This window comes from Heteronotia binoei, chromosome 2, assembly GCF_032191835.1.
Source record: "Heteronotia binoei isolate CCM8104 ecotype False Entrance Well chromosome 2, APGP_CSIRO_Hbin_v1, whole genome shotgun sequence".
Classification (NCBI taxonomy): domain Eukaryota; kingdom Metazoa; phylum Chordata; class Lepidosauria; order Squamata; family Gekkonidae; genus Heteronotia; species Heteronotia binoei.
Window position 1 is genome coordinate 119,457,057 of NC_083224.1, and position 53,992 is coordinate 119,511,048.

General features: G+C 42.0%; 1 protein-coding gene across 1 annotated transcript; it reads right to left on the minus strand.

Moving 5' to 3' along the window:
* Positions 1-2,333: 2,333 nt before the first annotated feature.
* C2H1orf87 (chromosome 2 C1orf87 homolog) lies at positions 2,334-43,752 on the minus strand. The gene is made up of 11 exons (XM_060233330.1): positions 43,624-43,752; positions 41,063-41,282; positions 27,842-27,967; positions 26,257-26,520; positions 25,398-25,507; positions 23,399-23,537; positions 21,642-21,739; positions 7,495-7,565; positions 4,149-4,180; positions 2,826-2,982; positions 2,334-2,532 (listed from the first exon to the last, which is right to left on the minus strand). The coding sequence occupies exons 1-11, from the start codon at positions 43,728-43,730 to the stop codon at positions 2,372-2,374; spliced, it is 1,485 nt and encodes a 494-aa protein (XP_060089313.1). The 5' UTR covers positions 43,731-43,752; the 3' UTR covers positions 2,334-2,371.
* Between the last annotated feature and the right edge of the window lie 10,240 nt (positions 43,753-53,992).

A 53,992-nucleotide genomic window follows, 5' to 3' on the forward strand; every position in this document is an offset into this window, starting at 1 on the left:
GCCCTGAGGCGGGAGGAGGGCCTCCAAACCGGGGGATGCCCTGTCCCCACCTGGAGACTGGCAACCCGATGAGGACGAGACAGCGGAAGGAGGGATCTTAGAATCATAGAGTTGGAAGGGACCTCCAGGGTCATCTAGTCCAACCCCCTGCACAATGCAGGAAACTCACAAATTCCCCCTAAATTCACAGGATCTTCATTGCTGTCAGATGGCCATCTAGCCTCTGTTTAAAAACGTCCAAGGAAGGAGAGCCCACCACCTCCGGAGGAAGCCTGTTCCACTGAGGAATCAGAATCAGAGTTGGAAGGGACCTCTACCGTCATCTAGTCCAGCCCCCTGCACAATGCAGGAAACTCACAAACCCTTCCCCCTAAATTCACAGGATCTTCATTGCTGTCAGATGGCCATCTAGCCTCTGTTGAAGAACCTCCAGGGAAGGAGAGCCCACCACCTCCCGAGGAAGCCTGTTCCACTGAGGAACCGCTCTTAACTTTCAGGAAATCCTTCCTAATGCTGAGCTGAGGAAGGAGGGAAGCGCGCTTGTGGGCCTCTTCTGCGGCAGCAGAAACATCAAAGCTAACTAAGGCAGGCAAACAAATGAAAGAAAAGTGAGCTCCGTTGCTGCTGGCCACGCTCGCTGCCTTGGCGCCCGCAGCCACTCAGCAGGCGATGACGGCTCCAGCTGCATCACCACCCCACAACAAGCCGGCGGGTGAGCAAAGGCCCAAGAAGAGAGTCGCTGCTGCTGGGGTCTTCCCGAGAGGAAGGGCAGCTTTCCCAGCAGGGCCGGGGCGACTCGCCTCCAGCCCTCCCCGTCCAAGACCAAAGGAGCGGCGGCGGCTGCAAGCTGCGCGCTTGGCCAGCCGGGCTTGGGTTTCTTGGGGCTTCTTGCTCCGAGTGGGCTTTCTTCTTTTGCTGCTTGGTCGCCGCTCGCCTGCCGGGTAAGAGACTTGCACGTGGCCAAGATCCCCGGAGAGGAGGCGGGCGGCGGCTGAGAGGGGAGAGGATCGCCGTCTTCAAGTCCTTGAAGGGCTGTCCTAGAGACGATGGGGTGGGATTGTTTTCTGTGGCTTCGGAAGGCAGGACCAGAACCAGTGGGTTGAAATTAAACCCAGCCAGAGGCCCGCACGCGCTCGGCTCGTCTTGGTGGGAAGGGCCGCCATTCCCCCCCGCTTTCCAGATTTTTGTTGAGCGGGGGGAGGGGGCTCCAAATCGGGGGTCCCCCGCCCAGGCGGGGGATTTGGGACCCCTATTTCATCTCTAACAGTTGTAGATTCTTTGTAGCTCTAAATGTCTTTCAAGACCAATTGGTCAAGAGGAAGGATATAAATATTTAAAATAAGCAATAATTTCAAACACAAAACTTTATTAAAAGCCATTCAGACAGAAACTTCATATGATGCTTCCCCACCCCTGAGACAGATCTGCCATCCCCTCACCAAAGAGGGCAACTGGCCCACTGGCCTTGGAATTGTAAAGGAGAGCACCTGAGTCTTCTTTCTTCAGCTGATTGACTGACCTGGACCCTGACTCCCTTCCCCTCCCTTGTCTGAGCTTAATCTGTTGCTCCCTCCCTGGCCAAGTGCAGTGCCTTCGCTTTTATAAGAGCCAGCACAGTGCAGTAGTTAAGAGTATCAGACTCTAATTTGGAGAACTGGATTTGCTCCCTCACTCTTTCTCCACATGAAGCCTGATGGGTGACCTTGGGCCAGTCAGTTCTTTCAGAACTCTCTCAGCCCCATCTACCACAAGGTGACTGTTGCAAGGAGAGGAAGGGAAGGTGATTGTAAGCCGCTTTGAGATTCCTTAGGGTAGAAAAAAGCAGGGTAGAAAAACCAACTCTTCTTCCTCTTCTTCATAGGATTCCCTGGCCCCACCCCACCTGGCCTATCTCTGATCTCCTTCCACCTGTTTCATTTGGGAAACTATAAAAGGAAAGGGAAGCCTGCTGCCTGTCTCCCTGTCCTACTCCTTCCCCTTGCTGCTCAGGGCTGTTTCCAAGCTCTCACATCCTGCCCTTCCCCAAGTGTCAGCACAGTCATAACTTCTGATCATGCTCTTCCCTGCCTTTTCTTGGTTCCCTGCCTTATTCTTGGCTGTCAGAGCAATCTGACTGGGTCTCATCCACCTCCCTCTCCTGGCCTTCCTCCCATCAGTCAGCCTGGGTCCCCACTGTCCTCAGGTCAGGCAACCAGGGTGGGGTTGAGCTGGGACCAGATGTTGGCTCCAGACAATTCAATAGTGTGGGCATGTATGTGTGTTAAAAATTAAGAAATGAAAACTTTACAGATACTATATCAATACAGAATGCCAATATGTGAACAAGCAGAGAAAAAAAATACACTCATGAGTACCATGTTACATGTACTGGTTACAGCTCTTTTAAGTAATGCAGCAGAGGTTCCAAAGGCACGTCTTGACCAGGACGGGTATGTTGAAAGGCTTTGTCAATTTTCAAAGGACTAAGGCACAGATCATAAATTTGGTTGTAGTTGTGGATCAAGCGTTTGGCTTTTTCCCTGTTCAACTTGCCTGTATATAATTACAAAAACAGATAAGGTTTGTAAACTGGTATCTTTCCCATCTAAAACTTAGACAATTGGAACAAAGAAGACAGACTTAAATACTAAGGAAATGCAGCTCCAAGGGACTACAAAACCCCTTGTGGAGGGGTTTTTTTCCACCTAAGAAGAAATATTATTTATATTCTGAGACACCAATAATTGGCTGTGGCTTAATATTCATCTCAGTCAACCACAGATTTATAAAATATTAATTTCAAGAGCTGCCAGTTGCACCAAATATTCATCCATGGGAATTCTTGCCTGTGTTTTTTATATCAGACAAATAAAGGGCTTTCTCCAGTTTTCTGAACTGGTCTATCCAGGCATCTTGTTCCTCAGAATCACTCGAGTCAGCTGTATCATACTTTTCTTGCTTCCAAGTCTTGGCAGCCAGAACACTGTGCTCGCCTTTATCCACCTGCAAATAAATAAATGGGATATCAAATCCAAAAGTTTAGTACTACTTAACTTTCTGTTCAAGGGCAGATGGGAAAGCAGATGGAGCGTCAGTGTCATCTTTAGATACTGACAAGATTGCTTCAGCTGGTGCTTAGAAATGAACATTGTATATTCCTGCCCATGCTTCTGCCCTCTACAACAGAATTACCTGGGGTGGTTGCACATTTGAATTGACAGCCTGAACTGTGCTGGATGTATTGGCTTTCAGTTTTGCTTTCTACTTTGAAGTAAGATCAATATTTTTAGGGACAAACCTATACGGTTATCTTCATTAGTTTTATTATGCTTGCTGTCATTTTCATTGATTTCAGTCTCATTTTCATTGCTGTTGAGGATTATTCTTTTGCCTTTTAAAATCCTATTCTAAACATTTATATGTACACATAATTTATACACCATATATATGAACACACCTTTAATGTCACATGCACAATTTCTGCAATTCCAAATCCTATAATATTGCTTACTAGATGGATTATCCTACTGATTTAACTTTTACTGTACAAAGAATGTTGAGAGATGCAAATATCATTATTAGAAAAACTTGCTATGAAAAAAGGAAAACTGGGTGGAAATATTCAGATTTGCTTCCTACAAAGGAGAAGCAGAATTGAAAACTGATGTTCAAGGTAAACTAAGAAGCTTGTGCCAGTTTCATACCTAATAATTTTACATAGTTTGGCATGGTATGAGTAGAGGAGGATGAATGTGGTAAGGATTTCTAAGTATTTTGCCAGATAAAGTGAAATACTTAAGTTTCAAGTATTAAAACATTTACAAATCAGGGCCAAATTAAGCTTTATCAAAATGGCATGGGGGTATTTCCTGCATCTAGCTGTTCCATGTGCAGTCTGTACAGGTGAAACAGCCAAAAGGAGGGAAGTAACTCCCCTTCAGTCATTTCTGGTCAGGGAAATGACATGTCCTCCCCCATGACCCAGTTCTCAGTTCAATCAGACTCCCCTTTATTTTTAAACAGACAGTTCCCACAGCTGATATATGGCTGCAGTTTGAGAGTGTCCAGTTCACGAAAACCAGATTCTCTCTTTTTTAAAAAAAGATTCTGTAGTTTGATCATCAGACTGCCTTAATGATAATAAATTAATCAAAACATTTTTACAATACCTGAGAGTCTTCATTTTCCCCCTTATTTCCTCCTAAAAATGGGAAATGAAAAGTGGAAAATTGTTTCATGCAGTTGAACAAATAGAATGTCATTTGCCTGGAATAGGGTTGTCTCAAAAATGCATGAGGATGTGACTTCCTTAAGTATGAGGTGGCAGTATAACTAATATCTTAACACTGACATTGGACATGTTCAACTTTGATTCTATTTTCAATTTATTTTAGCATTTCAGCAAAATGTTGGGGGAGGGGGAAGTAATATTGCCACACTTCTTTGAATGACTCATAAAACTGTCTTACCCAGGTACAGAAGCCAGCTTTTGTGTACATGTCCTCAACTGGATAACTGAAGAACCATGAGCACAAATAGGTGTAGTGTGCATTTTCCACAGATTAATTCAGCAGCCAATGCTGTGTGCAGATGGCCCTAGTCAGAAAAGCAGTAACAGCACCAATCTGGAGAGGGGCTAGATTTAAAGCTGATTGGCCTGTATGTTAGCCCTGGACCATCTCTCCAAATGATATAGACTTTAATAGTATGCCTCCTATGCCAGCCTCACTATGGACATTTAGTTTTCTATGAACAACCAGCAGTGCTTCAAGTCAGGCTTCAGCAAGCTTCCTGCCTGTGCTTGCCATTGTGTGAATTGCCTATACTTGCCATGTTAAGAGGACATTGGACTGTGCTTCACTGACAAGCTGCCTAGCTTTGCAGAACAGCAACTGCATCCCTGTCACCAAGAAGACAGCAACAGAAGCAGCCATGAGTGAAACCATGTTCCTGAGATGTCCCAAGAAGACAACACTCTCTCCTGCAAACCACCATGCAGAGAATGTTTCTCCATATACCAGTCAACACTTTGGAAATGCAGATGTAAAGGCATCACTGCTAACAATGAACTTCTGCAACATCTCACCAAACAAAAGAATCCTCCTGTTGCCCATCAAGACAAATTTCTAGTACAACAGAGCATTGTTGAAGATGATTGCCTGTCAACAGCCAAACCTCCTCTCTTTTGTTTTATCAATATTCCCCTCCAAGGTGTTACAATAAAGAATGATCTGGCACTAAATTGACCACTCTAGTTCTTTTGTGTAAAGATGGTTTGCACTCAGTAAACCATCATCGCCCATCAAATTCTTTTGTCCTATCTCCTGGGAGCCATCTCTGGGTAGGTGTTCCCCATCACATGATCCTGCCTCAGGATATGAAAATGGCTATAAGTAGGCCAGATTTTTGGCCATTCAGGTGTGTCTCTTTTGGTACCCCTGCCTTGCAATTCCTGATCATTATTGGGCCCATTATTGTGAGTGACGCTGATTGTCTCTTGCTTCCCCTTCCCTTCCTGTCCACTGGATGATCATCCTTCTTTCACCATCGAGAGGTATAGTATTGCCCTGTCCATGTTATCCTTATATGTTCCTATCAATTTTCCCACCTATTTTCCTAGATCTGTGTGATTGCTGATAATTGTGTTTCTTGTGTGCTTGAGTAATTAGAAAAATAAAAACCTATTTTTAGTATACAATCATATTTAAAGGGGCACCTTTGGAGGACTGACTCCTGTATACACAGGTTATTGACCCCATATATTTTGCCATCTTTGCCCACCTAAATAAATCCCCCATATTTTTCTTGAGGGCAATTTGGCTAACATGTATCTGCACTGGCCTTTGCTGATCACTAGTAGAGTTCCTGCAAAGCGCTGTGTGAGTTACTTGTGATTTGCCTGCCTCTAGCAGACACCTGTTTAGTAAAGACATAAGGCTCAATTTCCTCTAATTCATTACTTCTTCCTCACCTCACCCAAAATTGCTATGTATACTGTCATATTTGAAAATCATGTGAATTTTTATTTTTCCTTATTTCTATATAAAAATTCCCTCAGAAAGCATGTTACTGCAGTATAGGGTTTCCAAGTCCCTCCTGTCAATTGACAGGGAATTGCGGGGGGCTTACCAGGAGAAAAAGCAAGGTTCAGGCCATATTGCTGGCATTGCATATGGAGAGATGCTATCATGCTACAATGCTGCTGTGACACCCTGGTATTTGGACCAAAACTCTACGGTAACAATGGCTTCTACCATAGAGTTTTCATCCAGAGTGTTGCCTGGACATCACTGGTGTCATGATGTCATAGCCTATGTGATGTGAGCCTGGGTCTTGCTCTTTCTCCTGGTAAGTCCCCCACTAGCTAGCTGAATAGGAACTAAGGATAGGTCCTGGCAGCAAGGGACCACTGCCTCCACTGGAGGAATATAGTAACTCTACTGCAGCAGGGCTGAATTTGGGTGAGTACATTGTTTAAGAGGGACTGCTCAGAGGAAGTATTGACACAAACTTGTTCTTAGGAAGTGAACATTCAAGGCAAGATATGCAGTTGGCTCTAATAGAAAGTATAGTGTCTTGGAATTGGATAAGGAGCAAAGTATTATCTCTGTGATAGCAGGGCTGGACTTCATGATTCTGCAAGTGGGTTGTCAACTATGGGCTGGAGAATTCCTGGACATTTAGGAGTAGAGCCTGGGGAGGACAGGGTTTAGGAATGGGGGAGACCTCAACAGGGTGTAATGCCATAGAGTTTGCCCGCCAGACAGCCATTTTCTCAGTTGTAATTCTAAGAGATCTCCTTGCTCCACTTGGAGATTGGCAACCCTATTTTAAGACCCTGGGCAAAAGTCAAGGAATGTAAACTAAAGGCTCATAGCACACAAAAGTACAGAAAAAGAGCAAAAATGCTGTTTGAGAAGCTCCCATTTACTATATAAGGATACATCTGACACAGAGATCCTGTACTCCCCACAAATACCCTTAGAAAGTATATCCTTATATAGTAAAGGGGAGCTTCTCACACAGCATTTTCCCTCTTTTTCTGTACAAAGGTCAAGGAAGCCACCCCAGCCCTAGGTTTCAGGCCATGGATACAAGTAATCACCATCCCCAAACTGAAGTTATTTAGTCCACCTAAAAACAAAAGACTAATTTTACTGTACTAACACACTCAAGATATTTAAGACACTGAGGCAGAATTAAATCTGCCAGTACAAACAAGGCCTCAAACCCCTGAATAGGTTATTTTCCTACCCATTCACTTTGTAGCCTTTTCAGTCTTAGTACGGTGCAAGGATCTTAGCATGGTATAAACATCCTGATCATTTTCAGACAGTAGCTATAATTGTAATTAGATCACCTTAGGGTTTAGTCACCTTAGACTATTACTGGGACACCTAACACCATGAACTGTAAAAACTGAGGATATTTCAGCAGTTTTCTATACAATGCTTAAATGCAGCTGACTGCTTGCTGGGGCTAGATTTAATCAAAAATGGCAATGATGTGGCTTACTTCTATACACAAGCAAGGAAGGATCTATCCCATCCTGAACTTCCTTCAGAAACTCCACAAATGATTTCCATCTGCATTAAGAAAACATCTGCATTAAGAAAACAGCATTCCATCTGCATTAAGAAAAAAAGCTCAAGATTAAATTAATTTGTTCTTTGGCTAGTTTTTTTTTTTGCTTGTATAGACAATAAATTCTTTCATACTTTTGTCATCATTTATTTCTCCTTATTGTGTTCTTTCATATTATTCTGTTGTTGTTGTTGTTGTTGGCGTGAGCTAGCTCACAGATTTTTAGCCTCCAGCTCACACAGTTTTGTTTTAGCTCAGGAAGGATAACCCCAGAGCACACTAATTTATGCAATTTTAATGCCAGTAGCTCACAACTTTAATGCCAGCAGCTCACCAAGTAGAATTTTTGCTCACAAGACCCTGCAGTTTAGAGGGAACATTGGTTGTTGGTATATGTGTGTATGGGTATGTCTGCACCTGGAAGTCATGTTGATCTTTGGTGACTGACTCCTATCGGGGGCCTGGAGGATATTGAGAGAGGTGGCTGAATAGAACCTGCCCTGTCCCTTCTGACTGTGATTTCAGGGAAGTCTCCCATCCAAGTACTAACCACAGTCAACCTTGATTAGCTTCCAAGATCTGATGAGATCAGGCTATCCAGGTCAGGGCCATATTATTCTAAACCAATTTACCTCTTTGTCATGTACTTTCATTAGTCCTTCATTTACTACTACAAGCTAATAACATCTCTCTTATTCTGGTTATGATTCTGTTCCTCATTACAACGATCTGATCCCTACTTCTGGCTCTACTGCTTTTCCTCATGTCTTTTATTTAATTGTTTTCTGCTGTTAACAAATCAGTTCTTTTAATGATGCCTTGAATTCTCATGTATTCTTGGTCTTTGGTTCTCAGTGAAACCTGAATCCATTTGTGGCCCTTATAGCTTGTTCTTTTGGTTCTTCTTTCTTTTCCCATATTCCATGCTGCATTGGTGACAATGGTGGAGTTAGTTTTCTTCTTACTTCTAACTGTTGCTATTTCAGATATGTATTTGGATATTGATGAATCAAAAGCCTAACTAAAAAACTTCAAATGTTAATGTAATTATTGTAAGCAACCCAAACAACAAAAAGTAACAAATGGAGGTATTCACAAGTTTTTCCTTCTGGCCTTGTTCTAGTACTTGCTTGTTTATATTAGAATTTTCAGAGTTGGGATGGGGAGACTGACTCAGAAGATATGCAACTGATTGAGATATTAGCTATTATGCAGATTTTGCCATTAAAAATATGTGCTGAGAGAGTGGTCTTTGTCAAGTGTTCAGTTGACAGCAATCACATTAGTGGCTCCCCTTTTGGGGGTGGGCTTTGATTCTATGCAAGGAGTGATTTCTGATTGCGTTCTTCTATCTTCTGATGTTGAAGCTGCTGGGCACAGATGTTTTGTTGGTGTACCCTAGCATACTGGCAGTGCTGTAGGCTTGAGATGAATACAGGTGAATGTTATACTCAGCCCCAGTGGTATGCAACTTGCTCCCCTCCCTCCCTATGTGAAGCAGAATTTGTCTCCCAATAATATATGTTCAAGAAAGAAAAAAGAGAGAGAGAAAACTGACCAGATCCATGACATGGAAAGATCTGAGATTTCTCAACATCTCTAATACTCTCTCACACTTGCTAATGTTTTAAAAAAGAGGGAGTGGCATGAGCCTGGGACATGGGTGAGAGGAACTAAATCTTACCCAACCCCACATCTTTTTTCATTGTTGGAGCAAGAGAGAAATATGTGGGAAGAAATGGAGAACAGTGAGATAAGGAATGCATGGATTTAATTATTTGCAGATCACAGCCACACATGGCTAATACTATATAGATTTATATATTGTTGCCTACTCTGCCAGGCTATCTGCTTTCTATAGCTGCCATCCAATTGTGAGCAGTACCCTATTTCATCTTAGCTAGATGGAGGGGGGAGGGACTTACAGTAGAAATGTGCTCCCCAGTGAATCCATTATAATTTTTTAAAATGAACTGAATAACTAGAACAAAGATTCTCCTCCTCCCTGTTCCACCAGTGGAAAAACTGGTTGGATTCAACACATTCTCTCTTAGTAATTCATGGTTATGAGCTATGATTCTCATTGATGAAGCTGTGTGGGATGAAGGATAGACTGCACAGCAAAGGAAGGAACAACTGTATTAACCCTTATATTTTAAAAAAGTGCAGTCAGAAACCTCTTGTTTTAATGTGAGGAAAATCAAAGATATTAGAGAAATCTGTGGTCTTCCCTTTCCAGCTGGTCCTCAGTTTATTTTTGTGTCCTACTCTCTTCCTTTGACAGCTTAAAGAGTGGGGGACTTTCTGGAGGGGAATTAATCCCACATGACTGTAATCACTCATTGCAGTTTATTGATCTTAAGCACATTTAATCACAAAGTGGCTCAGAGGAACCAGACTCTCTCTAATTCACAGTGGGAGTGCAGATGCTTAACTAAAGTAATGATGCTAGCACACACACAGACGCTTCAATTTTATTCTATTTATATTGGATTCTTTTTTTAAAAAAATCTTTCACATGTTTGAGTATAGGCAAACTTTGCTAAATGTGTATGGTGTTGTTTGCATGGCCTTAGCAAACCTGCATTTGCAAGTTTACATTATGTTATGTATAACACATCACATTATACCAATATACCTGAACAAAGCAGGAGTCAAGTGCACCTTTAAGACCAACCAATTTTTATTTAGAACTTAAGCTTTCGTGTGCTCTTAAGCACACTTCATCAGACGAAGAATCCAGCACAGTGAGCAAAGCCATACATAGCTGAGCAGAACCATACATAGCTGGTAGGCAGTGGCCCAGAATGCAACAAGGTACAGATTTAAGAACCAATGACAGTGAAATAAAATTATCTGGTAGGTAGTGGTTTAGAACATAAAATGGTACAATGACAGAATAGTAAAATTAACAAATTGAGCAAACCTTTGATATGAGTAGCATGAGCATGCGAAAGCAACAAAACAGTAGTATGTCAAAATGTGAGATTGTCTGTCAATGACAATGGGAGATGGGTTCAATATTTATAATGGGATAAGCTACCAAAGTCCCTGTTTGAGTGTTTCAACACAGCTAAAAGAGAAATACATTGGATAGTGATGCTCTTGTCCACCTAATTTACTTTTTAACATGTAAACATAATTTTAGTTTGCCATAGGAAAAAGGAATGCAATAAAATATAGTGAAAATGGGAAAAGCATATGTAATGAGATATACAGCCAATATCCCTATTTTGAGTATGTCAATACAAATAATTATACTGATACACAATTCTAAAAGAGAAACACATTGGAATACTGTGGATGTATAGCTATACTCACTGAGAGTGGGTTTAGCATCTGTATGAGATAAAAACGCAATATCCCTGTTCAGTCCTGGGGAGGTGTTTGTTCCAGGTTTCATAATAATTTGTAATTCAGCAATTTCTCTCTCCATTCTGTTCTTGAAGTTCTGTTGCAGTAAAACTGCTACCTTGAGGTCACCGATTGAATGCTTTGGAAGGTTAAAGTGTTCTCCCACAGATTTCTCAGTTCTGATTTCTAATGTCAGATTTGTGTCCATTTATCCTTTCGCGTAGAGTTTGTCCTGTTTGCCCTATGTAGAGAACTGAAGGGCATTGTTGCCATTTAATGGCATATATAATGTTGGAAGATGAACAAGTGAATGAGCCTGAGATGGAATAGTGAATGTTGTTAGGCCCAGTGATTGTGTTGTTTGGGTGTATGTGGCAGCAACGTTGGCACTTGGGTTTATTGCAAGCTCTGGTACTGGTGTCCATGCTCAGATGAGATGCTGTATTGTTGTGGGTGAGGAGTTGTTTGAGGTTGGAGGGCTGTCTGTGTGCAAGAAAAGGTTTACCCTCCAGTGCTTTTGAAAGAGAGCTGTCACTGTCCAAAAGAAGTTGTAAGTTGTTGATGATACATTGAACTGTTTTAAGTTGAGAGTTGTGTGTGACCACTAGTGGTATTTTGTTATTTTCTCTTTTGGGTCTGTCTTGTAACAGGTTTTCTCTGGGTATCATTCTGGCTTTGTTGATCTGTGTCCTGACTTCATCAGGAGGTACTTTAGTTCCAAAAAGGTTTGTTATAGATCTCTCAGGTGAGAATCTCTGTCAGCAGGATTGGAGCAAATGCGGCTGTAGTGTAGAGCCTGACTGTATACAATGGATCGTTTGGTGTGTTTGGGGTGGTAGCTGGAGGTATGCAGGTATGTTTGTCGGTCAGTAGGTTTCTGGTATAAAGTGGTGTCAATGCATCCATTGTTTAGTTTTACAGTGGTGTCCAGAAAAATGTATTTCTTGCATAGACTGGTTCATTGTCAGGTTGATGGTAGGGTGAAAGTCATTGAAAGCCTGATGGAATGCGTCCGGGGCTTCTTTACCATGTGTCCAAACCATAAAGATGTCATCAATGTAACAAAGATATAAGGTAGGTATGAGTGGGTGGGAGTCTAGGAAGTGCTGCTCCAAGTCAGCCATAAATTGCTGAATTACAAATTATTATGAAACTTGGAACAAACACCTCCCCAGGACTGAACAGGGATATTGTGTTTTTATCTCATTACAGATGCTAAACCCACTCTCAGTGAGTATAGCTAAACATCCACAGTATTCCCATACTACTATTTTGTTGCTTTCGCATGCTCATGCTACTCATATCAAAGGTTTGCTCAATTTGTTAATTTTACTATTCTGTCATTGTACCATTTTACATTCTAAACCACTGCCTACCAGATAATTTGACTTCACTATCATTGGTTCTTAAATCTGTACCATGTTGCATTCTGGGCCACTGCCTACCAGCTATGTATGGTTCTGCTCAGCTATGTATGGCTTTGCTCACTGTGCTGGATTCCTCGTCTGATGAAATGTACTTAAGAGCACATGAAAGCTTACATTCTAAATAAAAATCAGTTGGTCTTAAATGCTTTACCCATTTTCACTATATTTTGTTGTATTCCTTTTTCCTATGGCAAACTAGAATTATGTTTACATGTTAAAAAGTAAATTAGGTGGACAAGAACATAACTATCCAATGTATTTCTCTTTTAGCTGTATTGATACACTCAAACAGGGACTTTGGTCAAACAGGTTCAACTTGACTCCTGCTTTGTTCAACTGCTTCAGACCAACACGGCTGCCCACTTGGATCTACCAATATATCTAATTCTCAATGTGGCCTTTTTTGTGGATACTTACCTATGGATCCTGGAAATATGAACAGACAAGACAGATCTTGTGACAAACCGCTGAGGGTGGGGTATAAATATAATAAAATAAATAAATAAAATCCTGAGAAAGGCCCCAGGGTTGCAGAAAACCCTGAAATATTTTTTTTTTAAATGGGGAAGTTGAAAGTCTCCAATTATAGGAGCAGGGCCGGATCGGGGGGGGCAGAGGGCGTCGATGGAGGAGGGGCACACCAAATTGGGTATGGAGTCCATTGTATTCTATGGGACCATAAGATAGAATGGCCCATAAGGGGGGCACCATTTTTTAATTTTGCCCCCTCAAAAAACCTGTAGATCCGGTCCTGGATAGGAGTGCTTATAGTTTTAAGAAATGAAAGCCTTTAGTGGCCATTGCTAGGCAATCACAACAGCTTTCAAGCTTTGGTTTCTTTTAGTAAAAGGTGGGGAAAGAGGAAAGGGCCCTTCCCAGGGCTGTTTTGGCCTTTGAGGGAGGATTCATGTGGGCTAGGCATGCCAGGAACTGCCAGATGACTGACTCACTACCACATGACTTGCACATCGCACTCAAACCTGACTGCTTGCTACTGTTCAACAACAGTCACCCCACTAAAGCCAATGTGGTGTAGTGGTTAGCGTTTCAGAATAGAATTTGGGAGACACACATTTGAATCCTCACTCTGCCATGGTGCTCACTGGGTAACCTTGGACTAGCCACAAATTCTCAGCCTAACCTACTTCAGAGGAATGTTGTGAGGTACAATAGAGGACAGGACAATAATGTAAGCTGCTTTGGGCCTCCATTGCAGAGAAAGGCACAGTTTAATGATGTAACTAAATGATAAATATAGCTGAAGATGGAGGGAGGGAGATAAAAGGTGAATTGGTTCATGGCTGGGAAGAAGAAAAGGAAGCAGGGAAAAGTGAGGATATGGATAAGAAGAAACAGTGGGGAAGGGGAAAATAAGATGCTTCCCACAAGTTGCACAACTGAGCCTGGCACAGTTGGCACCATGCAAATGGTTTCCCCAAGGAAAGCTGCCAGAGGAAGGAAGGATGAAAAGCTGAAGACTGGGGCAGATAAAGGTAGACTGATCAGTTGATGGGAAGCAAGAAAGGGGAGGGAATATGGGGGCTTTAATTAAAGGGAGGGAAGAAATAGTGATGAAGGAGAAAATGAGATGCCCCTCTATGTGGGTCCCCTAGTTGTCAATATCTCTAATTTTTAACATGGCCCCATATGTGAATACTTAAATTCAGAGATCATGGCTATAGATCTTTCTACAAAGCTAAGAAAAGCCTCAGGTTTGCAGAGAAATTTGAAAGCAGAATAAGCAAAAGAACATTGAGGGTAGTGTTACCAGCCATTCACTGGCAACTTGCAGGTGAGGGAAGGGGCTAGGATTGGGGGAATGACATCACACTGTTAGCATAGACCCTTTTCAGACTGCCTAACAATTCTGTTTCAGTAACTGATTACTAACATTCCGCCCCCCCCCCCCACGTCCTTTCAGACAAATCCATTTTAGTAACTGTCTCTAATGGAATATATTTACCTTTCCAGACAAGCCTCCTTGTGTCCATTTCAGGAGGCGTTCCTGAGCCATAGCTGAGGAAAAGTGCTTTCTTCCAGTTTTAAGTCCATTTCTGAATCACTATGGGATGCATTATGAAATGCCCTGTAGCACTTCCACTCCCTTTCCCACTTCCCTGTGCCTGTCCATTTTCCCTGTGCATGTGATCTTTCTCAGCTTTTTAAAAAAGGTTCTAATGGGAGCACTGAAACAGTAAACAGATAGAGCAATTCAGTGTCATAGCAACACCATAAACAACCTTGGCCTCTCAGCTTCATTTATAATTCCCATTCCTGAGCTCCTGATTGCAGCTCAGTGATGGAAAGAGGGAAAAAATCCTCTTTATCCCAAGTTTTTTGTTTTTCTCTCTTTCTTAGTCTTCTCTCTCCTGTTCTTCTCCCTCCAGTGAAACACTGTCAGAGTGGGAAAGAGTGGGGGAAACAATTGTGTCCTGAATTTGCTGTTTGCCTGATAGCTGGGGACTTTCCCTTAGTTCCAGTTAATGAATGAGAAAGAAAATGTGTGCTGCAATCAGGGGCTAAGGGAGGGGGAATTGTAAATGAGGTTGAGAGGCCAGGGATGTTTATGGCATAGCTATAGAACTGAATTGATCTATTTGTTTAGCATTTCAGTGCTCTTATTAGAACTTTTTTAAGGCAAAGGAAGATTGTGCACATGGAGGAAATGCCAGGGGTGGGGGGAGGAAGTGGCACTGTGTGAAATGGCCATAGCACTTCAGGCATGGCCCCTTAATGGAAGAAAAATTGCTGTCTGAAATGCCAATCCCTGTATCACTTTACTTGGAATTGGCCCAATGATGGATAACATCCAGATCAGAAAGGAAATGTGAAAGGCTCATCTCGTTTCTTCTGGCAAATACCTGTAAATGATGTCACATGGCCAACATGACTTTGATCTAACACTTTAGGATTCTAATAAACCTCCATGGTAAAAACAGAGTTTTGACTGAATCCTAGATCATCATGTTGGTATCACATTGGCAACATAACACCATATCACTTCAGAGTATTTGAGGCAGATAAATATTAGGTGGGTGGATAGGCGGGAAGGAGAGAAGGAAAGGGGGAAAACCGATTTTATGGGGGCTGCCAGGAAGGAAAAAAGAGGAAATAGTGTGGAGAGGAGGGTACAGGTGAAAGTGACATGTCTTGTCACAAGTCCTCACCGGTTCCATGCAACTGGGCCTGGCCTGGGTGGCATCAGGTAGCTAAGCCCAACCAGGAAGCTGACGCCATGCAATGGGGCCAGATTTTTCCTAGGGAGAGGCTGCCAGCAGGGAGGGAGAGAAGAAGGAAAGATTATGATGGGGAAGACATAAAGGTAGATTGGCTTATGCATAAAAAGGAGACAGGGAAGCAGGAAAAAGGCAATGGAGGTTTGCAGGAAAAGGAAAGATGATATAGCAGGGGAGAAGAAAATGAGATGCCCTCACAAGTCTATGAAAGTGCCCCTCACAACATTTAATACAAAGTTAATCTGACATCAATGTACAGCAACAGCCAGGATTTTAAAAAGTATTCCCTGGAGATACCTGAAATACAGGTTAAGAACTTGGGAAAAACACAAGGATAACATTAAGTCATTATATAGGCCAACCCTGTTCCAAGGTGCACATAGTACTGCCAAGAGTATACAACATTATACTACAGAACCAACACCTGAAGGCTACCAGACAGACAGGAAGGACTTACTGAACAGCAAGGGGTGTGTGTGTGTTTATGTGTGTAGACCTTAGTACCTCACAGGATCAAGTTCTTACATTTCAGTTTATGCATCTTAAGAAGCAGGCAAAAATAAAAGCCTTGCAAATGGACAATAATGGGCATCAGTTTAAAAATGAATGTGTCAGAGATATGACTCAGACCTCCAAATACTGGGCTGGCAAAGCAGCAGAATGAAATGTTTTCTTGATGGATGTTGCCAGTACCATATAGGAAACTTGCTGCCAGGAAGCACAGGAAACTGAAGCCAGTACCCAAAGGGAATTACAAGCAGGACAAAATGTGCTTTTCTTTGTGCTTCTTGAATGCAGTGCCTGCTAACATATGCAAATAAAGCATAATTTCTTATAACTCCTGGAAAAGAGGCAGTAGCTTTCCATATGTAATATAAATGACCTGGACTTCAATGTGGCATACAGTCCACCCTCCCTTTGTACCTAGCATCCTCCCTCTGTATGTAGCAACTCATCCCTTTGTGCCTAGCACTACAATCCGACCCATTTTACTGAGATAGCTTCTTTCAGACCAATTGTTCCAGTATCACATCAGAGCAATCTGCCCCTGCAACTGCTTACAACAGCCCATTTCATATAAGTTATTTGTAATAGCCAACAGGAGTTGGGGACCCTCTGGTTCAGGGCATGTCAATCCAAAGGAATGATAGTGCAAAGGCAGAGGATAGTATTGGTAGGAGCATAATAGAACTTGGGAGTGTTCTCTGACAGTGCCGTTTGTAAATAATTGACCAGCAACTTGGCGTCTAGTTTCTGAGCACTGGTTCCAGGTTGGAATTACTATTTGCGGCCATGGCCACTTAAGAGAACTGCTACCTTGGATACTGACATGCATTTTGAATGTATTGAGTTGTGGTTCCAGAAAGAATAATTTTTGTCAGAAGAAGAGTTGCCATCGAAACATGACTTTACTGGAATCGTGTCACAATTCTATTCATTCTGGAGTTATGAACTTTGGCTCCTTGGCAAAATGTGGACTTTTTGGTCTGTGTTAGTCAGTGGACCATGCTTTTTTGATTATGAGTTGGTATATATAAATTGATTTGTACATCATTCTGGTTATCTAATGTATGTTCATAAAGAAGTATCAGCAATTGCTTGACTCTATGATATAAATGCCTACTTAGAAGTGCATTTAAGCAGCTTTATTTTTGTGGTTCGTTAGCACGGTTACCTCCTAGTCTCACCTGCAGATTGGCAGCAGTAGTTCCCCAGGAGGAGATGGCATTGTACTTGTCTGAGGTCCCACCCCCTCAAACCCCACCCTCTTCACACCCCACCCCTTAAATCTCCAGGAATTTTCTAACCTGGAGTTGCCAACCCTATCTTCTTCCCTTTATCTGCCTCTCTGACTTCAGGTTTCCATTGCCTTCCTCCTCCCTTCAGTCTCTACATAGGAAAATGACAGTCTTTCTTCACAATGCGGGGGGTGGGCACCAAAGCAATTTACATCATTTTCTTTTCCCCCCATGTGCTCTGAACAACAACCTTGTGAGACAGGTTAGGCTGGGAGTCTGTGACTTGTGCAAAATCACCCTGTCAGCTTCCATAGCAAAAAGCTGGGTATGGCAGATCCCACTCTGAAGCCTTAACTCCCATGCCACAGTGGCTGTCATGGGGGGCTGCTGCTGAACAGTAACAAGCAGCCAGGCGTAGGATAGCCAACCCCAGGTGGAGCCATCCCTTTACCTGCCCCTCTGACTTCAGATTTCTACATAGGAAAAGAACAGTCTTTCTTCACAGTGTGTGTGTGTGTAAGGGGCCAAAGTAGCTTACATCATTGTCCTCTCCCCCTTTGATCTGGACAACAACCCTGTGAGGCAGGTTAGGCTGGAAGCCCGTGACTGGTCTGAAGTCATCCAGTCAGCTTCCATAGCAAGAACTTGTATCTGACAGACCCCATTCTGAAGCCCTAAATTGTATGCCTTCCAAAAACTCCAGAATCTTCAGGAATTTCTGACCAACCTGGAAATGTATCACTAAAGGCCTCTGAGTTAGTGCCTCCCCACCCTTGCTGTCTTCCCACCCACCCAAGTGAAAGCATTCACTCCCCTCCCCCCAAAACCTCAAGGGGAGCTGGTCTCTTCCATCTGGAGAACAGATGGAAGAGATCAATTCTGAGTGATCTTGCAATTCTGAGTGATCTCCAGCCCTCACCTGGAGATTGGCAACAGGTTTTCAACAGGAGGAAAGGCCTCTCCCTCAGAGACCTGTAGCAACACCTTAGGAATTCCTCAACAACTACTAAAGGCCTCTGGGTTAATGCCCCTCAGCCTTGCTGTCTTTCCACTCACCCAAGTGAAGACATTCACTCTGTCCCCCACCTCCAGGGGAGCTGATAGTCTGTCATCTGGAGAGTACTTCTGAGTGATCTCCAGCCCTCACCTGAAGATTGAGAACCCAAAGAAAAAAACGAATATAATCATAAATTCACTTATAATTATTAATATATGAAACTTCAAAGTATTTGATTGTCATGATCCATTCCAGCGATTAGTATTTTAAGGTAAGTACATATACTTCATTTACAAAACGCATCTAAGCACAATTACATCAGAACAAATGGTTTAAAGTGCTTAGTGCTACAAAGTGCTTGTAAGTCAAAGTGCCTGTGCAGATTTTTCTTTCAAAAGGAATATATCCAAAGATTCCCCGACGTCCCTCTGACGGAGCCTGAAGCCGGCAGGATGCTTGTCGTACGATTTCCACTGTCTTTATCAAAGATTTTCAACACGTCTGTATGCGATTTGACAAGCCAGGAAAACAACGCAAACACTTACTAAAAAAATTATTTACTACAAAAATTATGAACATCATTTATAAATAGCATGAAAAATCTATGCAATTATTTAACCCTTTAGGGGCCAGTGAAAACCTGTTGGTAAATGTACCTTTAAATATTGTGGTTTGATGTTCTCTTTTTCTCGGCTTGACTTCGCGAACGAAGATTTAAGAAAGGTGCAGTAGTCCACGTCTGCTGCAGGCTCGCTGGTGGCTGACAAGACCAATGCGGGACAGGCAGATCCGGCCACAGTGGCTGCAGGGAAAAGTCTGATTTGGGGTTGGTGCTGTAGCAGTGCGATTCTTCCTCAATCTCCTTTTGTCCTCAAGACCAGCTATTCGTGCATTCTCAAAGGAAGAGACAGCCTGGTGGATGGTATGCCTCCATGCTTTGCGATCTGAGGCTAGGTCAGACCACTGGTGATGGTTGATGCGACAGGTGCCAAGGGATTTCTTCAAGGAGTCCTTGTACCTCTTCTTTGGTGCCCCTCTATTTCGATGGCCGGTGGAAAGTTCGCCATACAGAGCAATCTTGGGAAGGCGGTGGTTTTCCATCCTAGAAATATGCCCTGCCCAGCGCAGCTGCATCTTCAACAGCAGTGCTTCGATGCTTGTAACCTCCGCCCTCTTGAGGACTTCAGTGTTGGTCACAAAGTCACTCCAGTGGATGTTGAGGATGGTGCGAAGGCAGCGCTGATGAAAGCGCTCAAGGAGTCGCAGGTGATGACGTTATAAAACCCACGATTCGGAGCTGTAGATGAGGGTTGTCATCACAACCGCTTTGTAAACATTGATCTTTGTGCCTTTTTTCAGATGCTTGTTGCTCCACACTCTTTTTTGCAGTAATACACCTTGGGAATGATACTGCGTGCTTGAATTGGCTTCAGTCTTTGCCCTTGAGTGGTGAGTTGTTTGTAATTATTGCTAATATTAATTTTGTATTGAGATAAGCAATGTTATTGAAGATGTATATATTTGCTTTATGTAGCCATTGTGAAATACAACTTGTTGGATATCCCTCTTTGATAAAGACAGTGGAAACGGTGCAACAAGTGTCCTGTCAGCTCCAGGCTCCATCAGGGGGACATCGGGGAATCTTCGGATATATTCCTTTTGGAAGAAAAATCTGCACAGGCGCTTTGACTTAAAAGCACTTTGTAGCACTAAGCACTTTAAACTATTTGTTCTGATGTAATTGTGCTTAGATGCATTTTGTAAATGAATTATATGTACTTACCTTAAAATACTAATCATTGGAATGGATCATGACAATCAAATGCTTTGAAGTTTCATACATTAATAATTATAAGTGAATTTATGATTATATTCGTTATTTTGTCACGGTTTTTTCTTTGGGTTCTCATTCTACTCCGTGATTCTCTCTATTGTATTTTCTCACCTGGAAATTGGCAATAGTGGTTCCTGGGGAGGAAATTGCTGGTAGCATCAAGGCACCCTGAGGTTCCTTGAACTACAGACAACATATCTCTCTCCCCATCCTGGAGAAAAGCACTGCTTTTGGAGGGTGGACTGTATGCCATTCTATTCACCTGAGGCCTCTCCCTTTACAGAGAAAAGTAGCCTGGGTTGCCTAGCAACAGACTCTGGCTAGCACTTTCCAGGGGGCAGGAAACACTCAGCGGGGCCAGGCCTTGGGTAAGCTTGGGGCAGAGAGCCGTTGCTGTCAGCCATGTCAAAGTTCGGCTGCAGGAGCTAAAGGCCCCAAACATGAACTTTAGAGTAGCTTTGTGCCTTTTTTGCTGTGAAGTGGAAGTGGCCAAATTTTTGCCACTGATGGTTGCAGGAAATGGTGGAGAAGCAGTGGAGATGTGTCTCCATCTGTGACATGTTCATTTTGGTGACTAGGGGAGCGTTTTTCAATCTATAGTGGGCAGGTGACACTGAGTAGAGCCAATAGGAAAGCCAAAGGTTGCAGAAGATACTGGAGAAGCAGCAGAGATGTATCTTTGTCTGAGACAACTTTGCTTTGGCAGTTGAGGGAGCATCTCACAGTCTACAGTGGGCGGGTGACTCTGAGTAGAGTCAATGGGAAAGCCAATCTGGTGATGGAGGCTTCATTATCCAATTGCTGATGCAATGCAGCCTCATCCAGTCCCAACAAATGAGGGAGCTGGGATTTCCCAACATGAAACCAGTTTTATGTCTATAGATGTATGGGATAAAGAATGTGGACACAGAAAACTTCTTCTCCCTCTCACAAAATATTAGGACTCAAGTGCATCCAATGATGGTGATAGCCAGTAGATTTAGGACAGACAAAAATAAATACTTCTTTACTCAGCAAATCATTAAAATATTGAATTAGCTGTCAGAGGATGTAGCAATGGCCACAAGCATAGACAGCTTTAAAAGGGTATTAGACACATTAATGGAGGATAGGGCACTCAGTGGCTAGTAGGCATAATGACTAAAGAAAACTTTTTCACATTCAGATGCAGTAGACCTCTGACTATCAGTGTCAGGAAGCAACATCAGGGAAAGCCTCAACCTCTATGCCCTGCTGTTGACCCCCTAGAGTAACTGGTTGACCACTGTGAAACAGGATGCTGGAGTAGATGGACTACTGGTCTGATCTAGCAGGGCTTTTATTTTCTTTTTAATGGTAAAGGAAAGCAAGGGTGATTTGGGAACAGAATCACCCAGCTGTTCTCTATTCTTCAGGCAGGAGCATGTCCTTACATACAATATTACAGTATGAGTTGGCCCTTTACAGGATGCTACTATCATAGGCAACCTTTTCCATTCTATTAAAACTCACCGTATTCTGCCCCTTCTACCAATGTCATAGGTTCTGACCAAAGGTTCCAGAATGCCAGGAGGAAGAGTTAGTCCATGTTTTTTGCAAATCAGCTCTGTCTGCAAATGAAATAAAATTGGCTGCTGCATGTTTTTATTAATTATTATTAAATTTCTGCTAAAGCAATAAAAGTACTTTATAATTTAAAATAATAACTATCTAGAATCAATACAAAAGCAAAAGAGAGAAGGAAAAGAAAAAAAGAAAGCAGTTCAAGAGAAGTAAGATTTATTATGAGTTAGAGAAGCACTCATCAGATTGACCAGTATTAATGTCAGTGGGCATGTTTCTGAAATGCTGAGCACCCAAGTCCCAAACTCTGGCCATTTAGACATTTTCCAATTAACTATAATATGTTGCCATTCAGGAATGCTGAACATTTGTCATAGATCTAAGATTAACAAGAGCCTATCAACAGTACAATTCTGAATATTTTTAAATGGAAGTCAGTGGCTTACATTTGTGGTCCATGAATAAATAGGCTCCAGCTGACAGGTGAAAGCTAAAGCCATCCATGACAGCTATATGATGGGGAATGCAAACTGGGGAACAGATTGAGGGGAAAGGGAATGGGCCCTCTTCTCATGGTCATTGGGATTCTTATAATGGTAAATTTCCAATGTGACCAGACCAAACTTTGTAATAATCAGGTCATGTGTTCACACCTAATGTAGAAGAAGAGGGTCACAACACTGCAAAATCAACCTGACCAAAATATATGTACTGGCATTTGCATGTATGATACTGTACTTGTTAAAACAAAACAAAAAAACAAAAGCCCCCTCTGCCTGTTGTTATATTTCAAAAGCATATCATATGAGATTAAGCCAAATAATACTTTTAAGGTTAACGGCTGGATCCACCCATCCTTCCATGTCACATGGTTTCATTTTTTAAAATGACAAGCCAGGGCTTTTTTTGTAGCAGAAACTCCTTTGCATATTAGGCCACACACGTTGCATATGTAGCCAATCCTCCTGGAATTTACAGTAGATCCTGTACTAAGATCCCTGTAAGCTCTTAGAGGATTGGCTACATCAGGGGTGTGTGGCCTAATATGCAAAGGAGTTCCTGCTACAAAAAAAGCCTGTGACAAGCTATTGGTGATGCATTATAAGAACAGTTGTTATAGGCTGGATTCAGACAGCCAATTTGAGCTGACATAGGCACTTCCCCAGCTGAATTAAAAAGTCAAGGTAAGACAGGCACAGCTGCTGCCCATTCCGCTCTCACACTCACCCCGTCCTCCAACATCTTTGAGATGGAACAAATAGCTTCTAGTAGGGAAGTGGTAGTAAAATCATCTGCTGCGCCCCTCCCACATTTCCTGGTGTCTGACTGCAGGAGTGTGCAAGCAAGGGGGATTGGTGGTGTGAATCTGGGAGTGTGTGAATGGGATTTGTCTGCTTCATTTGGGGGCAATGAGATTTGAGACACCTTCCCCACACATGGAGTACCCAGCCATAGTGATTCAGCATTTTTAACATTCAGAATCAGCACTCATGGACAGTTATGTTAATTTCCCTAAAGACTAGTTCTCCAGAATTCATACCTCTCCTTACTCAATTATTTCTTTGAAATATGATATATAGCGACAAAAAAGGAATTTGAGAGCCAGACATACTGAAATAATTATTTTTGACTAGAAAACCATCGCATTCGTATACTGTGAAAAAGAGCACCCTCTGAATAACACCTAGAACTGTGAGTTTATTTACCTCAGACAGTGAAAGGAGACCAGAGCAACTGTTGTCTTGCTGAAGAAAACTCAGACTTAGTTTTCCAAAGTCAAATTCTTTCTTCCGTTCTGTCAGTACTTGCTTCAAGACCTGGAATGCATATTCTGGAGTCCAAGAACTAATTGAAAAATAATGTATGTAAAAATGAAGGGGCAATTAAAAAGATCTCATTGTATTATTGTTACAGCCATATATTTAATGCACTGCTATATTGCATAACAGCTATTGCCAGCGCTGGTGCTTCAACTTATACTGATGTTCTGGTGCTACATCCTCAGTTGCCTAGTACTACATGTTTTGATGGTGCACAAAATCAAAATTTTAGCCAGAGTTAGGGCTGGTCCAAGGATTTTGCATTCCCTATGGTAGGTAGCCACATGCAGCCTCCCTAGCCTTTTCTAAAGCCAAAATTAGACATGCAGGTTTTTGAAGAGGTAGGCCCAGTTTTCCTGGACCCAGCTTTGGTTCTAGGGTTGCCAGCTGGGTTGGAATATGCCTGGAGATTTTAGGGAAGGGGAGGGATCTCAGCAGGGTATAATACTAGACCCCATCCTGCATAGCAGTCATTTTCTCCAGGTGATCTGATCTCTGTCAACTGGAGATTAGTTGAATAGCAGGAGACCTCCAGCCACCATCTAATCCATGTTTCTCATTTTGTTGCTAAACCACCTGGAGCCTGGCAACCTTACCTGGCTCTCTGTAGCCACATAGCTGCTGCAGGAAATGATTGTTACAAAAGAGGAGAGCCACATTTGGAAACATGAGATCAAAGATTGTCCAAAGAGGCTTTGTATAGACCAGTGTCTTTAACCTAGGTGGCAGCATATGATTCACAGAATGGCGAGCATGTTATAGGAAGCCATATGATATGACAATCAGGGCATTGGAAATGGAGAAACTAGGGTCTTTGAACCTGCATTAAAAATGAATCCCAGTGACCTTGCCTTGCCATGTTTTGCTTCTCTCAACATGCAGGGTGTCTGGCACTCTTGGTATTATCTATCTGAGTATATGGACTGGGAGCAGGTGCTTCCAAAAGCAGGGGGGAGGGGGGAAGGCAGGTCTATAACAGTTTGTGACTCATTGAGTGGGGCTTCATGATCCATCTAAGGATTCTGACCCATGGGTTCAAAAGCACTAGTAGAGACTCTCTACATAGACAATCAAGGTGCATACAGATGGTATCTGAAATCTTGCATCTTAGCACTTTTTTGGTCTCAGTCCTCCCCTCCCATTGCTATGCAAATAACACAAATCAGTGTGCATTTTGTTGATAAAAAGGTCTCTTTTACCTTCTTGCCAAGATACTGGAGGGCTGTCTGGCTATTTTATTTTTTTAAAGCACAGCAATGGTCTTCATGAATTTGAAACTTTCAAAAATATATCCTCTGTAATGCCATTTGAATTGCAAGAGCAAAAACCAAAAACGTAGATAGTACTCATCTGTTTACTTGAGAAATGTGGTCTTCACTTTTTTCCCACCCAGATAGGGATATATTAGAACAAGACAGATGCAAGTTTGTATACAGATGTTTTCAATGATGTTTGGGAGATGATAGAGACAGACAGACAGACAGACAGACTCAGGATCTAGGGTGCCAAAGTGACACATATCATGCAAAAACCCTCCACCTGAAATAAATGCTTACATCATATAGTCAGTTTTACTTTGCCAAGGTTAATTAAAAGAAGTCTGCACTAATCTCCACTGATTAATTTTAACAATCTGCAGTGTAGGTGTTTACTAACTCAAAACGTGTTTCTTTAGCAGGGAGTTGAGGGGCTGCAAGAGAAAATTGTGTTCTTCAGCGCTATGTAAAATGATTTCTAATGTCATAAATGAGTTAGCTTTTCATTAGGAACTCATCAAAGTGGATTGTTATTAGATCTTAACCAGAAGCAAGCTAAGAAAAAATAATTTTTTCCAGTTTTGCTTATTTATTGAGAATAATATGTATATTGAAAATTAAAATAGAACCTTTCACTGTGATTCTTTGACTTTTGTCTCTCCTCTGGAAGGACTTGTGAATTCTGCATTTTACTTGCAGCCACTAGTGTTAAACAGCGGACCAATTTTTCATAATTCACCTAAAAGATAGGCAAAAAAGTTTAAATTCAAGAGATAATTTAAAACAGTGTTCTAATACTTCAAAAACCAATTTGTGAAGTGGCAAATAAATAGTGCTATTGTCTGAATTCACTGAAACTATTTGTGAGAAATTTGTTAATAAAAATATAGTTTATTCTCTATTAATTCTTTTACAATCCTTAAACCAAAGAATCTAGGACCTATCTTAATGTATACAGGAGACATCTACTCAACAAATTTCAATTAGTTTAACAACTATTCTCATTTCCCATGGAATTAGGGACCTTTGTCTCCATAAAAGAGGGAACTAGAGATTGCTACAAGCAATTTCTCGACAAATTAGAATGTGTACAGTTCTTAAAGGTGACACTAGATAGTTAAAGTAGAAAAACAGATGCAAGTCTGAAATCAGAGTGTGAGTATGAATGCATATATAGCCCCCCTAAGTACACTGAACCCATAGAATCTGCATCCAAATGAGAATTTGTGATAGACTGTCCAATATTGTTGCTTCTTTTTCACAGAAATTAAAACAAAACAGTAATGTTTATGCTTGTACAGTTGAATAATTCTTATTTTAAGATTTGGACAAAAAGGCCCACCTTTATGTTAAGAGTCCCATTGACCCACCATATTAGCAATCAAGTCTAAAATACAACAATGCCTACTTCCCTTATAATTTATTTTTGTCTGTGCATTAGGTCAAAACTATTTGTTGTCACCCATTTGAAATGTTGTGTAAACATACCAGTTCTCGATCATTTGCCTTGGAAAAGGTTTTGAAAAGAAGTTTGACTGTTGGAAGTTGCAGAGGGATTTCATACTTTAGAAGAAGGCAGCTCAGCTGTGTTTGAGGAAGAAGCCCAGAAACTCTGGGATCCAAAACCTTACACGCTTCCTGCAGTTTTTCTAGTGTAGTCAGACTCAAAGGATATGTCTCTAGTTCCTTTCTGAGGAATGCCAGAAGAGAATCATTGTCTTCATATGTCTCAGATGGTTTATGCATTGTGTCCTAAGAGAAGTAATTATTTTAAATATAAAGGAAAAATTATGATTAATTTATTTGTGTTAAACTCCATTTTATGTGTATGTGGAAAACTTATTATGAAAACAGAAAAACTGTCCAGAACAATAGTATTCCAAGGTCCACAGAGCCTAAGGAGGTTCCTGATCAAGGAAATATATCCAAGTTCATATAATTGGATTGCAGTTAGCAGGTTAATGAAGTACCACCTCTTGTTTCTATACTCACAATCATTAGTGGAGACTGAATCCTCACTTCCCTCATAAAAATGCATCAAAATGGTGTGAAAGATTAAAAAAAAAGAAGCTTACCCTGATTATAAGAAGAAGAAGAAGATATTGGATTTATATCCCGCCCTCCACTCCAAAGAGTCTCAGAGCGGCTCACAATCTCCTTTACCTTCCTCCCCCACAACAGACACCCTGTGAGGTGGGTGGGGCTGGAGAGGGCTCTCACAGCAGCTGCCCTTTCAAGGACAACATCTGCCAGAGCTATGGCTGACCCAAGGCCATGCTAGCAGGGGCAAGTGGAGGAGTGGGGAATCAAACCTGGTTCTCCCAGATGAGAGTCCGCACACTTAACCACTACACCAGACTGGCTCTTATAAGAAAAGCAGTGATGCCATCAAGACCAGACTTTGGGTGGATATCTCACAGGCTCAATGGAGTGGGTGGGTGGGTCTCCACAGCAGGCTATAGCTTCACATTTAAAGTATATATTACAATGTGAAAAGGACCCACCTTAAGACCAATAAATGTTAAGTCAAACATGACCTAATGACACTACTATTTGAAAATATGTTTAGAATGGATGGAAGAGTAACAATTCCTTCTAAAATGAATGAACATGCCCAAACATCCCTAACTTAAATTTGCGTGGATATGTCTTGTTCATTTCAACAGACCCACCCCCCCTCCAATGTCTGCTTGAAACAACAGCTTTAACATTTTGTGAACCTGGTATTAGCCTGGATTTGTTCCCAGTATTTAAAAAGAGCACTGCCAATTCCAGGTTGGGAAATTCCAGCAACTTGGGGGTGGAACTTGGGGAAGGCTGGGTTTGGGAAGGGGAGGGAGCTCAGTGTGTGATGCCATACAGTCCACTCTCCAAAGCTTCTCCAGGGGAACTGATCTTTGTAGTCTGAAAATCAGCTGTAACTTCAGGAAATTTCCAGGTCCCACCTGAAGTTGGCAACCCTAAATTATAAAACATCCTAGTATTAAAACAAACAAACACCCTAATAATCACTGCCAAACAATTTAGACTGCAAATTATGTAAACTTGGGTTTTAATAATCCCATTACTTTACCTGTTGTCTTTCATGTTGCCTTAAAGTCTGGGCTCCAATAGATGGCTTTTGAAGGGTGTGCATATAGGACAAAGATTTATCTCCAAATGGAACAGAAACACAATGAGTATTTGGAAGATTTAAGCCCTTGGATAACAAACACACAATTAGAAGGAATGAAATCAAGGAAAAACAAACTCTCCTGCTTTAAAATGAATACTGGCACTGAAAAGTTTCAATAAGATTAAACAAAAATACTGAAAATGTGGCAAATGGAAAATATTAACATTTGCATACTACCAGCATTTCCGCTGGTGCAAGATGGAAGAGGGGCAATCTCATCCAATTTCTCACCTCACTACAACCTCCATCCTGTGTGGCTTTTCTTCCATGCCATTCGCAATCACTACAAGCAACTTCTAGGAAAAATGCAAATTGTTTCTCAAAATAAACCACAAATTATAACAAACTCAAAAGGAGCATATGCCCACACCCAAAGTCATCAAGAGGGAGTAATGTCCAATGTTCTATTGTGTAGTATTTTCCAACAGTAGGGTGCAGGTGAAAATTCCAATCACAAATGACACTAATGATTATGAACAGGCAAAAGTATATAACTGGGGAGCACCTCAGATCATTAAAAAAATGTGTGACTTGGGCAGATGGATGGTCAGATCTGGAAACCTCTGAGGGGGATGAGTCCTCTGCCTCTTCGAGGGATGAGGGAATGTCAGGCCAGACATACGGCCTTAGAAATCCGTGCCCTAGAAGTTCTTTTTTACAGAAACGCCCACAGAGGGGCAAAAAATGGATGTAGTTGTGAATTTATCTACGTACCCCTTGTCAGAACAAGAGAGGTGCGTTCTGAATTTGGAGCTAGGATTTGTTCCCACGCCCCAATATAATGCTTTTCAGACTAGACTTGACATCTTTAAACTGGTGAGACAATTAAAATTGGGGGATTTTTTTCGTATGACTATGCCCACTGAAGTCTCCGCATTAAGATCGGAAGGCCCCTTGAAAATGCGCTCCACGTTTGTCCTGGCTCATTATGATGCCTCCATTAATGTTTTTGAAAAGGTTATGTTAAGGGAGATAGAACACCTAGAGAGTAATAACACCACCAAATGGTGTAATTTCTCAAAACTGGATTGTATGGCTCTGAAATCTTTGGTGGAAAATAGGGCTATTACGATCAAGCCAGCAGATAAGGGTGGGGGCATTGTCATCTTAAACACAGAAGACTATTTGGCAGAGGTACACAGTCAACTTTCTAACCTCACCTTCTATAAACATTTAGATAATGATCCAACAGAGACGGTGCGAAGACTTATTAAAATTGTGATTACTGAAGCCAACAACATGGGTTATATTGATGATGACATCAGTGGATGTTTGTTAAATCAATATCCCAGAACCCCTGTGTTCTATATACTACCTAAGATCCATAAAAATCTTTTCCCTCCCCCTGGACGCCCTATTGTGTCTGCTTCATCATCTCTACTGGAGCCCCTTAGTCAATATTTGGATTTTTTTCTTAAAACCATTTGTAGCAGAGATTCCCACCTATTTGAAAGATACCACTGACTTTATAAGCAAGATAGAGGGTATGAAAGTAACAGCTAATACCGTCCTTGTTTCTCTGGATGTCAATGCATTATACACAAATATTCCTCATGACGAAGTAAGAATAGTGTTGTCAAATATTTTTGATTCTTGTGCTGATATGTCTCCACCTACCCATTTTTAATGGAGTTATTAAATATAGTGTTGGAACATCATTTCTTTCGTTTTGAAGATCAGTTTTACCTTCAGGTGAAGGGTGTGTCTATGGGGAGCACATATTCTCCTGATGTGGCATGTTTATTTATGGACAGCTTGGAAAAAAGATTTTTTTGCAATACAGAGATTAACCCTTTTTGGCCTTCCATTATGTGGTTTTATCAATATATTGATGATGTAAGTAAGGGTGGTCTTCGCTGATGCCACTGTATTACAACCCCTAGTGGAATGGATGAACAATGTTCACCCATCTATTAAATTCAGTTTCAAGGCAGATACCCGGACTATAACGTTTCTAGATACTCAAGTGTTTAAAACCACTGGCAATATGTTAGCGGTAAGACCCTACAAGAAACCAACAGACAAAGGCGTGCTTCTACATTTTAACTCTTGCCATCTGGCACATTTGAAAAATAGCTTGCCATTTAGTCAACTGATTAGAGCCAAGCAGAATTCTACCAGACTGTCTGATTTTGAAAAACGAAAAGATCATATCTGTGGGCAGTTCTGGGGTCAGGATATCCTGCTGCCACATTACAGAAAGCTTTTGATTGCATTAAGAAAGTTCCAAGATCCTCCATGCTGAATGGGTTTTCTTCCTGACCTGCTGCTAGATCTGAAGTACAGGAGGGCTTAACATGTGCCTTTCAGTACTCCACTTTGTCATATCCTATTCAAAACATTCTTTAAAAATTCTGATTCCTAGTGCAAGATCTACCAGGATGCCAAAAATAGGTTATGCAAGGACTAGTAATTTGGGCGATGCCCTGGTTAGGTTGGACTTTTCTTGAGACATTGGTGAAATTAATAAAAATGGAGGTCGCTTTAAATGAGGGGCAGGTTCTGCATGCCCCCTTTCTCTAGAACTGAGGGAGTTTGTGCATCCAGAAACAGGATTTAAAATTTTCCTTCATGACACAACCACCTGTTCCAGTAAACAATGCATTTACATTTTGTTGTGCCCTTGTCCCAACATATATCTGGGAAGTACAACACGGGTTATTCGTACACGTGTACTCAAACACAAGTCTAGAATTAAGAATTTAGTGGCAGATGCTCCCCTTGTGGAGCACTATAGAAATTTCCATCATGACCCTTATTCCCTTAGATTTTTTGTGGTTGAAAAATTCCCTATAAAACTACAGGGTAAGGTTGATGTCACTAAATGGCTGCTACAATGTGAAATGAGGTGGATTTTCTTACTGCAGACCTTAACACCAAAGGGTTTAAACAATGACTGGGATCTCTCTTGTTTCTTATAATTGGCCTTTGTATAATGTACTGATTTTTATGATTGAGCTTTGTACAATCAACTGCAGCTGTATAGAGGTTTCTTAATATAATTGTTGATCCTGGAAGGTAACACTGTTGATTTGAAGGCTATATCTTTAAGGAACTTTAAATTGCATGCACCTGGCATTTAAAAAACTCATGCTTCGTGCAGAGGACTAGGAAACTGACCATACTGGATGGATGTTAGTAGAAGCGATAGCATTCAAATATGAGAAAACTTTTGAAATGTATGGTTTGTCCCACTCCTAAGATAGCCATTTGGTGCTTTGCTAAATATATCATGTATGGTTTTTGTATTGATATTTTTATATTTATGTACAGCTTGTAGAAACAATAGCAAAACATGGGAATAAGTACTACAGCGTCACGTCTTACTTCTTGTGCCTTGTTGTACAGAAGACAAAGTTTGTGGAGCTGGATTCTCTGAGGAAGACTCTCTTAACTTGAATTGGAATTTTAGGAGCAGCATTCCGTCTGAAAGACTTTGTGATTGGAATTTTCACCTGCACCCTACTGTTGGAAAATACTGCACAATAGAACATCGGACATTACTGCCTTGATGACTTTTGGGTTTGTTATAATTTGTGGTTTATTCTGATAAACAATTTGCATTTTTCCTAAGAGTTGCTTGTAGTGTATTAATTTGGAGGCTGGTTCTCGCGGAGGTTTGTTGTTACCTTGTTTCCCTGCTCCAGTATCCGCGTTGCTCTTTATTGGTTGCTCATTCCACAAACACTGGCATGGCTATTTCGGGGGTACAGAATGGCCCTCTCTTTCCTATTGTTTCGGTGGAAAAGTTGGAAAGAGCCACACTCACTATTCTTGAACCAGGAGGACTGGGGGTTGAACTGTTTCTAACCCATGACAGTCACTTCAAGGAGACCTAGTGTAGCTTACCTCACTATCTCTCAACTAACCTACTTTACAGGATTATTATGATAAAAATGGGAAAATCCAGATAGATTATTCTAAGATACTTTGAGGAAGATTAGGATACATATGTAATCAGCATCATTTCATAGAAAATGAGGCGCTGAAGCTCATTAGCACAACTAATTTGCATATGCTGCATGCCCCTGACATCACTGGAAGGTGCACTAAATTATATCAGTTCAGCATCTCCCTTAAAAGGCTTCTTGAATTATAATTGTCATAATAAAACCTTACTCCCATCATATGTTTTAAATTACTTTCTCCTATGTGGCCACAGTGGCATGATGAAGATTCGCATTGGTCTGTTTTATATGTTTCGGTTATTTCCCCTCCTTTTTTGTGGGGGAATCAGATCTTAAGAATTCAGCAAAATTCTCATAGGGGGTTTGAATAATGGAGCCCAGAATCATGTATTTGGGGGGGGGGGCGGGGTTAAGAAAGAAAGAGCACAATAAAATTTAGAGGTTCTGGAGCTCAGCTCATGTGAGCTCCTGCCCAATGATGACTATTTCCTTCTGCTATTAACTTAAAATTTGCATTTTGTAACAGCATTGTGATCTCCCAATACATGGCTATAAGACAGCCCTGTAGCCAGGATTTGAAGAATTGGGGGGCCCTGATTTTTTTCAGGGGGCACATAGTGGCCCCAACCTCCATGGTCTTCTCTCCTACCACCACTGAGGAGGAAAGCTGCCAGCTCCCTGCCATACAGCCTCCCCCCTCCCCACAGTTGCCCCAAGGCGATCCCTTTCCACCCCTCTTCCAGCAGCTCTGGTGGGGAGCCACTCAGAGGTTTAGATACGTGCCGCATGGTCTCCTGTCCTTACCTGTAGCATGATCCAGCTAGGCAAACCCGGCGGGACAAGGGTGGTGGTGGAAGATGCCACCAAGTCACAACTGACTTCTGGGGCTACAAGACCTTTGATTCGGATTTCTTCCTATCGGAGAGTGAGCTGAGGCTGCCCAAGCGCAGCTCCCACCCTCGCTCGGGTGGCCAGCAAGACCAGGCCAGAAAACCTCTGCAGGCGAACATCACCTCTCCACTGATCCCCAGCCCCGGACTGCAGCCAGGACCTCCACTTGTGTGCAGCAGCCTACCCTATCCTGCCCTGTCTGGCAGAGAAAACCTTCAGTGGAGCCACTCGCTCCCTACCCTCGCTGCCCCACTTGAGAGCCAGAACGGCTTCTTCTTGCAGGCACCCTCTAGCCCAACGTCAGCCCAAGGCGGAGCTTAACTTTCAGTCCTGGGCGCTGAAAGTGTCCCATTGTTTCTGCTTACTGAGGGGTCAGAGATTTCTTCCAGCCCCTAAGCAAGCAGAAGCAACAGGAAGCTTAACTTTCAGTCCTGGGCGCTGAAAGTGCCCTGTTGTTTCTGCTTGCTGAAGGGTCAGAGAATTCATCCGGCCTCTAAGCAAGTAGAAGCAACTGTATATGATCATGTCCCCTAAGCAAGCAGAAGCAATGGTGTATGATGACGGCAGAATGTAGAAGGATGCAGCCGAGGCACTGGAGGTTTGTTAAGGTCCCCAAGTCAGGGGGCCCTGCCTAGCAGTCAGGGGGATGTGCCCCCACAGGCTCCCTTGTAGCCACGGGCCTGCTATAAGATAATGTCATACTAAGAAAAATAAGTGCTTAACCTAGTGCGGTAGTATCTAATCTGATCAGAAGTATCAAGTTAGCTCCAAAACAGATGCAGTCAAGGCTAAAGGGGCCAGCCAGCAGCCCTGATCAGTGGTGTCTTCATAAAAATGGGTTAAAAGTGTGGAGCAGGCTAGACCCCACTCTCCAAAAAAAGAGAAAAATATTGTTGTAAGCCCCAATTATTGGGTAGTAATCAGTATTTTAAATGGGTATAAGGCATACCAAAGGCCCGATATGAGCTTGTTAAAGTCAGAAAGGCAAGCAACCCTTTTGTGTTTTCAACTTTGACTAGGAGTGGCTACTTGTCAGCAAAATTCCCTCTCTCAGATGTTAAGACAAAGAGCTAAAGGTTTTATTATTACATTTTATAAAGCAATGTATTAACATGGTTCTAAGATTTTCTTTCCAAAGAGAGCCATTGTTAGAAGCTTAAATATATATATATATACCTAACAACTTGTTTAATTAAACACATTGTGAGTATTGTAAACTAAGCTATAAAGGAGGTATCTGCTTATAAGTATAGGATTGTCTCCTACTCATACAAAGTCTGTAAATATTCCAAAATGCCTCTGGATGTCCTAATTGGCTAGAATAAGTATATTAATTGGTTGTATTTGATTCATCTATGAGAAAACATACAGGTTTCCTACAAGAAGGAACTGTCAAACATCGATATTTCGAAATAATCAAGCTTTTGTTTTTTAATCAAAGACTTGTTTTATTGAAACTCCATGACTTACTCCAAGGATGGGTACCTTGGAAGTAATGCTGGATACAATGTTGAATAGTACATTGAATAGTACCCCACTGAGTACAGTTTAGCTTTCGGAAGTTCCTGCCCTGGAATCAGTCCTATGGCACAGTCAGTATTCCTGTAGGGGGGAAGTTCATTGGCTTCTTCTTGACTGAACACTCGCTTTAAGTCTCTGTACTCCTTAGGGATCGACTGTACTTCCTCAATGGTTAAGCACAGCTTCTCATTTCTAGGGGGTGGATCTGGGCCCCAATCTCCGTTCCAATAGTGGTGTTCACACCTATTATTGGTAAAGTCTATTGTTTGTTCTTTCCACTTTATATCAGGCTCATGTTTGGCAAACCCTAGTACAATGTCAAAAGAAGAAGAGGGGGCTATCACAAATATTTCTGTATTCCAATGGTTCTCTGTTCCCACCAGTACTTCTTGGGTTTGCTTGGTGCAAGGTCCCTCTCTCATTATAGTTCCATCCATCTGTTCAAACTGTATCGGGTGAGGTAAAGGGCTCTTATGGAGTCCCAAGGCTTCCACGAATTTGGGTGTAATTATGTCTCTAGTGCACCCTGAGTCGAGCAGCGCTCTAGCATGAATAAATCCCTTTAGTTTGGGGTTTAATAGAGTCAAAGGGATGAAAAATAAAGTTCCGGTTATTCTCACCCTTAGTGGTGTCATTAGTTCCGCAACCTGCTTGCTTGGCACCTCTCAGTGCAGGTTGTCCTCATTTCCCGCCGGCTTGTCATCCCAGGACATTTCACTCAGTTCATCGATGATGATGGTTTCTTCTCTCAGAGAGGTTGCAGCCACGGTGCTCCCTTTCGCCAATTCCTTTGGTTGACTCTCAGTCTTCTTCGCCTTGGGGGCTCCTGGTTTCAGGGTGAGGAGGGGGCCTTGAGGTCACTCTGGGCAATTGGCGGCCAAATAGTTTAGGTCCCCGCACTGAAAGCAGCGTCGGGGAGTGGCTGGCTTAGTCGCTCCCCCAGCGGTACTGACCTTCTTCCCATCTGATTTTGCCCCTGACTGAGACTCACGTCCCCTCTTACCCCCTTGCTGCTGTTGCCATTGTAGGGCCACTCGTTTCATGTTGGTTTCAACTTCTCCAGCTAGTTGCACCCACCCCACCAGCATGGTGGGGCATGCTTGCTGCAGAGCCCAATCCAGCACGCTCGCGTTCAGGCCCCTCTGGAACTGCTCTATCTTTATTTGTTCATTCCACCCATGGATTTTGGCCGTGTTAGCTTGGAACTTGGCAGCGTACTTACGTATGGATTTGGATCCCTGCTGTAGGTCTCGCAGGGTGGTGAGGGCCCTAGTTTCTTGCAGGGGGTCCTTCTATTGGGTTAACAGGGCCCGAAGGAACGCGGCCACTGTGTCCAGTTCAGGGCTTCTGGTCTTATACAGCCTTACGTACCATCGTTTTGCAGCCCCCTTGAGCTTCGACCCCAGGTAATCCACTCTGCTCAATTCGTCAGGGAAGGTGTTTCCCCAGTAGTGCATGAAGCTATTGGCTTGAACTGAGAAGTATTCCAACTCTTCTGGATCTCCGTCGAAGGCGGCGTCCAGTTCTCTCCCTCTCCCATAATCACGAGGGATGAGGGGCAGTGGAGGTGGCGGTGCTGTTGGTTGCCTCATTGGAGGAGGTATTTGCCCTCCTCTTTGATCTGTTGGCTGCAGCACTCTCTCTAGTTGCCTTCTCATCTCTTGAGCCGTGAAAGTAGCATTGGCTTGCATCTCATCTCTCAGGCATTTGGCCATTTCAGCCATTTCATCTCTTACCATCTGGAAGATCCCCCTGTCATCAGGATCGGGTTCCTCTTCCCCATCGTCCAGGCATGGCTGATCTGGATCACCTCCATCCTCATCCTCCTCATCTGGTCTCGGTTGGTCTCGTTCATCTTGACCACCCCCTCCAACTGCTCTCAAACCATCCTGGTCGCTCTCTTCTCCCACTCTCGCCCGCAGGGATGGTAGTGCCAGGATCGCTTCTCGTCAAGCTGGTGCCTCGTCCATCGGGGTGGTGGAAGTTCGGGGGACCCACACTTTGGGAGTGATGAACAGTTGTTGGATATGCAGGGGGGACCCTCTCCCTGTAACTCGACGAGCGTCGATAATGTGCCACAGCAGTGTTCTCACCCCTGTGCCGTCTCCTCTAGACTCGCCTCTCAGCCTGTCCGGAGTTGTAGGGAATCTGCCATTGTCTGGAGTTCTTTCCGCCATACGGTTAGAAAGTTGCCAGTTCGGTTAAATTCCAAAATAAGATTACTTCCAAAATGTCAAGCATCAATATTTTGAAATAATCAAGCTTTTGTTTTTAAATCAAAGACTTGTTTTATTGAAACTCCATGACTTGCTCCAAGGACGGGTACCTTGGAAGTAATGCTGGATACAATGTTGAATAGTATCTTATAGACTACTTCAAAAGGCAGGGTTACAGATACTTCAAAAGAATAACATAAAGATGCAAATGGGGTTGAAGGTTCAAAGGCTACTTGCTACTATCTCTTTTATGACTAAGGAATGCTCACATCTCTATTTCTCACACATTCTCTGCTAGCTGATAAGACATGGCTGTGTGAATCTGGGGGAGAGGCACTTTACACCATTAATACAAGGTTACACCAAACATTCTGGATTCAGAGGAATTTATTATGCCTCCTCAGGGGGGAAGGGAGAGAAAGGGGGGGGGGAGAGAAGAAAGGTTTGGAAGAATCCAGCAGTTAGAAATAGCATGCTTGACAAGAACCTGCAGGTGGCCAATCCTGCAAGAAAGATTTACAGTTGATAGTTTGGCATCAACTGTAAGACCTGCAAGAAAGATTTACAGTTGATAGTTTGGCATAGTGATTAGGCGCATGGACTCTAAGCTAGAGCACTGGGTTTGATTTCCCACTTCTTCACATGTACTTGCTGAGTGATCTTGGTTCAGTCACAGTTCTTGAAAGAACTGTTCTCTCAAGAGCAGGTTTCTTAGAGCTTTCTCAGCCCCACTTACCTCACAAGGTGTCTGTTGTGGGGAGAAGGGAAGGAGATTGTAAATCAAAATGCGTGAAGAGTGGGATATAAATCCAATCTCATCTCTTTTTCTTCTTCCTTATCTAAGGCCCAGTTATAGTTTTCTGCTCTCTGACATCATGTGGTCTTCAGAATCCAATCAAAATACTCATTTGCTGGAGCCCTCCAAAGTATGATGCAACTTATTCCTGACTCCTCCCTTCTGAACAGAGTGCACGCTTTTTTACTTAACCAATTTCTGCATTCTAGTATCAGACCTTGCAAGAGACACAGATAGGCTAATTACAAACACCTGCATGCTGAAGCAGATCCACCATTATTCATGTTAACCCTTGGTGAAACTAAGGTGCTTGCCTCAGAAATATAAATAAAACATTAAAAAACACAATAAAACAAAAATTATAAAAATCCATAAAAATCACATATTAAAAACTCCAATTAGGACTGCCAACAATAAAAGCTAAATCAGAGGTGTCAAACTCATTTGTTATGAGGGTTGGATTTGACATAAATGAGACCTTGTCAAGCCGGGCCATGTGTGTCATAAAATGTAATGCCAGGTAGCAGACGTATAAACTTTATAAAAAGGGCACAAGCACAATTAAAGGTATTTTTTTACTTAAAATAAAACATGCTTAAAACATTAGCATGCTTGCAATATTTTGTTTTACAGTTTCTGATAAATGTCACCTCTTGCTATGAATTATTGCATCAAAAACTGCAGACAATGTCTGTGCTGCAACAATCTTGAATAAGTTCTTCAGGTGCTGTTCAGGTGTGCAGGTTGCAAACCTACTTTTGATTTATTTACATTGCTTTGAGCCTAAGACCCAGAGGAAAACATGAAGCAGCTGGACATTCTGAGCTTTTGCACAGAAGTTACTTCTTATGCTAGTCAAGAACATGTGAAGGCACCATGGCACAGACTGAGGGCTATGTGCTTGTCTATAAAACGATAGTCTTCCCTAGAAAAATAACTACAACTCCTGTATGGCAGTGCAAGAACAGAGATACAGCCATGTACAAAGGTCAGTATCAGCCTACTATCTGGGAAGTCTACATTCAAGATCCCCAATCAAAGAAAATGTGAAAGAAAAATCAAGGGAAATTTGCTGGGTAAACCTGGGCTGGACACACACTCTCAGCCTATTGCTGGCTTGTTATGTTTCTTCTAAATAGTTCACATGCTTTCTTATTGAGAAAGACTGGAGGGCATGAATACAGTGAAAAAGAGCAGGGGGCGCCCATAACAAGCCCAACATAAAAAACCAGTTGCATCCGTAACCAGGGCTTTTTTTTGAACAGGAATGCAGTTCCAGCTGGCTTGGTGTCAGGGTGTGTGGCCTAATATGCAAATGAGTCCCTGCTGGGCTTTTTCTACAAAAAGCCCTTTGTGTAACAATGGTAATGTCAGGGGGTGTGCCCTGATATGCAAATGAGTTCCTGCTGGGGCTTTTCTTCCAAAAAAGCCCTGCCCATAACAAGCCCAACCAAACTCGCTCTCTCTTTCTCTCTTTCTGTCCCTCCCTGTAGTAAGGCAAAAAACTCATACCTTCAATGAAACCTTGCTAGGCTTAAAAACGCTTCCTTTGTATCTCTTTGATGGTGGGGATGGGCAAAGCAAGCTCTGGCTCTTTCCTTCCTTCCCCTGGTGATGAGGAGAGGGAGGAGCCTCAGCCACTAAGGAAGAGGCTGAGACTCCTCCTCCATCCTCCTCCCTTTGGGAAAAGGGAGGGGGAAGAGGGAAAGAGCAGGGAGAGGCTGCTTTGCTGGCTGACTTATTGGGGGAGAAAGACAAAATGACAGAATGAAGCAGACAACAGCCAGTCTGGTTGGAGCCCTCTGGGGGATGGATCCGGCTCGCAGGCCATATGTTTGACACTCCTGAGCTAAATCAATTAAAATGGAGTCCCAAATAAAAGTCTTTAATTGCATCCTGAAGATGGACACTGAGAGGGGCAGGTGCACCTCCATGATGAAGTTTTTCCATAATTTTGGGGCTCCAGTGGAAAAGGTCCTCTCTCATCTATCCACAAGTGTCTTTAATTGTTGAACAGTCAGGAGGGCATCTCCTGCAATCTTAATTCCTGGGCAGTGATGTATGGGAGAAGACAGTCCTTCAGATATCCCAGTTCCAAACCATGTAGGGCTTTAACGAACAGAACTTGCACTTTAAACTGGGTTTGGGAGCAGATCAGTAGCCAGTACCAGGGATATATGCTCCCAATAACTGGCCCTGAGCAGCAGTCTAGCTGCAGCATACTCACTAGCTGCAGCTTCCAAACTTCAAGGGCTTGGGGCTTCAAGGATAGCCCCAAGTATAATCATCATCATCATCATCATCAATTTAGTTAAGCTTCCCATCTCAGCTCATACTGGACTCTAGTGATGCACAACATTGTACTAAAAACAATATACAAGTTAAAACCAACACAGCAAATTAATTAAAAACTCAGGTGGTGCCCTATACATTTTTCTACATTCTGAACTACTAGGGTGCCATACTGTGGGGACGGGGAAGGAACTGCATCTGCACATTGCAATAGTCCAATCTAGATGTAATTGAGTCAGGAATCACTGTGGCGAGATCTGACTGACTCAGGAACAGATGCAACTGATGCACCAGCCAGAGCTGGGCAAAAGCACTCTGAGTCACATCAACCACCTGGTTTTCTAAGATGAGTGCTGTGTCAAGCAGCACTCCCAGGCCGTGAACCAGGTTTTTCAAGGAAGTATAACTCCATCCAACATGGGAGAAATCTGAAGTCCCTGTTCTGCCTTTCTACTCACTCAAAGAACCTCTGTTTTATCAAGATTAAAAGATGCAATATGCCCCTTCTGCTGCTTTTGAGCATTTACAGTTCTGTGCCCTCTGACCTGCTAGGCTACACCCTTGTACCTGATCAGAAGTATGCAAGATGGCTATTCTGAAACTTTCATTGTAGGACTGTTTTTGCTTTCCAATCTACCACTGGGATATCCTGAGCATTTTTTTGAGCTCAACAGCATAGCCTTATTTAAATTAAAACAGTTTGAACTCAGGCAATTTGACCAGGTGAAATGTGGTTCTTCCCCAAAGCTGATTGTGGCTCATCTCAAGGTCAGAATATGCAACTTAAATGCAATAAAAACAGTTATTGAAAATGAGACTTAATGTCAAGCATTAATCAGCTTCATGATATATTAATAGATTATATAATGATATATTAATAGATTATAATATTATAGATTATGATTTCAACATACACCAAGTAACAAAGAGTGAAATTTTGAGAGGTTCATAAAAACTGCAAAATTTCTCCCTACCACATGTACAGTAATTTTTTTAAAAACTTTTGTGTACAGCCCTTTTAAGGGGTGTATGCTACATTGGGGTTGTCTCCCTCTCAGGCAAATATGATACCCAGTACATTTTAACTGAAACAAATGGTGTGAGGTGTAATGTTCAGCTGTCTGTTCCAGAATATTAGAATCTGGAGCAGTTCCAATCCAGGTTCTATGACTGCTATGAAGAAATATTTTATGCTTTGTGTTCCTTTACTTGTTTCTCCTGAATAAAGTTACTCTATGTTGATCAAAAGAGACACTCTGCATATTCCTGAACAACTGCAAAATCTTACATGAGAAAAAGTATGAAAAGAATAAAGAATTTTCTATTCTCCTAAGTAATTTGTTGTCATCTGCAAACTTTGCTACCTTGCTGTTTATTTGATTCCAGACCATTTACAAAAGAAGAAGAAGAAAAGAAGAAGAACTATTCCTGTTTATTTTGTCCTCCAGTAAAGGTGTTAGTGGAATAAAAAAATTCAGCCTAGGAACTAACTTACTTTGGTCTCCACAAATTGATCATTGTTTGCCTTTGCTTGTTGAGACTTGTGTCCTTCCTTTTCATCTTTGTTCTGTTGTTCATCATTTAGCCCATAATTGATTTGTTGACAAGGAGGCTTATTGAGACCTGGAGAGTTTCCATGTTTCTGTCTTGTATGATATAGAGGTAGCGTTCTGAACATGGATTGAGTTTCAGCTTTCATACCATCTTTTGCTTTGCTGTCAGAAACAAGTGTGCATTGTACTGATTGATACCTAGGCAACTGATTTATCATAGCCTTTTACATTACAGAACAATAAAGAAAATATTTGCTTAGAAGTTTCTTGACTGGGAAGAAATATGGTAAGTTTCTTGACTGGGAAGAAATGCAGTAGTAGTAGTAATTATTATGCAGTAATTATTACTGTGTGTGTGGTTTGGAAACACAATAATCTCAAAAGCAATCTTGGCACAATTCTATTTAATTTTGCTAAAGCAGTAACTTCAATGAAATCATAGTTTATGGATCTCACCCATTTGTGGAGAATAATAATTGAAGAATGATAACAGAAAGACTTTTAAAGTCCAATACAAGTGAAGTAAAAATCAGCCCAAAGCCTGTGCACAAATAATTGTTTTCATGTGGTATCTAGCAAAAAAAAAAAAAAAAGGCTAGGTGAATATCTGCAGGGAGAGAATGCCAAAATAGGATTGGAGAGGTCCAAAACCCCTCTCTGCTATGGAAGACTGGGCCAACTAGGGCCAGTAACACATTCCCAGCCTAACCTATCCATTAGCCCTGAACCCCCTCTCCAAATGTTGTGGACTGTTATGAAATATAATCATCTGGCTGTTATGCCAGACCAGCTATGGACATTTCCCTCTTATGTACTGTGCAGCAGTGTTTCCTGTCTGTGTCTGTTATTGTATGAATCGCCTATGCCTAAAAGATCAAGAATATTGGACTGTGCTTCATTGACTAGCTGCTTAGCTTTGCAGAACACTAACTGCATCCCTGTCTCCAAGAAGACAACACCTGAGAGAAGCCATTTTTCTGAGATGTTCAAAGAAGACAACACTCTCCCTGCAAACCGCCATGCAGAGAAGGTTTCTTCCTCATGCACCACATTCCAGAGTCCTGCAACCACTTTGGAAATGAACTGCTGCAATGTTTTTCCTCCAAATAAAAGAATCTTTTATTGAGGCCAACCTCCAGCTCAATAGAATATCGTTGAAGAAATTGTCTGTCATCAGCTACATCCTGCAACCCATCTTCTTTCTTTTGTTTCCCCATATTTCCCATCTGCAGTGTTATGATAGTGAATATTTGGCCCTAAGTTGACTACTCCAGTTTCTTTGTGTAAAAGATGGTCTGTACTCTGTGGACCTTCATTGTTTATCACATTATTTTGTTCTATCTCCTAGAAGCCATCACCAGGTAGGCATAACTCATCATGAGACCCTGCCTCAGGATATGAAATTGGCTATATAAAGCCAGCTTTTTGGCCATTCAGGTACCCTACCTAGCTGCCTGAGCCACCTCCAAATCCTGATCAGTTTTGGGTCCCATTGCAGGTGGCGCTGGTTGTCTCTTGCTACCATCCTCCCCTCCTTGTCTTTGCTGAGGAATCGCCTTTCTTCTGTTGTCGACAGGCACTAGTATTACTCTTTCATCGAAATCCCTGCTCATGCTAATGTCCCTGTCAATTTTCCTACCTATTTTCCAAGGACTGTGTGCATGATGAGTAATTGTGTTTTCTTGTATGCTTGAGTGTTTTCTAATTAAAAAATATATTTTTAGTTTACAAATCTCCTGGTTATTGCTCCCATACAAGTTTCCCATCTTTGCCCATCTAACTAAATTCCTCCATACCTCTCTTGAGGGCAATTTGGCTAATATATCTCACAGGGTTGTTGTGAGGATAAAAGGGAGGAGAGGGCACCACCAGAGAAGAGTTTGTTTGGAGTCGTACCTTCTTACTTCATAAGGTGGGTTCTCATTGAAAAGAATCTGAACCTAAGATCTTAACACTTATGTATTATTACTAATAATAATCTCTCATCTTAAAAGGACTTAGTGACTTAAAACAAGACAGAAACAGTATCAAAATTAGTATATTGCAATTTAAATATTAAGTAAATGAGATTTACTGAGGCTAAATGGGTAGCAACCTGAGAAAGGGTCTCGTTCATCATGACACCAAAACTTTGGAATGCTCTCCCTAGAGAGGTTCATCTGTCTCCCTCTATTGGTGTGTTTTGCTAGCAGGTGAAGAATTTTTTTGTTCATCTGGCATATGCCAATAATGTTAATCGGCCCTCCTACTAGTGTTATTTGTTTATATGTTTTGAACTGAATTGTATATTTTAATTGCTTAAATGTTTTATGTTTTAATGTTTCTAATGTTTGCCATCTTGTGGACCCTGATTGGGTGGAATGGCGGTATAAAATGTGCTAAATAAATAAAAATAGCTTTAGATCATATTGTAATTTAATGGCCTTCTCCAATTACTTCTAAAGTTTATGACATAATCCCATTAACAGAAGAAAAGGATATTTTAATCATAAATCATACTTACCTATCAGATTTTTCTACCAGGTATCTAACATATTTGCTCCCAATGATTTTTATGACAGTCTCATAATTTGCATTGAAACCATAAGGGATGTTTTTGATAGAAGCCATAGACTGCAGACTTTCTACGAAAGACCACCTTCCTATAATTTCAAAAGGCATTCATTTACTGATTCCTTAGAAAGGAATCTCTGTCTCTTTCTCTTTAAACACAAAATTGAAAATAGGCAGTGCAAGGCATACCCAGTTTACTCCACTTTACCCAATGGCCCAACTTCAGACAGATTCTTAAGGATCCCATCTGAGGAGTTAAATAATTCACTTTCACAAGAAAGAACTAGTCTGTTAATATTTGGGATCAGTTCAAGTTCAAAAGGTATGACAATGTTCAGTTTCTGCATCCTCATCTGCTATTAAGGAACTCAGTATTAGGGGCCTGAGTTAGAGCAGCTGTAGTTTTGAGTCGCTGCAGTGCACTGAAAAAAGGAACAATTCTTCATCCCTGTTACACAGGGATAGGTATTGTTGTCTGTACTCTTCACACTAATTTCCCATCATTTTTTTAAAAAAAACATTGTTATGGATTGAAAATGTAATGCCTCTGTACAAGAGACTTTGGAATGACAGTGCTTGAAACTGGTAATGTACAATTTTCAAGTAAAGAAAGAAATCTTTGATGGCTAAACACACAGATACAAATACTCAAATGAGTATTGCCTGGCAGATCATGGAACTGTTGGACTTTGCTGAAAAACTCCTGCAAAATTATTAGCTCCAGAACCCTCAGACTGATGCTGAAGCTCTGTTAAAGAACATCCAGGGGGAAAGGAGATTTTTCAAGACATCGTTGTGCTCAGTGCAAGGAGCAACTACTAGTCCAGATGCATAGTTTTCTAAACTGATGGAAAATCTGCTGGTCTCTGAAGTAACCTTTTAATGTCTACCGTGAGACCAGCACTTCATTTTGAGTTACTGAATGTGCCCATATTGAACCATCTGAAAATTAACTTGTTAAACTATTTATAGTACTTCATTACTCAAATTCGCAATCAGCAAAAGTATTCTTTAACAATTATTTTCTACATTCTTATACAGGATTGGGAGCACCCACCTCTGTTGTGTTCTCTGTATTGACTTGCCTTTCTCCAAAGATAAAGGCAAATGGTATCCAGTCACAGCTGCAGCCACCCAGGGTGAACAAATGACTTTTCATCCTCCACTGGGATAATGAATCTGCTGTTACCAAGGACGCAGTGCTGTTGCTAGGCTGGGCAGAGTGTGTCACTCCATAGTAAATGAAGCCAGCAGGAGGCATGTGCTAGCTTCAAAATGAACAGGCGGAAAGTCTGTTTGACTGGTACACATTATTCCAAATGCTCAGAGATCATGTGGAGTTGTCCACCAGTGTGGAGGTAATATTCAAATGTTTCAGCAACATAATGCAACTGTGGACATTTAGAGCATGTGGAAGAATCTACACAATCCAAATATACATAGACAAAAGTAAATGATTTAAATAAGTCAACTACCAAAAACCCCCCCAAAACAAAACAGGATTTCAGTAGAAGATGACAACAGCAACTTCAGGAACTTAGCCTACTATTTCAAACCAGAAATTTCAGGCCACAAACAAAGAGTAATAATGCCAAAGCCCTCAGACATAAAATGGAGGATAAGCCAGAAGGGAACATTTCCTACATGGAGATATATCATGAGGACTTAATAATATTGAATTTAACAAGGACAGAAGAATTACAAGCCTTCTTACTGGAAGTTAGGGTTTTAATATTGGATTTATAAGACAAATAGGTTAAGGTGAAGTGCTGAAGGAGCAGAACATCAGTGCAAAGGGATACAAGAGGAACAGTGAAAGATCTTTATTATGTGTTGGCGCATGTACAAGTCCATCTAGGAAATGGAAGAACAGTGACACTTCAAATGAAGGGATGTTACTGGAGCCAATATTCTTTTGCAGGTATGATGGATGTGAAAAAACATTATCTTTGCATACCTGCAAACAGTGAAATGTAAGTAGCACATGGATTTCCCCAGTGGTCAGTTCCATATTAATATTTCGATGAGATCCTCCTGCAACAGGTCCTTGGACATGCCATGCTGGATCAGTACTTTACCTTCCAGAACCTGATACTTTTCATTGCATGATAACCATGGAACAATTTTACTTTGTGTACTATCTGATATTAGGGCAATTGGTCCAAATCAACACCTGTCCAAGAAAACTGAATTAAGTTTATATCAGTCAGAGGCCTGTTTTGCAATGGCTCCAGGCAAAACTTCATCCCAGGTACCAGCACTTTATACTAGAAAAGGGACAGAGAACTGGAGGTCCCTTGATGCTTTGTTCCCTGAAATTTGCATGGTCATTAACACATAAGCTCCATTTTTAGGAAACTTGGCATTGGTGACAGGTTGCATGTCAAGGAGAATCAGAACTTTCATATCAACACTGCATGGATTTTCCTTCTTCTAAACTACTGTGCAATCTGTAATTTTTAACCTTGCAAAGTTTAAGATCGTACCTTAACATTTGTGGGAAACAGATGGCTCCTGCAAGCTGCCAACCTGTTGTTAAAAACATGTCTTCCAAGAATTGTTTTCTACCCATAGTTGCTTAGCATAATTAACCTTTCACATGATTTAATAAACAGGAACAAACATTTGCCATATCATAGTAATAACGAGAGTCACTTAAGGACGCAGAGGATTTTTCCTCTCTCTCCGTAGTATGATACAGTTCTTTTATATTTCTTCATATGGTTTTAGAAAATTTTCAAGAGATGGATCCTCTAAATAATGGTGCACATTGCTCCAGTGCTGATGCGCAGAGGATCATGCTTTTTAGTAATGCAAAATCTCAAGGCAATGGTAGGATAGCTTAATTAACTGGATTCTTGGCTTCTATATTGGAACCATATTTTTATTGAATACCACTTAGTTAACCGTTTTATTTGTTTTTCTCTTGTTTTGTTTCATCACACTGGGAATCAATATACTGTTATTTTTATATAACATATAAATATGGTCTATTTTAACACTGCGTAGATTTCTTACTATATATCATAATAATTTTGTTAGAATATGAAGTCTTATTCAAAGATTTTTTTAAAAGGAAAAGCAAGTGCAAGCATGCAAATGACAAAGGGGAGAAAATTCCATTTCATACTTTTCTCACCATTACCATTTTTTATGCCTCATATATTTCTAAGTGATCGTAAGAGAGTCGCATAGTGCTTTGACCTTTTCAATATTCGGAAACTTTACTGAGTGGTCATTTCTGGGTAGAAAGAAATTTCGCATAAATCAAGGTGATGAGTACTGCAGACAGATGTTAAGTGCAAGTTATTATTATTTTATGATTTCACTAATGAAAGGAAGGAAAGGAGAACTTAGAAAGTTCCCATTCAGAGACTGACTGGAAAGAAAATGATAAAAGTGAATGACATGTAGCAAACAGAAATTAAAATGTAACAATCTAAATATGTTGGGTAGAGTTTTTGCTTAGGGCTATGATTTCGGACTCATTCTGACAAATGGAATACATGAAGAACAGGAATGCTTTGTTTATGTGACTGTTAGTCAAAAATGAATTTCCCTCCTAAGAGATATTCAGAATACTTTATTTAATCATGCTTGTTTCTTATGACTGCCATCCATTAGTGTGATCATTCATATTGGATATTAATGATTCATTTCTAAAGCTGATGGGAGTCACAACCCACTTGCCTGGTATAAGCCATCTCTGCTGAATGGGCAAAAAGTCTCCCAAAATACAACTTGGTCTTTGAGCCATTAAATCTTTTTCAAATAGCAGAACTTGATGTACTTGGTTCTCAAAACCACAGAAAGCTTTGAAAAAGGATTAGACAAATTCAAAAGAATGTGGACTGCTGTTAATCATGATGGCTAAATAAAGCTCCATGTTTGGAGACTGTGTGCATCTGAATGACAGATGCTGGGGGAAACAAAAAAGGAGAACTGTTGCCTCCTTGCTGTGCTTGAAGCATCTGGCTGGCCACTATTGTAAATGGGAAGCTCATCTGGATGGTGCTTTAGCCCAGGGTGTCAAACTCATTTGTTATGATGTGGGCTGGATCTGATATAAATGAGACCTTGTCAGCCCAGACCATGTCAGGCTGGGCCATGTGTGTACCTATGTAAGATTAGGTTGCAGTGATATAAACTTTATAAAGGACACAGACAAACACAAAGATTTTTTTTTAAAAAAAAAACTTAAAACATGCTTAAAAGATTAGTGCTCATTGATCTTAAAGGTGCTTTTTTTTATTTCTCCCATAGGAACTGGGCAAAGGAAGCTATGGCTCTTTCCTTCCTCTCCAGGGGACCAGGATGGGGAAGAGCCACAGCCAATAGAAGGAAGAGAGGTTTGGTTCAGGAGCTCTGCTGTGCAGTTGAGAGAGCCTGGCAAAGCAAGCTCTGCTTCCCCCACTTTCTCCCCAAAGGGGGAAGCTCAGCCAATGGAGAAAATAGAGGTTTTGCTCTGTAGCTCCTGTGTGATTGAGCAAGCTTTGCAAAGCAAGTTCTGATGCAGAAGGAAGCATGAGAGAAGGAGAAGGAAGCATATGACAGACAGCTGCTCATGGGCCTGATAGGAGCCCTCCAGGGGCCTGATTTGGCTCCTAGGCTGCATGTTTGACACCCCTGATTTAAATCATTTAAAGCTAGACAAATAATTATTTAAAACCACTCAGCAGAGTAGAGAGCAGTCAAAAGACTACTCCCTTGCTAAAACAGTACTCCTCCAAAGTAGGACACCAACTGTAAGTGCCTATTCACACTCAGCCGGTGAGAGAAACAAAACATTTGAAGCTGCCAAAGGCAGCTACTAAGGAATAAAACAAATCAGGCCAATGACCCTGGGAATAAAATTAGAACATCAAAACAGCTAAAAACAAAAGAAGGAATTCTTCATGGAGCAAACACAGCCACCCAGCTCAAGCCAGAGTCCTTTGCTCTCACCATTTTGAGGTTTTCATAAGGTCAAAGGCAGGGTCAGTGCCAGGTTTTTTGGTGCCTTATGCTGAGCACCCCCCCCGACTTCCTGCAGCACTGCTGCCCCCCACCTGCATCTGCCCTGCCACCTGGCCCACTTGTCAGTCTCCTGTCATCCTCATCCTCCCCTCCTGCATGTGTGCCCTGGCCCATCCTCCTCCTCCCTGTTTGGTTCCAGGCCCTTGAGGGGCACAGGTGAGTGGGTAGCTGAGAAAAGGGGCTGCTGCAGCAGCACCTTCCTTGGCCTAGCTTAGGCACCTGCTCGCTTAGCTGGCGGCTTCCCTTCCCCAGCTGGCATGAGTTGACCTCAGCACTGGGCTTCCCCCTGGGGCCACCTAACTGGTTCCCTTGGCACTGGCTGGTAGAGAGAAGGGAGCCCGGCAGGTAAAGCATGCCTACCTGTGGCCTTGCCCTGCAGAAGGGCCCTGGGAGTGGTGGGAGTGCATGCTGATCACCCCGCCCCCCCTTTAGCAAAGCCTGGCCTGGTGCAGGAGTGCAAATTCCCCCATTCCCTCCCTTCCTCAACTGTCTGCCAGCAGCCTGTACTGGCCAGGGATGCTGAGCTTCATTCACCCCCCTCTCCTCCTCCCTCCCCCACCCCCAGAGCACTGCTTTCATCCCCAGCATGCTGAAGTTGCTCTTGAGAGCCTGGGATTGGCCAGGCACCATGGCAGATGACAGTTGGGGTGGGAAGAGGCAGCCCCAGAGAGGTTGATCTTTTCCCCTGCTCCAACAGAGACCTGAGCCAATTGTGGCCAGATGGTCACAGTGAAGAGAGAGAAGTCCCACCAATGTGGCGAGGGGAAAGGGGTGGGACTGGGCATGCATGCAAGAGAGACAGAGAAGCTTGGTATGCTGCCACAGAGGGGACGGGGAAAGGGAAGGGGAAGTGCAGAGCTGCAGGATTGGCCAGTTCCACAGCCACGCCCACCGGCAGAGACTCGCGCCAATGGAAGCAGGCGAGAGAAGTCATGAGCTCCCCCCCCCCCCACTGCAATACTCAGACAGGGAAAACATAGTGCAGGAGTCTGCAATCACGGAAACCAGGCAAAATGTGTGTCCAGAAAAGAGGAGACAGAGTCGTGGCATGTCCAAGTCCCACAGGACAGCACTGCCCAGCATGGACTCAGAGTCTTACAGGCCCCCCCTTGGGAACCTCACTCCTGCTGGCAGCAGGACACAGAGTGCCAGGCACTAGCCAGGTGCCCAGCGCATGCCCACCCCCTGCACTCCCCTCTGCTATGTGCCATGGGATGGGGGGGGGAAGAGCCTTTATTGGTCAGGAACAGGGTGCAACAGTTTCCTAGGAAGACCTTGGACAGTTTTGCCAGGCATGAGGCTTCACTCCAAGAGGAGGGTGGGAACAGCAGACAGAGAAGAGAGGGGGGGAGGAAGCATCCCACACGGACGTCTCTCTGTTGCATTCCTACCTGCTAAACAGAAACAGAGATCAAGAGCACTCGAAGGGGCAGCAGCTGCGGCATGTACACATGTTGTGCTGAGGAAAACTCTTAAAGGGATAGTCCCTGACCCACCTCCCCACAGGCATCTGATACTGGGGAGGGCAGGAAGAAACAGTTAGGTAGGCCCTCCAGTTCTGTTGATCCACAGGAATATAGATGCTGGGGAACCTGTTTTTTGGTTGAAGAAGAAGACTGCAGCTTTATACCCTACCCTTCTCTCTGAATCAGTTTCAGAGCAGCTTACAATCTTCTATATCTTCTCCCCCCACAACAGACACCCTGTGAGGTGGGTAGGGCTGGGAGAGCCTTTTACAGCAGTTTCCCTTTCAAGGACAACCTCTGCTAGAGCTATGGCTGACCCAAGGCCATTCCAGCAGATGCAAGTGGAGAAGTGGGAAATCAAACCCAGTTCTCCCAGATAAGAGTCTGCACACTTAACCACTACACCAAACTGGTGTTAAGAACCTGTTAACATAACTGTTGGCATAATTTGGAAGTGGATTGGTATGAAAGCTATTCTAAATTTATGGAAAATGATACTAGAAAGACAACAGGTTCTGTTGTGATCTCTTTTGATAAATGTGAATGATGGGGCAAATTTGGACCTAGATATGTGTCAGCCATGGCAAGTATTTGGATGGGAAACCTACAAGGAATACCAGGAGGCATGCAGTGGAAAACCACCTCTTGCCTTGAAAACCCCATGGGGTCACTATGTCAGCTGTGACTTGACAGCACTTGCCATCACCATATGGCACACCTATCAAAATTTGGAAACATCTGGGGTAAGACCCTAGGAATTGACTGGTAGAGAGTAACTATGAAAAACTTTGATATAGCCAGCAACTTGAGAGCTGGCCAGCTGGAATATGCAAATAGTTAATCAAGGCAACAAACACATGGGCCACAACTGAAGGGAGACCAAGTTCAGCCTGCAAGAAGGCTGCTGCAATGCCCTGGGGCAGAGTCAGAATCCTCCTTAAAAAGAGATTTGGGGGTAGTCTCCATGTTCATGATGATTCCATCATTCTAGCCCCAGATTTCAGCACCATACATGAGTTGCACCATGTCCTTTTTCTGGAACAATTTCAGAACAGGGTCAACAAAAAAGCCTCCTCTTGTATGATAAATTTTTAAATTAAGTCCAGTTGTTCTCACTACAAAAGAAAAATCTGCCTCCCAGGAGAAGGTTTCCCAAAATATTACCCCTAGATACTTAACATTTTTACGTCACTCAATCTGAATCCCATCATCACACCACTGAAATTAACAAAGCCTTTCCCCCAAAACCATAACATTCTTTATATAATTAATACTCAAAGCTATATCTTTGCAGAAATAGCTATGTATGAAAAAATTCTTCTCAAACCAATGCAGGTAAGAGTGAGCAGAATCATATCATCTGCATATTAGAGGATGAATATTTTCCATGAGCCTAATGAAGGCTCCTAAAAAAGTCTCAACGATATCATTAATGTAGCAATAAATTGACACCTTTTCTGGAGCTTGTCACACTGATAGAAACCAATAAGCTAAATTGGGGTGGGTTTGGATTTTGGGACTGAAAATTAGATGCTAACAGCTGGTTATTTCAGTATAATGGAATAATTACAATCCAGCATAAGGTATTTTGTAGGTTTATCAGACAATCTTTCAGGAGAAATTCTTTAGAATATTACGAAGACTGAAGTTCAGAAACTTTTTCTTTTCTTGATTCAATGAAGATTCTGTTTTATAGGATGCAGTCTATTGATAGACAAATAGGAACCCAGTTTTAGCAATTTCCCTTCAGTTAAATTGTAAAATGGCTTGCCAAGAATGTCAAGGTGAGAATTTTTATTCTACTTACAAAAGATAAATTGTTAGCCATACATTTTCACTGGTGGGTGTATAGGCAGAACTGTGCATGTATCCAGTTCTTGCAGCATAACAATTGGTCCAAGTAAAGTGATCATCAGATTACTACACCTTGTAGTTAAGTAAATTGATAACATGAACTGAGAACAAATGTTTAACCTTTACTAAAAAATTAACCTGACCTTGAGAATCCAGGTCATTGGTTCATTGTGTAGATAGCTAAAAAGATGTTTGAAATAAAACTTTCCATAAATTTTGCATGTGAGTCACCTTTCATTAAACATTTGTATGGAGTTCAGTCATCTCCACTGCCTAAATCTATAGCATTCTTGCTCTCAGTCCTGTGTGTTTCTCAGTGTAGCTATGTGGAGATAAGGAATCAAAGAAGGAGGGTGCATAACTATTTCTCAGTTGTTTCCCATGATTCTGAAAACTTGTAAAAAGTGGTAGTTCAAACCTCTGTGACAAGAGGCATAATCTGTTCCCCTTTCAGGTTCAGTGAAATATCCCTTTTAACACTAATAATTTCAGATAGTACACACCAATGCCTCAGTAGGTTTAAACAGTTAGTAGAACAGATAAATTTGCTGGGATCCAAAATATCACATTGCAATACACTATAAATATTTCAAATTAACAAAAATATTCTGTGGGATCTTCTTCCTGTCAGACAGAACAAATTCATTTCATAGAACTGTGCATATTCATTAAACATTTTGTAGTCAATGGGATGAACTTGAGCTTTTAAAAAGCATTTATATTTTAAAAATCCATATAATAGAGAAAATAACATTTATCATCTGATAGTTTGTTCCAAGATGATGCTAAGTTCCATCTGATGGGCTACACATGTGGAGCATTAGTTAACTACACATCTGTTAACAAGTATAACATTGACACCACATCTGTCCACTGGTATGCGTAAAACACACTGGATGGAACGTTTGCTAGAAAAGGATAAAATTAAGGCCTGAGCTAAATTAATTTCCTTCACATTCTAAAACTGTGAAGTTTAAAATTTGCATGGCATTGGCCAGCTGTATGTGAGAATGAATTTTCAAACTTTAAAATATTTGGCCATCAGTAGACAAAGAAGTAGGTACTCCTTAAGATATTTATCATTGCTGTTTCCATCTCTTATCCTGAAAACTACAGTTTCAGCCACCTACTTGATCCCAATCAATTGACTGAAATAGGTAGAAAAACTATATTGACTTGAATAGTACATCAAGCCAGTCTTAGTACCATTTCCACCGGCCATCGAAATAGAGGGGCACCAAAGAAGACGTACAAGGACTCCTTGAAGAAATCCCTTGGTACCTGTTGCATTAACCATCACCAGTGGTCTGACCTAGCCTCAGATCACAAAGCATGGAGGCACACCATCCACCAGGCTGTCTCTTCCTTTGAGAACACACGCATAGCTGGTCTTGAGGACAAAAAGAGATCGAGGAAGACAACCCAAATCAGACTTTTCCAACAACCCCAAATCAGACTTTTCCCTGCAGCCACTGTGGCTGGACCTGCCTGTCCCGCACTGGTCTTGTCAGCCACCAGCGAGCCTGCAACAGACGTGGACTACTGCACCTTTCTTAAATCTTCGTTCGCGAAGTCAAGCCAAGAGAGAGAGAGTACCATTTTGCAGGTGGGCCACAGAGTTTGAGCTAACATAGCTATCTTGAGATGTGAATTCATCACTCTAATCCAGTAGCCAAGCCATGCCTCAGATTTACTCTCTAATAAGCAAAATGCCTATCATCAGGCCAGCTGTGGGGAAGGCTGCTATGAAATATGGTGTTGGAGGAGATTTTTATGGATACCACAGACCACCAAAAAGCAAGTGGATTCTAGACCAAATCAAGCCTGAACTCTCCTTAGAAGCTAAAATGGCTGAACTAAGTCTATTGTACTTTGATCACATTATGAGAAGGCAAGAGGCACTCCTGAGTTCCCCTGATGCTTCCTCAGCCCTGGTCTTCAGCCAAAAGCTGCATTTTGAAATTTTAGAGGTATGCATTTCTA

Bases quoted from the DNA above. Each gene is read 5' to 3' on its own strand.
- C2H1orf87 (XM_060233330.1), bottom strand. From the start codon at position 43,730: ATGGCTTCTATCAAAAACATCCCTTATGGTTTCAATGCAAATTATGAG. The intron at 21,740-23,398 runs GTAAATAAACTC...TTTCATTTGCAG, and splicing joins GTCTCCTTTCACTGTCTGAG to ACAGAGCTGATTTGCAAAAA. The intron at 4,181-7,494 runs GTAAGCCACATC...TCCCATTTTTAG, and splicing joins TTCCTTGCTTGTGTATAGAA to GAGGAAATAAGGGGGAAAAT.